Here is a 70,995-nt window from a genome sequence, read left to right on the forward strand (position 1 = left end):
TAGACTTCAGGGAAGAACTGAGTGACGGCCTTCCCTGGGCACCCAATGTGTACCGTTAACTTTGACACGAGTAAAATCAACGCTCCCATGTGGAGGAAGAAGTCTGTGGGGGGGGGGGGGGTCACCAGGGTCAGATTCCTCCATGGTGTGCGAATCCTCTCCATCTACACGTCTAACACCATTCCTTGAGGAGTAGGGCATCAATACTCTCTTTTATGTCGGGAGACAGCGATCAATGGATCTCTCTTTCCCTGAACGGAAGCACTCCATATTCAGCGGTTGATTTCTCGGCTGGCTATCCGACACACCACTTAATGGATGGTGTGTGTATGTGTGTGTGTGGTTCAGTGTACAGTTGTAGCTTTGTAATTTAAGGTGATTAATCAATATACAGTAGGTTTATTGAATCCAACAAGGGTAGCGGGGTTATTTCACACACAAATAAGTGTTCTTATAAGATACTACTATTCATTACGCTGATTACTCAGTGAATGTATTCTGAATACATATAACTGAACACATTTCAATGATGACAGACTTCATTTTGAGTAAACGAATATTTCAATTGATATATGCACAGGATAAGAAATGTAAATAGTCTTTGGCAATTAGACCCCATTGTAACATTATATTTTAAGGGGGTGATGAAGACACAAGTAGAATAGGAAACCTGGACGTGATGAGGAGTTCTGATGAGCTGAGTGATGACTGGAGGTGAATAGGGTACAGGAGGGCACAACGATTTCGCCTAAAATGATAGCTGACAGAAACAGAGAGAAGAACAGATTCAAAGCGCCATGATTGGCTGATTGAGATTGTGGTAAGATCTGGTTGATTTAACTAAAATAGTGAACGAATCAGCTGATTAGGAAGAAGCAGGAGGAGTGAGAGAGAGAATTGTGGATGAATGAAGCATATCTTCCTCCTTGAAGTTACGCTGAGCTTCATCAATAAATAATATTGTAAATTAAATGAAACCGAGTGTAAAATGAAATATAAAGCATTATACTTTGACTTTAATGCCTTCAATCACTTAAAAAAAAAAACACCATTAACCAATTAGTTGATAAAATAAAGTAAAACATAGCAAAACACTCTCAGCACTAACGTTCCTCATTAAACTGCATACTGCTGTAGCATCACTGTAATTCTTGTTTCAGTAGCTAAAGCTTTGTAGCTGGAGAGCTAACACTAACAAAGCTAGCTATAGCTAACGCTACTCAGAAGTTCACAGGCACCATACCTCTATCTTCACCTCATCTTCCTAGCACCTGCATAATACAGGTTAAATGTTCCCCAGGTCACCTGCCCCTATGGCATATACGTTTCCTTCTATAAAAAATATTATTTACATTTTTTAAGTTAAAACATGGATTACGGTTAAATGATATATTCCATATTTCTATTGTCTGGTACCATTGAGTATTTTACATAGATTTCCGAAGTGGCAGGCAAAGAAAAACTGTATTTCAGACCCTGATTATCTTCAAATAGTCTTTATCAATGACCCCAATTTAAATGCTCTGGACATGCTTATGGATTATGAACAAGGAAAATTGGAGGAAAAAAAAAAGTTACTCCAACAGACATTTGAAACACAATAAAAGTGAATGCATAAGTTGTGTGAAATGTGTTCCTCTTCTTAGCTACATGGCTAAATAATGCATTTAAATTCCATTGTCATGTTGAGAGATCAGCTAGTGTCTGGTTGGCAGTGGCGGGCAGTGCATTTTATACCTGGGCCTTCAGTGCTGTCCTACTACAGTTGAACCACCTTCTAATAACCTCAATATGATGCCACAGCTACAGTTATTACTTGTTTCTCGGGGTTGTAATGTAATGGTACTACTTTATCGACATGCAGAGCGGAGTGATCAGGTGTGTGTGATGTCAGATGTGGGCGTGTGCAGTCCGCGGTCCGCACTGGGAGTTGTATGAATCCAGTCAGTCAACAGTCTTGGTGTTATGCTAATGTTGAGCTAATAAAGTTAGTCCAAAGATACTACGGTCTCCTAACTTACTTTACACATAACACTACAGGGGTGTAACAATACACGTATTCGTATTAAACTGTTCGGTACGAAGCTGACGAACCGAACAATATGTTTGAATAATACTAATGCATTTGGAAAATGCAGAAGCTTAAATAGTGGGAAATATAATGTTTTCGGTGGACTTCGTAATTAACACAATGACAAGAACAAACTCACAAGAACCAGTCACATATATTTATAGGACAACAAAGCATGACAAATCAATCCAGCAACACTGCGGCGCTAAAACACTTATTCCACCGCACACTGAAGAGCACGGGCCATTCAAATATTATTCATATCAGAGGGAACAATGTTAACCATGTCATAAAAACGACACCATAGACAAATGAACACAGTAGTAATGCTATTGCAGATGTAAAACAAAAGCACTTCACTTACCAAAGCTGCTGTTCACTTCAAGACAAAGTCCATCCTCCTTTCTTTGATTACAAAGAGTTTAATACCGCGGTTGTACAAAACATCGGTGCGGTTCAGTTCCAGCCAGAGGTCCTCCTGCGAACGTGTTCGTTGAGTTGTAGATTCTGTCAAAAAAGAGGGTTGAGATCCCAGGAAAGCTGCCTTAAATGAAGGAATACAGTTCGATATGAAAGTAGGCTAAAGGGACACAAAGCATATAACGAGTAAGGATGAAATCTAGTAATCATTTTAAAGCAAGTATGTATAACATAAGAATAATGAAGTGATTTAACAAATGTAAACTGATAATAATAATGTATGTGTAACTGAGTAAAAGTGAAGTCTGTGTGTGGGTAGAAAGAGCTGATGTAAGCAGGGTGGGGACCTTAAAGGATGAGATCATAACAGATGTTGGGGTGATGTCCGAACATATCCACAGGTGTAACCTGAAACCCGCTCGAACATTAAGGAAGTGAGAACATCCACACACAGAAAGTTAGGGTGTTGTTCGCAGCACACACACATAATCAATGATGTCATGTAAATCACATGCCGAGGGAGGGAGTGTTGGGGAGGAGGGGGGAGAGAGAGCTCAAAGGGTATAAAAAGAGAGACTTGCAAATAGCAAGACGGGATTCAACGCGGGAGCCACCCAAGTGCTCCACGGAGGAAACACTGGACCTCGCTCAACAACCGCATCGGAGGACTTCGTCTCTGTTCACGGAAAGAAGACAGCCGTTCCAGGACAAAGATTGAAAGACGGAGATTTTCCTCTCCCCCCTGTTTGACTTTAACAACCGGACAACAGATGGACGCAGCCGCCCTAAAGACTTTGTACTGAGCCTGAGGGATCGCTGAACGGACTTCGTTGGCCACGCAGGAGGAGCCGAAGGTTCGGCCGGACCTTCGCTCCTGAAAACCCCAAAAGGACTTTTTATTACATCGTGAATCCAGCTCCACCGAGCCGCCTCGGCATCGAAAAATTAATGAGTATAACCTAAGAAGAAATTGTAACCTGATCGAATCGAGTATAGTATTATTTTATGTGAGCTGTAGCTGTGCCCCTGCTAATATATCCTGCAATAAATATCTAATCTGCATTTAAAGTAAATTTCTCAAGAGAATTCATTTGCTGAAGTAGTAGAAGTTCCTCATGGTAGTAAAAGGTTAACTCTATTGTATGTTAACAACAAGAGTTCTTAATGGTTATCCTAGTGACCGGTCCACTTAACAGTCCCTTACGGTTTTAGTTGTAATCCTAGCCGTTAAAACCTAACCTGGCAATTTACCAAGAGCCCGGATCCAAAAGAGGAAAGCTGCCATAACTGACGCGACTGGGTAGAAGCGCCCGGCCAGGGTGGCCCCTCGGCCGAGTGCACGTTACCAGTGGAAGCAGGGTAGACGTCAGGAGTAACAGTAGTGAGCAGAAGCCAGGCGAGTTTCCTCGACAGCACACCAGCTCGACAATCTTTTAATAGAGAGCTGAGTCAGTAGGTAGCCCCGTATCAGGCCAGAGAACCCCCAGATCTAACAATTCACTCGGGTCTCAGCAAACGTTTTCAAAAGCACCGTAGCTTGTGAGTGTCCTGTCATGCTATAGTGTCGTGTTGCTGCCTTGGTTAGCCACCTCATGTTAGCGTAGCATAGCTCCAAACAGCTCCAAACACCAAGACGCTCAGTTGCAAATAAAACGCATTCTTAGCCATAAAATGTGCAACTCTTCTCCGACGCTGTCAGCAAGGAATACCGTTCATACAAATCCTTTTCCTGGCTGGGTCAGGACTGCTAGCTGTGGGGTTGGCCGACCCTTTCTTACGATGTCCAGCTTTTCTGGAAATGTCCTTGAGAAATCCGTTTCTCCTCCTTCAGCCATTGAGTGTTAATTAAACAAAGCTCGGTAAAAAAAAAAAGAATCTACACCAAGCAAAATGCTAAAAATGTCATGTCAATGTCATACTTCTTACATATCTTTCAACTTGAACTGTTACTACTACTACTACTAAGTTCTACTAGCTAGCTTCAGCATCAAAACAGTCACGCTAGCCCACTGACCAATGTTATGTTCAAAATGTCTCAACAAAAGGAAAAAGCCTTCCTCTCTGCTCCTTCGTCCATCAGCAAAACAGGGCCGAATCAGCTGGTTCAAGTTAAAATCAAAAGGCATTTAATATCTAACAAAAGCAAATGCAGTTACAAACTGAATCACACTATGAATTACAAGATTATATTTCATGAAATAGAGGTCCAATCTGTACCACCCGACAGGCTGCTGCAACCTGCCCAATGGCCCGCAGAGGATCTGACAATCTCCGGAGATTCAAAGTCTTTTGTCCACATCGATCAACTTCAGGGATTGGCCTGAAACCTGATCTACTCTTCCTTCCCTGTTGTCTGTAGTCAGACACTGATGTAGCCTTTTCTCCCCCAGCTCGAAGCCTGTCTCGTTCCAGTCTCCACCTTGCTCCAGCAACATTTATTACCTTTTATGGTGGTGTCATGAGACGTCTGGTTTCTTTCACAGTGTACAATATATTCAGTAACTCTCCTTTTAGTTTAAACCTTCCACAAGTAAACATATTGTATCACATAATATCCATCGCTAGGAGCGCTATTAAACATAGATTTAACACACCAATCATGCCGCACGTTAATGCTGACGTACTTGTAGACTACCTCAGTAGCTGGCACGTCAAAGAATACGCCCAACATGTCAAACTAAAGATCTGATTGGTTGAAGACTATGACAATCAACAATATCGTCCCAATTTACTTAAACTGCAAAGTCTACCTAGAGGGCATCGGGCCTCTCTCCTTACATAGAGACATAGGGTCTGAATCTGATTGGATGAAAGCTCTACTTAAAACAAGGTGTGCTGGAAGCAGAGCAACTGAGGAAGACAGGAGCTGTGCAATGAGAAAATAAGATAATGGAAAAAATAATTAGAATACATGTAGTGTATTTGTGAAAAAGTATTAAATTATAAAATAGCTATAACTTTATGATTCTGTTTAGGCCAGCAGAGAACGCTTTGCTGGCCCTGACGGCCCACCACTGCTGGTTGGAATCCATGTTAGTCTCTCATCTAGGAAACCATACGCTTCCTTCTCTCAAGCCATTTAGCTCGTAAATGTTAAGGCTATTCTTCCTGAATTTAAGTGCAAGACATTCTTGCCAGCTGAGGACCTGGTGAAATATTTGAAAATCTTCCAGCAAAACTTCTTCTAAGTAAAACATGAAAAGATTACATCATTGTTGTGTTTGATGTGCGCACCTTCCCAAGATAATTGAGTCTGGTGATGCTGTAGACTGCATGTTAGAAAATGTTTCTCTCATTTACAAATATAATATCTTACAGAGTAAAGTTGATTTTCTGTCGGAAATTGAGCAAGAATATTTGATAGAGCTAATCCGCTTCTTTGATTATTGTACAGAGAAACGTCTGCCAGAGTTACAGTGCAAGGTTAGTTAAGGTTAGTTCATCAGCATCCCAACATACAGTACTACAGGTAGTCATCTCAGATTTGTAAAGTAAATATGGCTGTTAAGATTGGTTTAAGAGCAATGCACAAAGGAGCTGGAAACCAGTCGCTCAGGTGACGAGGGAGAGTCAGAGTTTTGTGGAAAGAAAACATGTACATCTGTGCTGAAAGCCATCTCCACACTATATGGTTAGTATGTCATGCACACACACACACACACACACACACAGCATCTGAGCAGGGCTATAGCCTGTGCATGTAAATCACACTGTTAACGGCGTGTGGAACCGGCTGAGGGGAGGAGAGTCAGTCTCAACTCTATGAATAGCAAAGCAGATCCAGCTGGGACTGCCAGTCACCAACATAAATAACAGATTAACATCTTTTCTTTTACATATTAAAATATTATCTTCCCGCGCACACTAAATGAATCACTGAAATTCAGACACTGCTCATTTAGGACGAGTCCTGGGTGGAGCACAGAGGCTGTAACAGCCTTGTTATGTTTGCTGTTGAAAGCTCATAAAGGTTGCTAAATTAATAAACATTCCTGGATTAGCTTTCCTCCATATGCCTTGCAGTTATAAATCAGATTGCTGTTGCTTTGTGAAACAAATGGAATCACAAATAAGAGTCATGTAGAGATTCTAGCCCATAAAGTTACCTATAATGAAGTTATATCAGAAGTTGTTTACCTTACTGTAAACTGAGGCTGCTGGATTTGCTGTCTACAGATAACCAAGAGGCTCTGTGAAGGCAATTTAAGCTACATTATTCATCCATTGCAGCTCTGCTGTCTGGTTCGTGTTTAGAAAAACAAATCCTGTGGTGATGTTTATGTGAAAGAGTTTCACAGATGGGAATCATTTGGTCAGCTAGCTTCATAATGTGCTACCTTTGGTCAATCAAATGGTAGAACATAAATTGTTTCTCGACCTTCGAAGTAAAACTGGTTTCTACAAGGAAGTGTGGAAGTGAAGCCAACAGTGGCTGATGGCACACAGATCAGTATTACTAGAGCAGACCTCCATAGCTGAGGGAGCGATTCGGCCCCAGTGCTGTCTGTCAGCGCTGTGATAAACGCTCGGAGAGAGAGGTTGCTGGAATGGGAGGGGAGGTAGGATTTGATGGGTACATGCTGCTCAAACAACGCGTGGCCGCTGGGCTTGAGTGTGCGAAAGACTGTTCACAGAGAGCAAGAGTGAAAAGCGTCACACCTTTGAGGGACTGACTTTCATTTGTGGCACGATGTCACATTTCCAAGCATCACACCAGCAGATCTTTGTGTGCGCCGGAGGTTTTCTGACCCACGTCTCTCTAAAATGCAAATTGATCTTTCTGCTATTTTGTCCAAATAAGAGAGAAATCAAGATAGGGAAGAGGCATTGTTTATTTGTCATCACACAATGACATTTCTGCTCATCTCTGGGCCTGCAATTTAAATGTTAACATGGAACGGGTAGCACTGGTGGGATACAAATGTAGACAACAGAAAGACCCATTCTTCCTCATGGGCTTTGCATAAGACTCCTACTGTTTATCAAGCAGAAGTTACTGATGGCATTGACTAAATGGGATTTGAAGGCTGTCTGGGGATTTTTTTTTTAAATAATCATAAGAAAAATCTCAGGATAGTGATTTTAAAAAAGAAGTTAAAACATCTTTTGACTTCTGTGTTCGCTCTAAGAATGATGAATTCAACTGGTGCGTCTGGTGATGACTAATATAGATTAAACATATATAGTTCACAAAAATTGTTCATAACAATAGTAGAAAAATATGCCCACATATGGAAAAAATAAGTAAGTAACAGCAAAACACGTCACAAACATCGTTAACAATTCATTTTTTTCCTGTTAAAGGTTTTTTTGAGGGAGTTTTTCCTGTTCCGATGTGAGGGTCCTGGGACAGAGGATGTCATATGTGTACAAATTGTAAAATTTGTGGCTATACAAATTAATTGAACTGCTATGTTACTAAAAAGTAACATAGCATTTAGCGATGACTTACCTCAAACTTCAGATCACAAACTAGGTGTTTTGCCATTTCATTTGAAGAACTTTTTGGCAAGGGTACATGCAGCAATCCATTCAACATTATAATTCTATGAGATTTCTTAATCTTTGCAAGGCACAGAGCACTTTTGCAACCAATTAAAGTCTCACTTTGAACTGATATTTTTTTTCTGGTTTGCACCTTCTACACATCTTAATATCTGCTTCTAAATACAGTATATGCAGTGCCTCTCTATTTGTATTGCAAAGTGATTTAAAATTGTCTCAGATATGTTCATCTGTATTAAATCATTGATCATCCATTTTCACCTTCTTACCTGGCAAGAAAAAAAGGATGAAAAAAGACGCTTCAAATGATCTCCTACACCCAGAGATGTTGATAGGCATAGGACGTGGCACTGCTGTCACCATACTAATGTCTGCACTGCCATGCAGTCCAGATGGCAAATCAGAGACACCATAATAAAACATTAACTTTAACAACATCACTGCAAGCAGCTAAGAGCTGCTGCACTACAACAGTTGGTACATTAACAGCTGTGAATCAAGAGAAGCAGTCTCAGTCTCTGAGTGGTCTTCAAACAGAGCGTCGCTTTAATGGGGTCCTAGGGGCCCTATATCAAGGCTGGGGGTCGTACAGGGAAACGCCTGTTTTTCAAGGAAATAATGAGGTCATTCGGTGTATAATGAGGCAGCTGATGCAGGGGGGGGAGCGAGACACAAGGGACTTCAGGCTCTACTCAACATCAATTTGTTGAAACAGGTTTTGGATTGCAATTTCTTTCCCTGTTTTCTCCCTCCTGCTCCCTTCCTCCTCCCCCTCCTTCTATACTGTCTTTAACATGCTGTAATTTTGTCGTGTCATCAGTACCAGCAGGGTGTGACAACCCGCTGCTTTTAATCATTCTCAATCAGGAGGGACTGTGTGTCTCTCTCTCTTTCCATCTCTCTCCCCCCTTTCTCTCTGCAGCAGACAGACAAAATGTAGAAGAATGAAACATGTGCGTAACCTTTTCAAGGACAGCCATGAGGATGGGCTGTCCAGCAAGAAAGCACTTTAGGAAAAGAAAACCACTGGTGCGGTTAATACAGAAAAGAAGAAGAGGGGGAGAATAGATGAGGGGGCCTGAAAGACGACTATGATGACTTCTATATATAGCCTGGACGTGGTGAAGGCCTGCACCGCTAAGACGGCATGCTCTTCCAGCTAAAGGGATTTCACAGTGTGTGTGCATGCATGCATCTGCATTTGTGTGTGTTTTTATTAGAACCAGAGATTACACTGAACACTGCTGCCAAAGAGGAGAGGAAAAGAGGAGGAGAGAGCTGAGTAGCTGCAGGAGCTGTGGTGTCCTTAATTACAGAGCAAACAACCACAGGCCTTATCTCTTGGTAAATGCTTATGTATTCCTCTGAAGGGCTATTATTACAAAACTTTTCTACGCAGCAATTTCTAATAATTAAATGTTACAAGGATCCATTTTTCTTGCCAGGATTATACGGATTTTTTAAGGTTGTGTATTATTCAGCAAAGAAGGCATCTTTTATTCTTCCAGGACTGGTTTGTTAAAGGAAACTAGGTTACAAATTATTCCTATAACACATGTACAACACATTACAATTAGTGATTGATTAAGTACTAGATTTGATGTAACTATTCCAAATTCACTGACCACCTGTCAATCACGTTATTAGTAAAAGCGTACCTGGGGATTAAAGCAACGCATATACGTATAGGACATCACGGAAATGTAGGCAATCAGACTAATTTGAAACAATTCTCCATAGTGACTTTAAGTAAAGTAACATTACATCTAGGCCAACAGATAAAACAAGGCAAGATGCCAGTTATAGCCTGTAAAATAAATGACATTTACAATTACAGCCTCCGAGCGAAGACCATTTGGGGTTCCAGCGAGAAAGTTTAGCGAAGAGAGTGTTGTAGAATGCACTTTTCAGAAACGAATATAATGATGTTACACACATGTTATATACCCAGTTAAAGAAGAAATTCTGGGTAAAAATATCATGCAAGCCATTTTACACACTCCACACACAATTCTACACAACTAATATAAGCATCTAAAACAATTACCACAATATCACTCTTTTTTTGCCATTGCTGAGCTGACCACGCACTCCGGTAGGTGCTAAGAAGAAGAAGCTAAAGGCTAACACGGAAAACCGAAATAGCAGAAAGCACGCCAATAACACACAGATTCCAAAGATATCTTCAGAATTTCTCACCGTGAAACCATTACAGAGCTGTGAGCAAACAAGCACTAGAACAACAAACTGCTTCACCGCTAAAAATCATAACTGCACCTTACCGTGAGCTGATTTCGTGAAGAGAACGGATAAATCCTGGCTTATTTCGAATCAAATGTGTTCGACGTATATCCTGTTGTGTCTCTGAACTGTTTCCTGAAGAAAGGGGGGGTCTACCTAATTTAGGGGAGGTGGGGGTAGGGATTTGACTTTCGGCGAATTGAATGTTACGCTCCGCGAGGGACAGCGCAGTTTTGATTCTGACTGGCTAAGGAGTCTGTCAATCAATACCACGTTACCCCCACTCAATTGTATGGACTCTAACGCGTCGAAGGAGGGTTCATTGACTGAAATTGAGCAATCCTCGGCTGAGATAGGCCCACATACACACAGGGAAACTGAAATTCAGACGAGAAAATCCCACGGATGACAGACAGAAACAGGCTCAGAGAGGATTCAGGCTCTCAAAATGATGCCAAACTGCTGTATTTGGATACATTGAACACTATTAGTGATAAAACAAGTGAAATTTATAGTTATATAGTATATACAATTCCAATGGAACAGCTGGTTCCAAAATTTCAATTTGGTTGACCTCGCCTGACCTCTATACTAAAACCTCTCTAATTTTATTCTGCTTCACTTTATCAAAGTCATATTTTTCACAGAGACTGTTCACATGTTGTGCTATGATTTGGGAGAGTTTTAAACTTTCATTAGCATCATTCAAAAGAGATAATCATGCTTTCAGTGCTTTTTTTTCAGGCGAACCTGAAACTTTTCAATTTGAGCTGTGTGCCATCTTCATTTACTCTTAACCAGTAACATATACACAATATTTACACATCTGAACAAATCTCACAAGCGTTACCTTTATTATAGCATCAACATTATTCAAATAGACCTTGTAGTTCGGGTATGCAATTTTCGAGCAGAGGCCTAAAAATATGGCTAGGGGTAGAAAGGTTAAAACTGGCAACCTCCACATTAGTGTGAATATGCTAACATATTTTATTAGATAAAAGGGGAGAAATAGCAAATACCATTCGAAGAAAAAGACTCTTCACAGTACTGTGAAATAGTAAGAAAGTGCAGGAGAGAAAGGAGCATAAATTCGAATGAATCAATTGTCCAACACCCCCGCTTCCAAATAAATACAACAGCCCATAAACCACTTTGGAAACTTCCTGGTCTACACACAATAATACTTTTGTTGAGGGGCGAGCCATAACCACAATAACTGCAGTATTGTGAAGTATTTGACAAACGAGCCCTGAAGAAGAGCCCTGAACTTCCACTGAATCCGCTGATGCAGCTCAGAGACGCCAAACATGGCACAAAGCTTTTTGAGCTTTCAGCTAACTTTTTAGGGAGTGCTCTCGGTTTTTGCACATATTTAACTTCAATTAATTTTCTCAATGGTGAGACAGGACTGCTGTTATTTACAATGCAACCAATGCAGGATGTGCTATATGCTTGTGTGGTCAGTGGGCAAAAACTTTGTGGAGCTCAGGTTGCTCATCCTCCCCTTGTTGTCTCATTTTAATAAGAAAAACATCTCCATTAGCTCCCATGGAGACTGTGAGTGGTGATGGAGGTAAATAAAAGACTCCTGATTGTGAAATAATAAGTACGCCAGTTGCTGCTTGGCAGCTGGCTACTGCTGTCAGCAGGTTTTGAATCACTGTGAAAATAAGTGGAACAGGGGAATTATGGGAGCAATTAAAATTGCTATAAAGATTACCAACATACCCACCTACCAAACACTTCACTTGATCAAAGGAGATTGGCAGATAGGAGATACATTCTCCACCACATTAGTTCATTGTTGTTTAGTGATAATATCATTAGAGCATTAAGACGGCTATATTCTCTGGGCTCACACCCACAGAGGTGAATGACAAGGCAATTGGCCGAAATGAAATATAATGTTAATAATTATGTTTTATAATTGTTGTGTTTCGTTTACTTAAAATAAGCCATTTATAACTACATACAGAGCTTGTCCTCTTCACGGAGAAAACAAACACTGGTTCTAGATAGGACAGTTCTCCTATATGCTTGGCACACGGCAGATCTTTGCACTCTGCAGCCTCACCGCTAGATGCTGCCACATACTACAGGCTGCACCTTTAAAGTGAAGCAATGGACTTGCCCTAGAAAAGGATTCGTGTGATTTCCTTTTCAATTAGGAACTGTAAAAGACAAGTTTTGTTGTGGTATCACAGCCTCAGTGTAAAAACATGCATGGACACACACTGAAAATCAATAGCGTATTCAAGTTGCCCTGGGTTTACTTGTCAATGTAAACTCATTTACAGTTCAAGCAGCTTTTTCACCACAACCTACTGTATAATTCATGACTGAAGTCAGAAGTATGCAAAGCTTCAACAGGGCACATGATAGCATCGCTAGAACCACCAGAATGCCTTAGTTTGAACATTTCTGTGTACTCCAATGTGACATGAGTCAATGTAAATGCAGGATTAAAAAATGATATGTATTCACCCTACAAGAAATCCTGCACCGTCTAAAGAACTTGCTTATCTGCTTACTGGCACAAGGTCTCAAACCCAGTGGTGGGCCGTCAGGGGCTGCAAGGCCTTCTCTGCTGGCCTAAACAGAATCACAAAGCTATATCTATTTTATAATTCAATCATTTTTCTTAAATACACTACATGTATTGTAATTTATAAAAATATTTTTCCCATTAGCTTATTTTCTCATTGCACAGCTACTGTCTTCCTCAGTTGCTCTGCTTCCAGTGCAGCTTGTTTTAAGTAGAGCTTTTATCCAATCAGATCTCACCTCTGTGTCTCTAGGTAAGAAGAGAGGCCCGAGGCCTGCAGAGTCTCACCTGCAGCCAGTGCAGATTAAAGTAAATGGGGACGATATTGTTGATTGTCATAGTGTTCAACCAATCAAATCTTTAATTTGACATGTTGGGCGTATTCTTTGACTATCAGAGCCTGCACGCCGGCCTACAATGACGTCAGCATTACATGCCGCTCAGTGTCCATGTGTAGCTTTGCCGCGAGGTGCAGAGTGTGCTGTGATTGGTCAGTGGGCGAGAGCACGTGACTATCGTGAAATGAAACTTAACAGCCAGCAGAGGCTGATGGGTAGTGAATCACATCACGTGATGCAGCTCAGCCAATCAAATATGGACATTCTGACTGAGTGAGTTGCACCAGACACCATGACACAGGAGACTGAGACGAGGAAAGACATTGCAGAGCAGTACGTTCAACTTTCAAGTTATGAAAGTAAAGTCCTATGATAATCTCTTTGGGTCGCGGCTTGTTATTAAGGAATGATGGTGGATCCCACAGCCAGACCAGCTGAGAACATTATATTTTCCTGAATTTAGGCTTTTGCATTTTCTAAATTCTCTAGCATTATTCAAATGAATCGTACCGAACGGTTTAATACGAAGACGTACATAGTTACAGCCTTAAAAATGAATAATAGCTGTGGCGCCACAATGTGGTTATAAGGTGGTATTTCAGCTGCAGGACAGCAGTGAAGGCCCAGGTATAAAATGCACGGCCCGCCACTGCTCAAACCCTGGATCTCCGGTCAAAGGCTGGTTTCCTGGCTCATTATGCCCACTGTGCCCCTCATTAGGCCTACTGTGCAAATCTGTATATTTATTGTCTATTCATCTTTTGGACTTTTTCACGAAAGTTACAAAGTACCAGCCTTTAGTTTATGCTGGCTCACAGCTTAGGTGTGAATGCCAACGTCTTGTGTTTGTATTTTTGCAGACTTGGTAATGTCCATATATTGGTGAAGGGTTTGAGGGTGAAAGTTATGCCCAATGTGTGTGTGTGTGTGTGTGTACACGTGTGTGAATCCAAAATTAGTGGCTTGGAGAAGGGGTGGCTGTTAGTACCCTTGATTGAAAGGTGTTTCCGAAAATTGAAAGAATATTGAAATACATAAAAATCTATTCTTCAATAAGCTTCTTACTATCAGCAATGGGGTCTGACAGTAACATATTTTTCCTACACTTGGTTATTTCACTCTCAGTGACTAACATCTTGTTACAGCAGATAATCAAATCTGAATATGAAGCAGTGATTAGGCAAAGTATATTTACATTTTTCATTTTAATGCACAGCGGCACACACAGAGACACACATTCATGCTCGGCCTTCTGTATTGCACCATCATCATGATAGCAGTTTACATCTATCTTGTCTACTATTTGCTCTAGACAGCCATATTTAAATCTAATGAGCTTCCCTGAGACTGAGCTCCTGGCTCCAGTGAGGTTGTGCAGGACGTGTGGAACCTAATCCTCTCTAACACAGATCACTGACTTCCAGCGATCAGCTAATAACTCTGTCAACTCTCTCATTAATGGCTCTCAGTAACGCTGGTTTGGTGCCTGTGAGCTGCACACACAGCACAGACCTGACACACAAGTTCATGGAATAGATGCAAGCAGTGAGTTGTACTTTCAAATCTAAGCACACATGCATTCAAAAAACATCTTTATTACTTCAACCGTAAGGACTTTTATCAATTATAATTATATATATATATATATATATATATATACACATACATACACACACACAGTTGTATGAAAAAGTGTTTGCCCCCTTCCTGATTTCTTACCTTATTTCTTTGTCACACTTAAATGTTTCAGATCATCAAACAAATTTAAATATTAGACAAAGATAACACAAGTAAACACAAAATGCAGTTTTTAAATGAAGGTTTTTATTATTAAGGGGGAAAAAAAAATCCAAACCTACATGGCCCTGTGTAAAAAAGTGATTGCCCCCCACTGTTAAAACATAAATTAACTGTGGTTTATCACATCTTTGGAAAGCTGAGTTGAATTTCTCTAGCCACACCCAGGCCTGATTACTGCCACACCTATTCTCAATCAAGAAATCACTTAAATAGGACCTGCCTGACAAAGTGAGGTAGACCAAAAGATCCTCAAAAGCTAGACATCATGCTGCGATCCAAAGAAATTCAGGAACAAATGAGAAACAAAGTAATTGAGATCTATCAGTCTGGAAAAGGTTACAAAGCCATTTCTAAAGCTTTGGGACTCCAGCAAACCACAGTGAGAGCCATTATCCACAAATGGCGAAAACATGGAACAGTGGTGAACCTTCCCAGGAGTGGCCGGCCGACCAAAATTACCCCAAGAGCGCAGCGACGACTCATCCAAGAGGTCACAAAAGACCCCAGAACAACATCCAAAGAACTGCAGGCCTCACTTGCCTCAATTAAGGTCAGTGTTCATGACTCCACCATGAGAAAGAGACTGGGCAAAAATGGCCTGCATGGCAGAGTTCCAAGATGAAAACCACTGCTGAGCAAAAAGAACATAAAGGCTCGTCTCAGTTTTGCCAGAAAACATCTTGATGATCCCCAAGACTTTTGGGAAAATACTCTGTGGACTGACGAGACAAAAGTTGAACTTTTTGGAAGGTGTATGTCCCATTACATCTGGCGTAAAAGTAACACGGCATTTCAGAAAAGGAACATCATACCAACAGTAAAATATGGTGGTGGTAGTGTGATGGTCTGGGGCTGTTTTGCTGCTTCAGGACCTGGAAGACTTGCTGTGGTAAATGGAACCATGAATTCTGCTGTCTACCAAAAAATCCTGAAGGAGAATGTCTGGCCATCTGTTCGTGACCTCAAGCTGAAGCGCACTTGGGTTCTGCAGCAGGACAATGATCCAAAACACACCAGCAAGTCCACCTCTGAATGGCTTAAGAAAAACAAAATGAAGACTTTGGAGTGGCCTAGTCAAAGTCCCGACCTGAATCCGATTGAGATGCTGTGGCATGACCTTAAAAAGGCGGTTCATGCTCGAAAACCCTCCAATGTGGCTGAATTACAACAATTCTGCAAAGATGAGTGGGCCAAAATTCCTCTACAGCGCTGTAAAAGACTCATTGCCAGTTATCGCAAACGCTTGATTGCAGTTGTTGCTGCTAAGGGTGGCCCAACCAGTTATTAGGTTTAGGGGGCAATCACTTTTTCACACAGGGCCATGTAGGTTTGGATATTTTTTTCCCCTTAATAATAAAAACCTTCATTTAAAAACTGCATTTTGTGTTTACTTGTGTTATCTTTGTCTAATATTTAAATTTGTTTGATGATCTGAAACATTTAAGTGTGACAAACATGCAAAAAAATAAGAAATCAGGAAGGGGGAAAACACTTTTTCATACAACTGTGTGTGTGTGTATGTATATACTGTATGTATATATAAAAAATGCCCTTCAAAATAAAATCACAACATTTTTATTTTTTTTGTCAGGCAAAGGCCCGCGACCCACTGAAAACCGGTCCACGACCCACCAGTTGAGAATCACTGGTCTAAGACAGTCCAAAATATATTAGTCAACATGAACAACCCTCCCCCAAAATCCAAAACCTAGAGTGTTAAAACTACAATTTGTCATTAAGTATAAAGTCTGGTACTGCTCCACAGACAATTAATTGGGAAAAATGTTATAAATGACAGAGCACCCATGGGAATGTTCTGAGTATATGGGTACAATTTGTGTTACATAACATTGAAATTCCAATTTTAGGTGGTTTTCCCCTTTAATATTGAAATGAAACACAGCTAAATGTATCATTAAAATATACAAAAGCGTATTTATGCCAGTTGTCTAAGCTTCAGATGTGCATCTGCAATACAATATGCTGTATACTTACCAAGTATGGCATGTCTACAAAACGAGGGTACTGCTGAAAAACCTCAGCCACTGTTGGTGACTTGCTTGTGATCCAGAACCTTCGGTTGGTGAAGGTTTTCTCCATGCCCATTTTGATAGATGCAAGGTTCTCAGGAGATGGTCTCATCCTTTTGGTGCTGGGTATCCACTCCTTGATGGACTCTTCTTCCCCATCTGCAATCACTTCCAGTGTTATACTAACTCCAGATGGATTACTAGACCTCCCTCGCTTGCGATAGCGTCGCTGATCATCATGGAGGGTTCTCTGTAGGTTTCTCAGTTTCAGTTCAATGAATCCACAGTGGGACACTGGGTCATAGAAGTGCTCCTGGACACAGTTAAATAAAGGAAATAGTTTAATAAAAGGATAACTCCACAATTCTTTATGCTATTCTTGCCTTAATACAACCTCAAAGAAGTTATTCATACACAGTAACATTATTACCCTAAATCTAATCAAATTCTGTTGCATATTCGAACGTGAGTAAAAGATAAACAATTGCATTTATCACCAAATATCAAGGTAAGAATGACATGGAGAAAATACATCAAAAACATTTGAGTCATCCTCTAAAACCAAGCTCTGCAATATGACCTTATCTCAAACACAGTGGCTTTATAACTAGTAGGCCAATAAGTTTAAGCAAATATTCATATGCAAATGTTATTTTACTGTAAGACATCCGTTTACACTTACAAATCCTTCATTCTCTTCTTGCATCTTGATCTTCAGTGATGGGAAGACTGTTATTATGCTTTTAGCCAAAATCAGTTTGTCAGCATTTGAAGGGTAACTGAAAGCAAAATGAAGAATCTTGAGGGCAGAAAAAATAGAAAACTATACAAGGCTTGTATAGAGAACAGAGAATACATACATTACAATGCATTCATGAGTAGTGAATTTCACCACGGTTAATTACATACATTTGAAAAAACTACCTTGTGATTACTTTAAATGCTCACATTAGTTCCTCTGAATATGTCCTGCATAATTTCAGAAGAATGAACTACTGTATTTAATTGTCACCAATGATTTGAATAGTTTGATAGAAAAGCAAGATCTTTATATTCATAACCTCTAATAAAGGGAAACATTTAAAATTAACTCACAATCCCCTTCGCTCCACCAGATCACAGACACCTATCTTCACAATAAGTTTTCTGGATGACACGGAGAGTGTTCCTGATTTTTCATATTCGGCTCGTACACTTGGGCCTTGCTCTCAATGAGCGCTGTCAGACTGGCTGCATCAAATCTGTGCGCACCATCAATTTGTCCTTGACCATTCTGGAAAGGCAAATTACAAAGAACACATTCCATTTTACATGCAATGGTCCTAAACTTCTGACACAAACACCAACCCCCCACTATGCCAAATTGAACATTAGGTCACTAGACGTTTTACCATGGTATCGGCCCAATATCTGACACTAGTATATCCAATAGACACATACCTCCAGTTGACTACTTGGACGAGCTGCACCGGCACTCAACTGTTCAGCCTTTAAAAGAAAATGATGTCACCACTTGAACAAGAGCAATAATAATTGAGAAGATAGTGTTCACAGCCTTACAATATGGAGCAGAAGAGATCCAACATGCTTCCATGAGCAAAATAAATCATTCAACAGTTAAATCTTGGTATAGGATGAAATTATTAATATAATTATAATTATTATATAAATATCAGCCCAATATCTGATACTAGTATCTATGCATCTCTCAGACACATACCACTGACCACTTGGACCAGCTGCATCTGTACTCGGTGGTTCAGCCTTAAAAAGAAAATAATGTCACTGATTGATCAGGAACAATGTAAATGTACAGCTGCACATCAGTATCACACCTATACATCACATCTCTGTACAACAACAATATTCCAACTTGATCACTGTGTACATAACTATTTGTATCTATGTAAATATACAGTACATACCAGCTGCTTCCATGGGTCATTTGGCTTGATTGACTTGAACAAAATTTGATATTCATCAAAGTTTTGGACATTGCTGTTGATGTCTGTGTCAATGAATTCACTAAAATCTATGTTAAATTTTAGAAGTCTATCACATTCTGCATTACAAGTCAATGAACTTTTGCAGGCATCAAGAATTTCTGCAATAGTGTTCAGTTGATGTATCTTCTTACACATCTCCCTGCCATCTAGGAACACTGTTACAAGTGTCTTGGGAGTCTCACTCCCTTCCATTTGAAAGCTGTAAAAAAGCAAAAAGATAGTGTTATTTTGCAAATGTGACATCCACTATCCTAACTTAACCCAGTTAAATTGTTTGTACCATATCAACGTATCACACATTATTACTGACAGAACTTCCTCCAACTGATTTGAAAAATAATTTTGAGATTGAAACAGGCCTGAACAATGAACAAAATGGCACCGTCCAGAAAATCTAGCTAGCTTGCGAATCTTCCTTTTCCCGCCTTTAGCACTTGACTGCCAATTTAGTTCACAACCTAATTATGTTAACCTGCATTACAGTATATATAGTGGAAAGCATTACAACCTAACCCCCAACTGTTGTTTTTGTTACGTCAACCTTGTGAAGAACTTTGGCGAACATTTCGTCGACATTACTGAGCTAACATTAGCTAGACATCCAAGTTACGTTAGCTATTAACTAGCATTAACATTCGCCGACTGTACGAAGAAACATGACGCCAACCCACCCCCTTAATGCTTATTACTACAGCTTACCTTGTCAAAAACACTTGCTAAATGTAGCCGCTCTGTTTTACATCATGGTGAATATCTATAAGGCTAACCTTGTGTTACCGTTAACTTTCAAGAAAGGAATGGTAACATTGAACGTTAACATTACCGTGAGCTGTCTGCTAAAGTAATGCTAATGCAACCATGACTTTGACTGGTGACAGCATCCATCACGTTAACGTTAGCTTGTAGCATCAGATAAGATGCAGACCCATACAATTATATAACGTTTAGCTCATTCCATATTTCACAGCCAACATAAACACACGACACTAGTAGTGTAACGCCAATACGGAGAAAGCAGTTACGTGATATTCACTTTTAATGCCGTCGCGATACAACGTTAAAGTTAATTACCACTTGTTGAGTTACTGTTTTCCAATGAATAACGTTACATTTTCGAAAACTCTGCCTACATTTCACAAGCTCGGAAACGTACTTTCAACAGCATTAGCGCTACTATTGATGAATAACTTACCTATTTGCGTTTACTTTCCTCGCCCCAGCAACCCGCTGTCACAGTCATAAGTAAGTCGTTCTTCTTCTTCTTCTTTGGATGTTAACGGCGGTTGACAAACCAACATTACCGCCATCTACTGGACTAGAGTGTGGAGTAGTAAAAATGGATTGACTTTTGGGAGGGTTTTTATTTGGATGATGACGTTGGCACCGCAGTGTGCAACTCGATTGGACAATAATTTAACACATGTTGTGTTGGTCACTCCTGTGAAATATTTTTATTATTTTAACACAAACATTGGATATTTCAACACAACATGTGTTGAAATAGTACTAACACAAGAAGTGTGTAAGATATTAACACATCCTTTCTGAGTGTGTACGTCCCCTTTATCGCATTGCCATGAGATATGTCCCAGCTCCCCGCATCTGTAGCATCTCCGAGTCTCCCCCTCTGGACTTCGTTTTCTTTGCTCTCGCTCAGTCTGATAATGTCTCTGTATATTAATCTGCCGGGTTGTGTTACTTTGAGTGGGTCTGTGGGGCTGGAGACATGGATTTCCTGAGCGTCCTTGAGACATGGGTTGCTCCTTTTTTCCCCATGCGGAGCATTTCATTAGTGGCCTGGTACTGTTCCACCAAGGCAACGGCTGTAACTGGAGCACTGTGGCTAATAACCCTCTTTGCATCATAGGGCAGTGCCTTTAAGTATCGATCTACAACAATGGCTTCCACTATAGCTGCTGCAGGGGTTTTATCCGGATCAAGCCATTTCTTTGTGATACGTATTAGCTCATGCATCTGTGCCCGGGGGGGTTGGTCATTCCTAAAGCCCTAATTGTGGAACCGCTGGGCCATTCCAAACTTAGTAAGTCCTATTCTACTTTACATTTCCTCTTTCAGGACATCATGGTCATTGGCAATTGTGCTATCTCGGTCTTGAAAAGCTTTCTGTGACTCACCGGACAGGAATGGGGCAAGGATACCAACCCACTGGTCTTTCGGCCATTTTTCTCTGATTGCCGTATTTTCCAACGCATGAAGATAGGCTTCTGGATCATCGGTGGGTCCCATTTTAGGGATAAAATCACTGGCCACAGGGTTGGGGCTCGGTAGGGTTGGAGCAAAAGCCTGAGTTCCTCTTCCTTCAACATGTTGGCTTTTCTTTGCTCCTCCACCAGAGCCCGGTTAGCCTCCATCTGGAGCTGGGTGCTTTGCGCCAGCAGCTTAAGCATTTCCTCCATTGCGTTCTCACTCGTTCTCAAATAGTCAAACCACTGAAGGACATTCGCTCTCACCCACCCCTCCATATTTGGCATTCTCCACCGGGATTGACTTGTGAGGCGTGGGTGCACAAATCAAGACCACAAGCGGTGGTTTCTAACTCAAAATACTGTATTCAGATTATTTTTGTCACGATCAGGCTTTGCCTTGTGTTTTCTGTGTGTCTTTGTGTAGCTTCACCTGCCTCTAATCAAGCACTCCCTCCTCATCAGCACAACTCCCCTCACCTGTTCAAACCACTTTATAAACCCCTGTCTCTCACTCACTCACTGCCAGGTCATTGTTTGTGTTCATGTCTACCCGCCCGTTTTTGCTCGTCCTGTTCCCGGTTTCCCCGTCCTGTTCCCGGTTCCTGCCTGCCCTGCCTCGTTTTCCTCTGGATTTTCCCCCTCATCTCTTGTCTTGTGCTTGGACTCCCTGTTGTGTGGTAAATATTCCTATTTGTGTTTAATAAAACGCCTGCTTCACGCTACTCTGCCTGGTCTGCGTTTGAGTCCTCCATCGTGCCCCGTGACACTTTTAGCAAAAGGTAAACTTCATTCCAGCAGACAGCCGCTACAAAAAACAATCATAAGTATCTTCAGTTTACTGCTGGTTCATTGTCTTGAACATAACCTAAAACTCTTTCTCTTTTCATCCGCTCCTGTCCTCTTTCTCTTTCCAAATGTTTTCTCCTTTGTCCCCACACCAGCTTCCCCAGGGTAATCAGCCAGCTCTCTTTTAGCTGGGCAACAGCCTTGGCCCCGGCTGCCCTGCTGACTATGGGAATTGTAGTCAGTTAACCAGATGCCATGATGGGTTGTAGTCTCTGCTGCAACCACTGAGAGGGGATGAGGAAAAGGCCCACCAAGGAGACAGAAGAAGAACCTACAACTTCCAAGAAAAAGAAAGCTTAATTTAACAGACAATATCAGGAGTCCTACGCGCCAAGCCCGCTCTGCAGAATATGTGGCCACAGAGGAAGATCAACTGCTGGAGATTGCAAATGACGGCTGAGTATCCTGAAATCGCCACAAAAGCACCGAAAACCCTGCTTCCATTTCCAACATCCTCTTTGTGAAGCATGATTTTCTGCAGTGACGGCAATCAAAACAAAATTACAGAGTAGACTGGACATCAGGAACACACTTCGGGCGTCATTGTCTCCCATTACCCCCAGATGGGACCGTCTCGTTGCAGAGAAACAAGCTCAGGGCTCCCACTGATTCAGCGTTATTGTGAGTTGTATTTGTTATGCGTTTTATATTTGTTTTCATGCCGATCGTATCATTTTCTTTCGTTGTGTTTATCTGCCACACCTTGAAGGCCGGTCCGTGAAAATATTGTCTTACATGAAACCGGTCCGTGGTGCAAAAAAGGTTGGGGACTGCTGCAGACGCTTTTATCAAGTGTATTCAACATAGGTATTCAAGAGAACCATTAGTCACCAGAAGTCATAAGTGCATCTCCTTGTTTACACAAGCATCTAAGAGCATAAAGCAGAGCAAAAGTACAGTGCAGAAACAAACTAATACGAATACAATAAGTGCTAAGTGGAAGGCGCAGGGTGGTACTTCTTGAAGAGGTGAGTTTTCAGCCTGCGCCAAAAGATGGGCAGCGACTCTACTGTCCTGACGTCAGTGGGGAGTTCATTCCACCATTGTGGGGCCAGGACAGAAAACAGCCGTGACCGGGTCGATCGGCCGCAGGGACCTCTGAGCGACGGGGCAACCAATCGCCTCGAGGCAACAGAGCAAAGTGGTTGGGCAGGGGTGTAGGGCTTGACCATGGTCTGGAATTGCCCAATGATTATTTTAAGACAACAGGACTTAAAATATCCACAAGACAATCAAGCTCCTATTTTGAACAGATTTCGCCACTGGTGCTTAAGTGTCTTAAAAAAAAATACCCGAAGAATACCCATTATTTGGTTTGCCACAAGCAAAAGAACAGCTTCATTGAACACCCTTTCACTGGCTAGCAATAGAGGCTTGGTTAACTCATGCATTATGACATATGAGTGCAGAAATTGTAATTTAGGCCTCCTATATACTGTGTATATATAAACCAAACCAATGACCCATGTAAGAATGCAATGCCAGCCACCACACACTGTTTTTTATTCCCTCTCTGCCCCGTACCGCCCCTCCTCCCTTCAAGTGAGCCAATCAAGACAGAGCAAGATAATGAATTACATAACAACAACTTCTGTGTAATCATCTCCTCGTCTGCCTCCATGGCCCTGGCTCGGGGACAATTACAAAAGAGAGAAAAAGACAGGACAAGATCGGAGAGAGAACACATGAGCAAAGGATGGAGAGGGTTTGAAAGAGAAACCAGAATAAACAGCAGCCCTGCTAATAATAGGGTCCACGGAGCATAGAGTATGACACACCAGACAATTAAACAACACAGTATAACTGTTTCTTTGTTCATACATAAAGCTCCTGGAACCTGTAAATGTCATAAAGGTCAAAAGGTCATTAACATCCTTTCTTTGCTCAGCCTTATGTGGTGGAGAGATAACCAGTCTTGCGTGAGCAAGGAGGAAATTGTTCCCTCGGGACTAAGGAAAAAACACTGAAACACAGTGATTGAACAAAACCCACAGCCCGCATTGTAAAGCTTTGTTTATACTTGTGCTTGGCACCGTAGCGCGAGCCTCCGCAGATGGCGCGCAACCTCCGAGCATGCAAAGAGGTGTTCGTACTCAAAACACTGTTGCAATATTCTCCGAAATGCCAGAGGGCGTAAAACACAATGTAGTGGGAAGAAGCAAAAAGACAAGTGTAACCGGCAAAACAGCATAAACCAAACTCCACTATGCCAAGGAGGTATTGTAATTAACTGTGAACTCATATTCATGCGGTATTGCCTTTATACAAGCCAGTAAAGAAATAAGTCAAGTATTGCATGCATTATAAATAAACAATATCCTGGATATAATAATTTGGCTGCTGTGAACGTGAGCAAGTAGCTTGCTAGTTAGCAAACATGGTGTAAATGAGCAACTTCCGGTGTTCTCCAACAGTTTGGGACTCTGTGAACACAGCCTTAGCCTGTCAGTCTCATCTTGAACTTGGACTGTTGACCAAATACATTGCTCTCCGCTCACCTGCATGGTTGGCCATACTGCTCCTGAATCGTAGAGGACTCTGGATGGTACTCTACAGCTTGATAAGATAGAAATAGTCGAGGTAAGCCTTTAATTTAATTTTCTGAGTAACTGTTTGATATCCTGTGTTTTGTCTGAATAGACTATTATTCATATGATGAAAGACATTTGCACAACGGACTGTACTGCCTGACTAAAGCTGTGGTCCATGGGGTATTAAAAAACATGATTAAATTGTATCAAAAACTGAAAAAAGAGAGACTTTAAGATGAGGGAAAGGGAAGGAAATCAAAGCAGGATGGAGTGAAAGAAAGCGGAAGATGAACTATGAACCTGAAGAGTGAAAGCATCATCAGGAAAATGAGAAGCAAGATAAAGGAGGACGGAAATTAAAAGACTGTAGTGAAAGTAAGCAGGAGATGGAGTTTGAATGTAAAAGAGGAGAACATCATTGAGAGGTACAGGCTTGGAAAAAGTGAGGGATGTGTAAAGACAGATTGAAGTAGGGGAAGGGCAATGGAGACACAAGGAGGGTTGCATTAGCAGCTTTAGTCCACAGTCAGTTGTGTGTGGACGTGCTTCAATAAAAGCTGGGGACTGTTATCCCCATTATTCACGCCTTGTTAAGATTTGGTAAATGTTCTGGGTATAAACTAAATTTTTGTAAAAGTGAATGCTACCCTGTTAATAACTTGCCGCTTCAAATTGAGGATAACGTATTACATATAGAACTTCTGCAGAGGCCTAAATTACAGGGAGGGCTTGCTCTTCCTAATCTTTTCTACTACTATTGGGCAACAAATGTTCAAAAAATGATGGTTTCATGCTCCAGATACAGACTGGTGTCACTATGAAGCTAGATCTTGCAGCTCAACATCTCTTACAGCCCTGGTCACTTCCAGTCTTCCAGTTTCTATCTCACATTTCACAAACAATCCAATTCTTAACATAAGCCCTATATGCAATAACCAGCTAGACCCCCAGCTAGATTAGATGCTACATTCTCTCTATGGCAAAGAAAAGGCATCGTTAAATTTAAGGATATGTACATAAACTGTGTATTTGCCAGCTTTGAGGATTTATCACACAAATTTAGCCTTCCTCGGTCCAGCTTATTTCGATATTTCATGACACTAACTTTCCAAACATCTTGGATATGCTAGAATGGGAATTCTAGCATATCATGCCTGACACTCTTCAGTGTCAGGCTGAGATGATATGCTAGAATTCCCATTCGACTCAAAAAGGCTAATTTCAAGAATACATGACTGTATAGCCTTTCTTAAAAACGTAACCCTGGCAAAGATAAGGGCAGACTGGGAACAGTGCTTTACAACATGTGGAATGGTGCTTTACAAAGAGTGAATGACAGTTCCTCTTGTGCAAAACTTAGCATAATACAATTCAAAGTTCTGCATCGAGCTCATTTCTCAAAAGCAAGATTAGCTAAAATGTACCCTAATTCAGATGCTAGTTGTAACAGATGCCGTAATACCCGTGCTAACTTAACTCACATGTATTGGTCATGCCCTGCTCTGGCATGATCTTTAAAACACTCTCTGAGGCTCTTAATATTGATCTACAACACTTCTTGCTCGTAGAAGAATACTGTTGCATTGGAAATCAACAAATCCACCTAAGGCGTGGTGAGCTGATGCAATTCATACAATTGGAGAAAATAAAATACTCACTTAGGGGGTCAAGGAACAAATTATTCTCCACCTGGGACCCAGTTCTGACATACTAAGAGAAACTCAAAACTAGGCCTGATACCCCCTAGCAGTATTTCTTGGTCTAGACCCTAAATCATGAGGCGCACAATAGACATAACTGGTTTTTTTTTTTATAAATGTATTCATTTTACTCTCTTTCTGTTGGACAAGTAATCATTTGGGCATTCTGATTTCTACCTACTGGCCAATCCTGTTGTCATTAGATTTTTGGGCATAGTGTATTTGTATGATGTGATGATTGTGTACTTACTTTGTAGAGTGATGCAGGCGCGTCTACATACAGATGTACAGTTTATGTACACATAAATATAATGACGTCTGGCACAGCGAAATGAGGTGACCTTTTTAGTTATTTACTTCTCTCTCCTTCTGGGTGGGTGTACCAGTGGGTGGGACAGGTTTGTTGTTTGTTTGTATATGTTAACAAAAAGCTGAAAAACAATGGAAATATTAGTCAAAGTACATGTTTACTGTAGTCCGTGTCTGCCAACATTTTCAAATAAAAAAAATTTTAAAAAAAAATTCAAAAAAGCTGGGGACTATGTGCCAGCAGAGGCTTGGGCTGGGCAGAAAAGGGTGACATTGACTGGGCGACATCAGACTTTAAGCTTGTGTAAAGGTGTTGGTGATATTGCCTGGGCTTGACTGCCTGACTGCAAATGCAAGAAAATATATCCAGAATAGCAATCAGCTGCTTGATGTTTTATGTGGTATGAAATATCATCAATATAATTTCCCTCAGCATTCACCATAATTTACTCAAAGGCCGTCACACAGTGCAAACCAGCTGCCACTCCCTTTATTGGGATTAAATATATTTTTAAATTTTTTTAAATAAAGAAAAATGTGTGGTTTTCTTCTGTGTATAGTCACTGTGCTAGTTAGTCAGGCATGTATGACACGGAGCAAAAATGTCAATTACTTTTTTCAACAGGAAAAGGGGCACCTCACTATCAAACATCTCTCTGAGCCTGTCAAAACAAATTGCTCTGACATACTGGTTTGACACAAGCAAGGGCATCCTCAACTCCTCAGAGAGGTTTGGTAGCAGAAACAGAGACAAAGAGACAGACAGTGCTCATAAAGCCTCCGTTCACTGACAAACTCGATATCCCATAGGAGGAGATGTTGACAAATTGACATATAACTTTACTGGATGTGTCTGTATTTCTCATTTTCTGATGCAATAACCCTCATGCAGAAGTACATACTGCCAGACAGCAGAGATAACACTCCGTTGGCCTCTTGTGATGAGCATAAGTCAGTTAGATAAATTACGCACACTAGTACACACACACACACACACACACACTCAGGTACACATCCTCATACACCTCATTTTCCTTATGTCATCAAATGTTTTGTTAAATTTGCACTCGGAGCAAGAATACGCTATACCTGTCACCATGGCAGCTGCGTGGGGGTGATTGCAATCACACAATCAGCAGAGGCTCATGGGAAATAAGCTTACAAGAGTGAGTTCTCCTGAGAAACAGAAAGGACAGAGGAAGAGAGAGAGAGACGGATGAAGACAGACAGAGTTCGAGAGAATGGAGCTGAACAGAGACAATGAAGGAGGGAGAATCTGAGTAACCCATTGTTTGCAGAGACGTGAGTAATATGTTTGACTTTGTGTGTTTGCTGCTCGTCACAATATGAATGCCACACCAGCTGGTGGGGAGAAAATACATGTATGATTAGCATGAATTATAGCAGACTAAATAATACTACAATAGTGAGCACTGCAGAAGAAAGAAAGGTTCTCTAAGAAATTGTAGCAACTGGCGTGGAATTACACTTCTGTCAATACCAAGTACAGGACAGACAGGAGTGGAAGACTTTTGTTGCTGCCCTACATGCCAGGAGGCATAAAGGGCAATGATGATGACGAATGAGCACTGCAACTAAAAATACAGCTATCATAGCCTCTCTCAGCAGTATGTTTTGTGGCTTGGCAAGGGCAGTCATTTTTTTCAAATACAATCTTATATAGTTTTTATTCAACATGTCAGTTTTTAGCAAACACCATTTCTTACAAGCCCTAAACCATCATAGGCTGTGACAAGTTCAGACATGTCTGTAATGTCAGCAGGACAGTGAGAAATCGTGTGGAAGTTTTTAGACAGCAGAGATTACAGCTAAAGATTTGGAAAAATTACTTCAGAAGAGAACGTTGGTGAGTTTTACGGATATGGACAAACCAAGTTACAATGAGTAAACGCAGGCACACGCTTCATCTCATCATCGATTTAAAAGAAGTTTAATGAGAGATGCATTAAGTTACAGAAGCTAGTGGAACAGAGGTTTTAACACACAGATTCCGCCCTTTATTGGACTCTATGGGTAAAACTCTTCTTCAACCTGCCGAAATTTGTGGGAACCCAACAGCATAAAAGCCACACAGCCACCTGCCAAGCTATCCCCTTTCTCTTCAGCAAGCAGAGATTTGTTCACTTTCTCTATGGATGGAGTTCAGTGTCTGTCATGTGGCCAGTGTTGGGACTTCACCATGTGGTTGAAACAAAGACATCCAACATGGCATTTCAACAGCCTGATTTGGGTTAAAGTACGCCATCCCCCATCAGGCATCAAAATCTCACCTATGTGTGAGATTTGGTTTAAACCCCATCATTGTCGCCTCATTGGATGAGGGCCATAGGAATCACAGGGGATCCCTGGGATTCGGCCATGATGTCACAGAGACTATGAACATCAGCGCATACCTTAAATCCGCAACATCCCAAGCGGTTTGATTCGTATGAAAGGAGTCACAGAAAAACGTTGCTGCTTTTAAGAAAACCCTAAGAATAGTTCTACATCGCTGGTCGAACAATAGACAGTTTGGGATCCCTACGGAGGAGTGGGTAACTTGTTCCCCAACTTCAACCTGCAGAAGGAAGATCACAGAACTCCCAGATTCATCCCCTCGACGCCCACTGTTCCCGCCGCTGCCAGACTAGAATCAGCCCGCTGTTCAACTCGCCGACACAGAGCGGACCCGTCTACCGGTCGTAGGAGGTCGAAACTCTGCCTAACTTCGCAGCTCACCAAACCAGTGAACCTCCTGCTCCCCGAATAGAGAAAGAAATTCGAAGAAACACGCTAACCGCTACGAAGCGATCTCAAGTAAGAGGCTTTTGTCTCGGCAGAGAGATGTCATAATGTGTTTGTAACCTTGTTTTGTTTTCTTTTAAGTTTAACTGTACTGTTAACGTGTTGTTGTGTATGTTTTACTGACCACTGAGTTCCGTTAGTGCTGTGTAAAGTTACGAAGAATGTGTCGCCACGGCAACGGCCTTTCACAAAACAACAAACTTTGAGTAACTTTGAATCACTAAGGTCTTTAATAATAAACATTTCAATTTCAATTTCAATTTCAATAGGTCCCACGGGCCCTAATAATTCCTACAGTTTCAATAGGGACCTCGTGGCCCGACGTTGTCGGTGCTCGGTCCCTAATTATAAACATTAGAAGAACAATATGTCCTCCGCTCCAACTACGTCGGTGCTTGGGCCCTAATTAGAAGAACAATAGGTTCTCCGCTCCAACTACGTCGGTGCTCAGGCCCTAATGAATATTAATGTTGCTCATAACTGCAGGATGTATACTAAGCAACCGTGCGCTCTCTTGTCAGCCATATCAACTTTTGTTTGCCCCCAAGTGGCCAAAAATATCAGTTATTGCAGGTTTATGTAGGACTTTTACCTGTAATAGAGTATTTTTAGATATTGGTACTTCTACTTGAGTCAAGGCTCTGCTTACTTCTTCCAGCACTGTGAGCAAGTAAACCCCAACAGGAATGAAAATCAAAAGCCAAGAAGAGACAGGCTACTTACTAATGAAGATAAAAATACAAACAAAAAAAAACTCTTGAGGCTGGTTTATTAAAAGCACCCTGACTCCACTGTGCCCCTGGGTTACTGTGTAGTTTGTTCCACTAGCAGTAAGAACTGCAGCAAAGGTCCCTGTGGTGCAGAGCTTCATCCTGGGGGCTTGGAGGTGCAGGCTATTGCTTGACCTGCCATTGGAGGATTGTCGGGTAATAAAGTCTCTGAGTTATCAGGTGGGATGTTTTTCTGTAAAGCCAGCGGAGAGGTTTTAAATTTAGTCCTGGAGGAGACAGACTCCCACCTGACCCAATCTTTTACAATTCTATGATGTAACACTCCTACTTATGCCCTAAGCTCGTATTTCTCTTCTTCTTTCTTCCCCCTTTTATCTCTCTCTCTCTCTCTCCCACCCACTCTGTCTGCCTCTCTCGTACATCAGCACTCTGTGGGAATAAACTGAATGAGTGAATCTGACTGTTTGAGTGAGTCTACTGTTCAGCTCATTCCCCCTCTGTATCGCTCCACATTATCCTCATTGCATTTCCTCTCCCTTCCTTCCCCTCTGGGTGTCAAATTAGCCTTTACCACAAGAAACATGACAACAAGATTCACCCTTTCCCCCGCCTGAGCCCAACTCCCTGTCATACTCCTCATTCCCATAAGCCCTCTGTGTCACAGCGTTACCTTCCATAGCCCTGCCTTCCACTTCTCCCATCGCTGTCTCTCTCTCTGTCTCCAGCAGCTACCTCCAGCTGCACAACAGAGCCATATTTAGCATAAGCTGTGGAAAATGAAAATGCTCTGTTGGAAGATGCCATCCTTGTGTGTTAGTGGGTGAAGTTTCACACTGGGGCCCAGGGTGTGTGTTCTCGCAACTTCACGGCTCAAACCGACCAGATGCTCCACGGGGGGATGAAAACAGCAAGCATAGCACTTTCACAGCGCAGCTATTACTTCACGCTTCACGAGAAGAGGAGGAAGGGGGAGGAGGAAGGAGAACTAGTAACACATAGTGCCTTTAGAGACATGGAAACCACAACAATGATGTACAGTATATCAGCAGGGCTCCTCTGCAGAGAAACGGACAGTTACGTACACCACAAAATGAAAGGAGTGGGTCTGGTCTGATAGAAGTAGATCCTCTTCCTCACCCTGAGAGCAGTATAGGATCATGTCTCTCAGTGTCTGACAGGTTCAGTCAGCACAGTCAATAGAAGAGCAAGGAGAGGGGAAATATTATTGCCACAAGCATGCTTTTCCTAGCCCTGCAGTACACCCAGGTCATCATTGCCCAACAAAAAAACAAAAACAAAGATAATCTCTAGCACTTTGAATACTGGGGAGGAACACCAAGGCCAAAAGAAACCAGCCAATTCCAGAGAGTTAATTAGGGTTCAGATGACTGGCTGCAGAGGGTGTGGATGAGCAATGTGCTGCTCACCGATAAAAGCTGGGAGTTGTCCCCTCTGCCAAATACAATCACAAATCGCAAATAAGCTGTTTGACATTGGCAGAGATTTGGCAAATTTTTCATGGGCCCAACCCACATACTCAGCTGTGCTGCTCATCCCACAAATGCATGTTCCAAATGGGGCACCGTTTAAAAGGGAAATAAACAGGCTTTCCACCGGTATAAAATGTATTGTCAAGAAGCATCGTTACAACAAAGAAATGATCTACCAAACACTAATTTCCAAACTTTTTGTTCGATGTTTATTTTTTCCTGTATGTTTCTGGTGAAAGCCGAAATGTGGATTTGGAAGCACAGGAACTGCAGATCAACACCACAGCTCTGACCTGTTGAGGTGCACTTTGTTCTCAGTGTCTCTGCCATTTAGCATTTGGGTGATATGTGAGTCTTATATTTCATTATCTCAACCAGGAGGATCACGAGATGGGTCGCGTGTGTGCATGCCTGTGTTTTGGTTTGTAAGTGACTGAGCGCGTGTGCATCTCTGTGTCTGTCCATGGCAAATTTCAAATTCTGCCGCATCTAGTGCATAATATTTTGGGTGCCCAGTTACGGCTGCATGCTTGAATGACCTCTTATGGATGTGTTGACTCACACTTTCTCAAAACACCTTTTATTATGGTTTTATACTGCCATTGACTGCCTGCTGACTCCTCACTCAATACTCTTAACCAGCCTCCCGTTGGTAGGGGGGGTTAACGCTAGTGATAACACGGCTGATAGTGTTTTGCACGGTGAGTTTGGCTAACTGCCAACAGAACTACAAATACACTGACTGCTGAGTACCTCTAGGCCACAGCTCTGTGGCCAGAGACACAGTGGGGCTAAAGTTACAGTTTGCACACTTTTGAGTTTGGCTAACAGCTAACATAACTACCAGTACACACACTCCTGAGTACATAGCCGCCATTCAGCCACTGCTACACGGGTCGATGGCTTGGTGAATTAAATTTTGTTTTTGGCAAGATTGTATGAAATGTGTTATATGACGACTTTGAGCCGATTACCGGAATACACCGCAGCTTGTTTTTGAGTTTGAATGAAGTCTGTTTTATAATAATAATACATCTATTATAAATGACGCCTTACTGTCTAAATGGGGGGTTAGCCAATTGTGGATTGTATTCATTCAATCACACAATACAGCAGTGGTCGTTGCAGACACACCTGGCTCAGACTACTGAGTGCACCTTTCTAGTTATTAATAGTATTGTGCAGGGACACATTTTTAAGCAGCTGTTTGTTCCAATTCTTTTCGAGGAAACAGAGATCAATTTACATATTCAACAAAGCATATGCACAGTATGACAAATGAATAAACAGATCACTAATGAAGAAATCATACGATAGCTGTTGAAAATATAAAGCAATGAACACAAGATAATATTGTTTATCTACCTTTCTAAAGTCTCATTTGTTTGACAGAACAATAATTCCCATGTGTTGATATTCATGATTAGGACTCCATGTCTGATTAGATAAATACTCCTGTTCTTGTTTCTTGTCATGCTCCGTCAGACAAGCAGTGTGACGGTTCCCTATCTGGGTTACTTATGTATGTTCCTTTAAGACAGCAGGTACCAGAGGTGGTGATCGCCTAAGTGGAGGCACCTGGGCCAGGTGCGCTTCCCCTATAAGGCTCCGCCTTCCTGGCAACCTGGTGGCGGCGGCTCTCCTATCACTCCGTGGAGGAAGGAGAACGGCTTGTTCCAGCCACCATTTTAGGTGGACCTATTGTTTATGGTAAATAAACTCTGTGCTTTTTGGCAAACTGTCTGCGTCTCCATGATTGGGTCATGGCTGTCGGAGCCAGGTCGTGACAGTTGGGGGCTCGTCCGGGATCTGGACCGTTTTGCGGTCGTGGGTAGGTAGCTTGGTTTGTTTGAGTATTACTACTACCCTTTCGTAATTGTTTGTAAGTGTATGTCATAATGGACGTCACTAATTTGTAGTAGGGGTGTCTCTGGATTCCCTATAGCGCTGTTTGACGTGCGTAATTCGTTGCGGGAAACGGGCACTTTTGTTTGGGAGTTGCAGTAGTTTGTATCCATTTCGGGCATAGAGATTCGGTTTTGAGATTAGGAATTGTTCTCTCCTCTAGGTGTACAATTGCAAATCAAGGTAAGGGACGTGTTGTCTGGCTGGTGCACTTAACGTAACTCTGATGCAAACGTGGTTCCCCTGTCAGGTTCAGAGGCGTTACCCCTTTGGGTTTCGTCTTGTTTGTTGTTTTATTAATGTTGCGGTGACCGTGGTTAGAGCAATCTTGCTCAGGAGCACATCCATGGTTCTAGGGGAGTCGCCAGTTTCTGGTTGCTTTCCCTCGCCACTGGGCTTCAGTGCATAAGTACCCGCCACCATTAACTGCATGAAGACTAGGGTTGAGTTTGTAGGTAGAAAGATTATTCTTGGGCAGTCAGCTAGAGGGGCACACTCGTATGCTGATTAGGCCAGACTCCGTGGCTTGTGCACCAGTAGCCTTCATCGTTCTTTTCGCTGGTTTCAGTTACACTTAAGTATGGAGAGTGTTGAGAGCTTCATGTTTGAACAGCAAAAATAGTTGCTGATGTTACAGCTTGACCACGACAAGTTTAGGCAAGCTGAACTGGCGAAAGTATTGGCTGTGGAGAGGCTGCGCCAGCAGACCGAACATGCCAAGTTGGAGGTTGAGCAGCTTAGACTGCCGTTAGTAAAGGAAGGCAAGCTGTCAACTGGTGAGTTTAGTCGGAAGTCGTCTTTTACTTGCAAGTCAAAACTGGCAGATGCGCGTAATTGGCCAGACTCGGCGCGCACACTGATGCTGCAGTGCATGCCGACTGGGAGAGCACAGGAGGTGTACTCCTCGTTAACCAATGCTGGTAGTGAAAACTACTCATCTGTGAAGGCAGCGGCGGCACTCGCTGACGGTTACGTGCTTACGCACAGAGGCGGATTTACTGAGCTCAGGTCTGGTGCTGCCGGTGTGTATCAGTCAGAGAAGGGAAATGTGGCACCGAGGTTCTCGCTGCCTCTGTCTAACTTTTCTCTGTCAACAGCTCTCGGTGATCTGCTTGCAGAGCAGCAGGCTGACCCCTCCCTGAAGAAGTGGTTTCAACGGGTTCGCCCTGGGGTTGGCGTACTGGACGGCGCTGGTGATTATTTGCTGTTAGTGAGAAAGGGGGTGCACTGGTTGCGACAGTGGGACCCTGGGGGCAAAAGATCCTGGACCATTTGATAAAGTATTTTTTTTGGGGAATTTTTCAGCCAATCTTTGGTATTTTTGAGTTTGTTTTGCTGGAAGTGTCATACATTTGTTTTGATACTGGGATTCATTGCAGGACCCAGTTCTTATGGAGGGGGGTGTGACGGTTCCCTATCTGGGTTACTTATGCAAGTACCAGAGGTGGTGATCGCTTAAGTGGAGGCACCTGGGCCCGGTGCGCTTCCCCTATAAGGATCCGCCTTCCTGGCAACCTGGCGGCAGCTCTCCTATCACTCCGTGGAGGAAGGAGAACGGCTTGTTCCAGCCACCATTTTAGGTGGACCTATTGTTTATGGTTAATAAACTCTCTGCTTTTTGGCAAACTGTCTGCCGCTCCATGATTGGGTCATGGCTGTCGGAGCCAGGTCGTGACAAGCAGTCTTGCTGTGCATCTGCTTCCGCTCTCTCTCCACTCCCTTGTTATGTCTCTCTTTTACCTGGAGGCCTGTTATTCCTACAGCCACTCCACCTCGTCTCCATTTCCAAGGCTGACCAGGGCAAACACAGCTAGAACGATGCTGTTTCCACCATTTCTTGGATGCATGTATCCGATCTGGCATCTAGACTTGTGCTAGGCTTCTGCGACAATGCTGTGTCACCTGTAACCGCCATATGAGAGCAGTGCAGAGCAGCAGCTGTGAGCTAACCAGTGGAGCAGATGCATGAACTTGCACTTAAAGTGTGCACGGTCGACCGACCGACACTTTATTAATTAATGCCGCAAGGGGAGATTTGTTCGCTACAGCAGCTTTATGCTACAGGTAAGCAATCAAAGTAACAGTAAAAATAAAAAATATTGAGTATAAAAATGCACTATATATAATAAAAGTAACAGAGTAAAAAATATGAAATGTAAAAAATGCACAACATATACAATGAAATGGACAATAGTTGTTTACTGCTATATTCATTTCTGAAAGTCGTATATTGCTTGTCACAAATGGCTTTAAGCTGTTTAAAATGGGTCGCTGGTGACGAACCAACAGATGATTTTACCGCTCACGACTAGGCTTTGCCTCTTGTGTCTCTGTCTTCCCAATCTCCCCCCTCACGGACTCGAGGACTTTGAGGCGTGCTCCCGCAAAGTCCGTGAGGGTTCAGGGCTGTCCCACTGTCAAATCATCGAGTGTTTGAGTCTCTGTGTTCAGGAGTGTTTGAGTGGCCCAATCCCAATGTCCCCCTAAACCCTTGAACCCTCAAGGACCTGGTAAGTGGGTGAGTGTGAGAGACTGTGAGGGCTTGAGGTGGTGTAAATAGGAAAGGGACAGCACTTTGCTGCAACATATCACGTTACCATGAAAATGACAAAAGATATGATGTATAATTGTGTGTATTTATTTTATACTTTGTACTCCCTGATTTGAACGTCTTCCTGGCTCTTTCCTCACAAGATGAGAGGTAACTTCATGTAATCTATTTACTCGTTTTTGTCAAAACAGCTTCAATGACAAAATCAAATATTTGATGAATAAATAAATATCATCTGATTCCATGTTTATTTTTTGTTCCATGTTTAACCCTTAATGTTTCTGAGTAAATTTATTATGACTGAACACACGTGAGCCGTCCTCTTTGTTTACCTTTTTCTTTACGTCTCCATGCGTCCACTGGTTACCCAGTTTAACGTCACATTGCAATGATTTGTGGGTAATTCCCTTACTTGCAGAAAGGGTTCTTAAAGGGCTCAAAATGTCTGCGAGAGAGCCTCAAACACTTGACGATTTGACAGTGGGACAGCCCTGAACCTCACGGACTTCGCGGGAGCGCGCCTCAAAGTCCATGAGTCCGTAAGGGGGGACATTGAGATTTGGCCAGTAAATCCTTGAGGGTTCAGGGTTTGAGGCTTTAGGGGGGACATTGGGATTGGGCCTCTGTGTGTGTAGCTTCGCCCTGGTCTCCTCCTCGCTCCCTCCTGATTGCACTCATTCAACTCACCTGCCCATTCCACCCAGCTGCCTTCAATCTACTCTTCACCCAGCAGTATATCTACCCCGGTTCCTCATCCACTCGCTGCCAGATCATTGTCGTTTCACCTGCTCGGTATCCTCTTTGTTCTCAGCCGCTCAGTGTGTTGCATTCTGAGTTCTGGTTCCATTATTCTCACCTTGTCGTCCTCTGCCTGTAGTTTGGTCCATCCTCCCGGTTCCCCAGTCTGCCTGCCCTACGTCGCCCTGCCTGGTTTCCACCCTTGTCTCTCATCATCCTCCTGGTTCCCCAGTCTGCCTGCCCTGCCTGGTTTTCACCCTCACGCCCTTGGATTCCCTGTTAAGTTTCCCTTTGTGTTCAAGTTTCATTAAAACCTGTTTTCACTCTGCATGTTGGTCATGTCTGGTCACTAGTGATGGCGAGATGAAGCTTCATGAAGCATTGAAGCTTTCCATCCAATTGGTTCACAGATGGGTCGAAGCTTCATGGTGCTTCATTTGTTCTACTGTGTCATCAAGTCGACAATAAATGTAAAACAGGCAGAGTGATTGACACCATGGCTTTGGTGTGTGAAGCATTGAAATGAATGAATGATGTTTGTGATGCCAATACATAACTTATGAACTTATTAATATGGTGTCTGTCTTCATGATACAATGGTGGGGTCAAAAGGGAAAGTGGAAACAAATTGGGGAGAGGGTTGTGATGTGAAAAGTAAAAAAAAAAAAAGTTAAAAGGAATTTATTGTCTGATACATGTACGAAATTTGACTTCAACATTTAACATGTTGCAGTCAAGGATTGAACCGCCAACCTAGCGGTTGCCGGACAACCCTCTACCCATTGAGCCATTCATTTTTATTTAAAAATAACTTTTCCACAGTGGTGGGCTTCAGGCGGTTTCTTTTATATTATTTCGCCTGCTTTAGAAAACACCCTTTCACAGGGCACAGATGAAGCTGGGGTACAGAGAATAGTTTGCAAACAAACACGCAATAAGGTCCGAAGTACACAAAATGTGACGGATCCATTGCGTTTCGCTGCCCCTTATATTTCGAATCGTACGCCAAACCCGTGAACCATTTCATGAATCAGTCACGTGGTACGGCCGGCTCGCGAGGCTTCGATCGTCACCACATACGTCAACACAAGCCTCGATACGCGCTTCACAAAAATCGTCCGGGATTACTCGACACAGGCTTCGAAGCCTCGACACGAAAGGTCACATCACTACTGGTCACCACCCCGTGACATTACCTAACTCTGCTGTACCAATGTAACATCTTCCCTCTCACCCCTCTTATCAACCTGTTTTTTAAGCTTAAAAAGATATATTGAACCAGTTTGAGCTACCTGCTAAGCATGAGACAATAGACCAAAACAAATAGCAACTAGCTAGTGAACATAAAGGAGCATTTAGCAGCTGAAGAGTCAGGTATTTTTGCCGGAGTTGGTGGAGACCAAAACAGAGTGTCTGTATTGGTCTCAATCGACTAAGACTTCTTAGTCTTCGATTTTTTTTTTTTTTCTATGCTTTTCTTCAAGCTGAATGACTTATTTCCAAGAAACTTATAAGCCTTTATCTGGTAAACGCAACCTATAAAGTGATGCTTTTGTGTGATAATTTGTGTGTTAATCTGTCAATTAAATCAACTAATCAATTCAACAAAATCGTATGAGTGTTAGTTGAAAAGAGCATCTTTGGTCGAAGACAGCCCTATGGTAATATTTGACTTTTTATTCAGGTTATCAAATAAATGCTATTGTTGCTCTTTGTCTGCTAGATGTATAGACTAAACATATTCGCTGTATCAACTTAGTAAAGTGACAATATGTTAAGGTCGTGTAGCTTGTTCAGCTGCCCCCTTAGTTCCGAAAAATAAAATACAGGTTGTTCCAGATATTGCAGTTAGGTTCTTATGTGCTAACTATGACGCAAAACTGCATTCTACTGGGTCTGAATTAAGTTTTTTTTATATATTTTATTGCTTCTGTGCTTTTACACACTGAGTTGGACAGCGGGGACTACTGTTGTTGGACTACTAGCCCACTTGTACTCTGGATGCCTCTCCTTCCCCAACTGTATGCATGTTCTTTCATCTATTGTTATATGCCTTGCTGTAAAACCAAATGCCCTCAGGGACAAAAATAGAGTTGGAAGTTGAGCTGAAACCACCCTAAATTATAGGAATCCTCTCTTTAGTGACTTTAACCTTCCCCCAAAAAGACAGCCTCAGTTCCTTGTATTACCACCATTATCTCACAGTCAAGACATTTAGTCCAACCCTAAATTACATCTTCCTTCTCAAGCTTGCTGCTTCCGACTTTCCATTCTTCTCCATTTCTCCCTCTCTTTCTCTCACACTGCCTTGCCTCTGTGGTGACATTAATTACAATGAGGAGCAAGTGATGGCACTTATTGCTTCAGCATTACAGCGGGCATATTCAGCAAATGCACAGCCTGATGAAGTGTCCACATCCCACTGCACCATGATTTATCACTTATTTCTGCCACAATGCTTCGGCCGATAACGCTTATTCTACTCCATTTACCGCCACGACATACGTCTCACACGCAGAGAGAGGACAGTGTATTTTCTATGGATGCAGGCCCTGTGTGTGTGTGTGTGTGTGTGGAATGTCATCGAATAATGTTCTGAGATCTGCGCTCAAAGAAAGCTCATATAACTGTTTGAATGCTTTGTTATTTCAAAAATATGATAGTGTGATTATAAGAAATGCAGCATTATGCACATGACCGGGCTTTTTTCAAATCTAAAGGCACATACAGTATCTATCATGTGTTTGTGTGTGCCTAAGGGCATAAGCATGCGTATACAGTCCAGTTGAGTTGGTCTTTATTTCTGAGGCAAAGGTTCATGGCAAATGCTTTCCTCATACTGTGAGCAAACTTGCACTGACTTGAGGGTTTTTATTTAGAGCTTAATGCCAGTGAATCCCTTCATACAGAGCCAATGACGATGTTGCATCTGTATGTGACACGATGTCACATGGATGGGATATCACAGACGAGAGTAGCCATGTGAATGCACCCCTATATAAGTGAGCATAAAATATACTACGGAATTCTTAGTTTTTCTGGAGGCGTTGAAGACGAAGATAGTGGAGGAAAAAATATAGATTTCACCTTTCTTGATTTTCCTAACAGGAGTTCTGACAGAAACAGTGACGGACTAACAGAAAGAGAGTGAGTGAGACACAGGTGAGAGTGAAATGAAGCCAAAGTAACGTAGACGCACAAAACAGATTGAGAGTTAACCACAGAAAGATAAAAAGAGGAAGAAAGACTTAGTTCAGTTTAAATTCGTCTGAACTCAGAGATGGCAGGAGAGTCTCTAATCCGTTCTCCCTTAGGCCTTGGATCACCTGCCATCCACAAAGTCACCGTCCATCCCACAGGAAAACACTCATTATAGGCTGCCATTACGTTTGACTGCATCTCTCTCCATAACCTTGAAACACTGTTCACTCAGCCAAAAACACTTCAATCCAGTGGGAGAGCTGGGTCAAGTGAGTCAATGTCGAGTGACTCCTTTCTCCCAAAGGCACCGCAATTGACATATTTTGTGTTCGTTTTTTGTGGGGTTAGAGAATGTTACAATGACAAGTGTAGGTGTATCACATGTGAACATAAAGCAGTTGTAAATGTTAATTGATTACAGGGAAGCCATCCAAAGGAATAAAACCTCACATGAAGATGGTGCCTGGCAGTAGATGTCCTTGAAGATTTTTTTTTCAAGATATTCTTTACATGTATATTATGTGGTAAGTCAGAATCTCTCACCTATTGTCCAAAAGACACAGAAGTAGAAATCAAGAAGACTTTCCATCTCACTCCTTCTTTCTTTCAGAATTCACTCTGAAATTGTCTCGCTTCAGTTGGGGCATAAAACCTAGTTTATCAAGGCATCGATGCACCATTTTTCTTCCCCCATAAACAATTTCATACTTAAAACAGCCTGATCTTTAAAAAAAATTAAAAGATCCCCTCTTAGCTGCTGCAAGTTAAGAATACTGTGTACTCATGTGAAATGCATCACACGTTACAACATTTTTTTATTCTATATGATGGCAAATTATGTAAGCACTCTGCAGTGCTGACCCCTAATAGTAAGTCTAATTTGCATTTGTATGCTGGTTTACTTGTAATGGAAAGTATAGCAAAGATTACAGGGAGCCACAGATGTCTAGGGAGAAAGATCACAGAGGAGTGGCGCTGTAGCCAATTTCATGCCTTGTATTTTCCGTCATGCATGGCTAATTCACGGTTCAGGACGGCACGATGAAATACATGCCCCATGATCTTTCACAGTCCCCCCTCGCTTGGGCCTCGTGTGGTGGAGCCTGAGCTATCTTTATGTGTTGAGCCCTTGCAAATCCATATAACTGTTTGCTTTCATACAGTGCTAATTCAGAGACAGCCTGATAAAACCAAGGGGGAGACAGTGGCAGTATCATTTGGGTTCGCTACCCTTGACTGGCTCTCGATGTAAATGACTATCCACCCCCACCGTCCAATGTGCCTGGTCTTGCTCCATTTGTAATTTAATACCTTTGATAAAATGCACTAGTTGGATGAAAAAATATATAAAGAAAAATCCTATTCATTGTGCTGTAAAAGTAAAAAAAACATTTCAAAGGATAAGCTCATCATTTTTGGAAACTCACCCAACTCTTTCTTACCAAGATGAGACGAGCAATGCCACTCTCATGTCTGTACGATAAATATGTGGCTGGAGCCAGCCGCCAGTTAGCCTAGCTTAGCATGTTAATGTCTGAGTCTTAGAGGTGCTGAGCTTTGTTACCTGAAAACAAAGCAGGGCTTGCTTTTTCCAACTGATTCCAGTTTTTATGCTAAGCTATGTCAACTGACTGCTGGCTCCAGCCAAAATCGGGAACCACACTTTTGGTTTGAAGGGCACCAGGGATGCATGGAGGAAACCATGCGAGGATCGAGGAGCGAGGAAATGACAATTAAGAGACTTGGGATGTACCCTTGGTAACATGTCTGTGAATGTCTGTGGACAATATAATGTTAACCTACTTTAAAAGTACATAACGGTTGAGCTGGCTTTATTTGTTTGGATATTATTTGTCTTAGATTATATTGGCCATGGTTTCATTCAGTTAACTATACGTTTTTTATGTGTTTTATTGCCAGTAAAAATGTCTCCAGTATAGCTAGCTAACACTGACGTGATGCCGTCTTTCTCGACAGAGCATGCGCTGTTGTCCACAAGTGATGACCATTCTATGTTGTCGTTTGTCATAAATGCAGGTATGTTACAGTATGTTGTTCTATAGAGTGTGGTAATATTTTAAACATGCAGATGGAGTATTTTCTATTGTCTACATGTTTACTCAGTTACACAATTGTTATTCTAAAATGAAAAATACTTTAATAAAAGGAAACAGGCCAGTGTGAGAAATCTGTATAAATATATTTTTAGTTATATATTTTTTTGTATTTCTCCTCATACATTTAACAGAGACAGTTTCTGTTCTATTTCAGCTATTTTATTTACATGAATTTAAACCCACTAGATGATCACATTATATCACTGTATCATTATACCACTGTATCCGTGTATTTAAAAAGGGTATAGACTTTCAAAATGGGTAATCCTCAAAGCAACTGAGGATTTGCTACTAGACAGAGAATGTGATGTTGTCCACAAGAGATGACTATTCTAGTATGTTGTCCTTTGTCATAAATGCAGATGTGGAATAAACCTGTTGTTACCACAAGCCTGACCAGCTCCATGAGATTCATTTAGCCAGGAGACATCTCACAGAGGTTACACTAAGCCTATGAGCCACACGGTTTCTGGTGTAAAACGGCAAATTGTTGGATTGCATTTTTAAATTTCAGATTAAACAAACAAGATGTAACGTGTTAATAAGCAGTATTGAGCAAGCTCCTTTGCTCATTCAAAAGGCAATTACATTAGCCTACTTTAATAATTTACCCAGCAGCAAAAGGAATGAGTAACATTACTTGTCGTTATATTACTTTGGTTATCAGAGCAGCTCCATCAAAGATTACTTCAAACAACTCCAAAGCCTCCACTCTTACACATCACATCTTCTGTAATTTAACATGTGATTTAACATGTGTAGACATTTTGGTTGAAGGAGAAGCGTGAAGTTTACTGGGATTTGCTGAAAATCCTCAGTGAGGATGGTCATGGTGAGCCTAAATGATTGGACGCAGCACTCAATTTCTGTCCTCACATGAAGCTGCAGGGTTCACACACCCTCCAACTCTAAACAAAACCTGTTCAGCAAGACGGTGACAATAAAAAGATAAATAGATACCTTTTGGGTTAACAGGGGTTGCAGTTCCCCTCTTTTTGTAGAGGCATATGCCGCCACATCTCCAGCTGTGTATTTTTTACTTTGGTCAGAGCCAGGATGGCTATATGATAAGTTAATGAGCTAATAGACTGCTAGCACAGACGTGCGAATGGTATCAATCTTCTTATCTAACTCTCGGCAAAAAACAAAGAGGCATATTTCCAAAAATGTTAGAGTACTACTTTAAAAGAACCCAACGTGTGGCATATGCATTTCTCTAAATAATTGGTCAACATATGATGACTGATGATATTACCAAGGGGTGCCAACATTATATCATTAAATACCGACTCTACAAGGTGGAACAAACCCTGAATATCGCAGCTGTGTCCCTTCTTCCTCAGGAGACGACGCCAGCTGATCTGCTACCAGGTATGTGTGAGGCACAGCTGCACATCCTACCTCCTGTCTCCTTTACCTGTCGAAAGCAGTTAGGTCGGAGGGGCCCTATTGCACCACCCGCAACCGAAACATGTCGTCTGGTTGCTGTGGAGGATGCAGCTGTCCCTCGGTGAACTTTGCCGGCACTCATTCTGATAATGAGGTCCATTTCAGAACACTGGGTACCAGTGGTGGGGTAGATCGCCTTGCGTAACACCTCCATGCATAAAGATGAAAGCACAGGGGCCAATGTTGCTCCAACAAATCAATCAGACAGTGGTTTGAGGGCGCAGCCGGTCTGGCAGTTCCCAAACTGTGAGGGGAATATGTCCCACATACAGATGTGTGTGTGTGTGTGTGTGTGTGTTTGTATGTTGTGATGTCCACTGACATACATAGAAGAATCATGCATCGCAACTCAAACCCACACACACTCACTCTATAAGGAGGTGGTCTCTCGATAGAACAAGTGACATGTTAAGAGACTTTCAGTTCTCTGATTGCTGATAATTGTTACACCACCACCAACAAATGCATTGTGCTGCTCTTTTTTCTATTTTAGCCCCAAATGCAGTACCACTGCACTTTCAGTCCCTTTTTCTCAAAATGAATTGTGTAACCTTCACTGAACATAGAGTAGGATGCTTAAACTTGCCTTTCAAATCCTTTGCTTCACTTCGAGGGCTCTGTCTCAGATCTGGAGCGATACATATCTGCTGGAGACGCTGCTGCTGCTCACTATCAGCACCCTTCATCGAGCGACATGCTCTGGAGATGCTGCTCCCACTAGCACTGCCTGTATCTCCCCTTCTCAAGGTCAGATCAGCATCGAGGCGCTGAGCGCCATGTGCACCAAGGCATGAACGCAGCATGTAATGGGGTTTATCAGAGAGCAGCTCCGCTTACTTGTTTATTTGAACACACAGCAGGCTGAGTAATTGCGTAAAAGGCCTGTCGATGTGTGCTGAGAGCATTTTAATTAGCTCTCCTTTGCCCTCTCAACAACAAGCTCTCCTCGAATGACACAGCAATTCTACTTCGATTAGAAAATGAATGACTTCCTCTCCAAATTGTGAGGCCAATGATGGAACTGCTGGTGCTGATGGGAGTGCACCTCCCCCCTGACACCATGAACAAGATGTGCACTGCACAAGTTGGTAAAAGTCCAAAGACAGAAGCAGGAAGAGTGTCTCAGAGAGCCCGTTTTCTGATGTAAAGAGGCCCTGACTGGCCGCTGCTGGCTCCCTCTCTCTCCCCCTCTGCTAATGCTGTCGCTGACATTCACATATTATGGCATTCAAGCACACTTGCATAGATAAAACAGTCTCCTATAAAGCTACAAAGTCATCTCACCATTTGAATGTCTGTCTCTTTCTCATTCAAAAGAGATCTAGTGAAGTGGAGCTCGTTGTGGAAACACCTGCAAGCATCTTTGTTGTCACTTGAGAAAGCGTGTGTGCTTGGATTCATGTGTGACAAGCCAGCTTTGAGTGGTGCTGCCATCTAGTGGTGAATATATGAACTGAAGCCCACACTGCATCCGATGTGCATGACATGGTTCATTCTTCATATAATAAGCAAATGGGTGAATAAACACATTGCTATATCAAGTACTCGTGTACTATAATTTTTGAAAAAGGGCAACATGCAACTAAACATTAAGATAGCATCCCTATGTTAGAGCCCAACCTTCACATTATTTTCAATTTGGCTAATATATTGCTCAGTTTAGCTCTAACATTTAGATGAAAGAAAGTGTTTAACACATGATTCACAACATCAAGCAGAAATCAAAGAGTATGTGATGTAAATATGTGTGTGCTCTGTGCTGTCTGCATCACTGCATAAACTACGTGGTCATAGACACTGAATCATCCGTTCTGCTGCAGAACTAATCATCCATTCCAATGACCTAATTATGTCCATAAGACAAATTAATGCTTTTTTAAATAAATAAAATAGCCCAATGAAACCAAATCAGACTGACAAAATACTGGTACACAAAGATGAAGAGTGACATTTTTACCCAACAGTGCGTCATGCAACATCAACCCCCCCTTCCCCTTCCTCCTCCTCCTCAGGACTCCCATACGTAGCTGCTCCCCTTCCTTTAGATTAAAGGCTGTGCCTGCAGTTTATTTAGCCCTCATAAGCTGTGCAAGCCCTCGGCTGACCTTGTTTGGCCCTGTCTCTGTCTGAACTCCATCCCGGTGCTGGCAAAGAGGAGCACTGAGCAGGAAGGACTCCAGTCTGGGAGGGCCAGATAGCATCCCCCTGGCTTCAACAACACTGGGTTAAGGTCAGTGTTAAAGGTTAAGGAGAATTTAGCAACAAATAAAACCAATTTCTCTCAGTGTCTTTTGCTTTTAGCCTTTATGTTTTTAGTGTCCATCTCCTTTTCTCCCTCTTTTTCAGAATATGAGGATTTTTCAACCACATGTAAGAGATTCTGTGATTGACACACCAATGACCAGTCAGAGATGACCTGTCTCCTGAAATGATGTTCTGCCCAATATACAGGAACACACATCCATGTAATTCAAACTGATCCCTTGGTCAGAACAGCTGCAGAGGGGAACAGCAACAACATTCACAGTGTACCCGTATTGATAAGTAAGGAGTGAATGGCAATAGACTTAAACTGATCTAAGACCATCTCGCTGCCGTCTATAACCTTAGGTGACACATAGTAAAGAAGCCACGTGAGATCGTTATATCAGGTGCAGTGCAACAATGAATAAGCAAAGTGCCACTATAGCATTGCTTCACTTTGTCATACATGCTGTGCCTCATGCAGTAAACGTCCTCTCGAGAATCTCAAATTTGTGTGCGTTTGTGTGTGCATGCATACTATGCATGCATGTGAATGTGCCTGTGTGTGTGCATTCACCAGACTGGGAAGTGGCAGGCTGCTGACCCACTTTGAGTTGTTTTCATTTTTTATTCACTCCCCATGAGCAGCCACAAGGCTCTTGCTTTCTCTCCACTTATCTCTCATTTTTTCCCTCTTCCCGTTCTCCTCCCAGTATTTACCTGCTAATAATTGTGACATGAATCATTTCCGACAGGGAGGAGCTCAGCTTTGAGAACAAACTCCCGCTACAAGAACCAGTGAGAGGAAGAGACACTTCATTTTGATTCGCAAAGCTCAAGCAACTGATGGGTTACAAGCGCTCACTGTGTCTCCTGTTTACCTTTTGAGTGATTTTCATGGAAAACATTAGCTTCTGAAGTGGGAAGGGAACATGAGATAATGTATGCAGGGAAAAGACAGTAACTTTGTTTTGTTTTTTCAAATGAAGACTGTGATACAAAGATAGAGGTACAGTGCAGTCAAATGAGTTCTCTTTCATGCAGGCATTGGGCTGCAGATTCCAGATAAAGCCCTGAACATGTGTGTGTACAAATGGAAAACGTGTCATGCAATAATGTAGGGCTTAGTGATTTGGAAATGTACATATCACAATATTTTTAGGTAAAGAACCTTAAATGTAACGGGTCAGGTTGTATTGTTTCAGTTTATCGGTGGTAATTCTGAAAGAAATGTAACTATAGTAATTGCTTCAAACTTTTTTATTTTTAAAATCAAGGCAATACAAACATACATACAACATAAGTCTTACATGGAGATTATTTGTTCCTTAATATTTACATCCAACTGTCAAGTGTAACTGTTGCATAACTCATAGACTGTCAGAAGTGGATGCAGTCACCATGATGTCACCCATTGGTTTGTGGACTAAAGTTAAGCATTTTGGCCATCACCATCTTGTTTTTTTTGCAACAGAAGTGACACAAGAAGTAAAACAGATGACTGAAAAAAGACATTTGTAGGCGACCAAAATGTTACAATTAACTTTAATAAAGTGAAAACATAGTGTGAAAAGGTTAAAGTTGCAAGACAGAAACACGGACAACTCCCACACCAGACAACTCCATGGTAGCAACCTGTCAATCACTGTGTAGCCCCGCCCCAAAGCATACCCTGCTTTATGGTCTATTTGACTCTAAATGGACCATAATTTACTAAATGAACATCATGCTGTATTGAAGAAGACTTGAAACTAGAGATTGAGACCATAAACTCATGTTTACAATGTTTACTGAGGTAATAAATCAAGAGAGAATTAGAGTCATTTTCTCAGAGACTTCTATACAACCAGAGGAGTCGCCCCCTGATGGTCAGTAGAGAGAATGCAGCTTTAATTAAGGCACATCCGCATTGGCTTCCCTTTTCGGAACTGGAGGTTGCTGTTTGGGCTAATTGAACCAACTGACAAGCTGACATTAGCTTGTTAGCATGAGACCATGTCCACATTACTCCTTTTTTGTTTGGAAACGCATATGTTTTGCTACGTTTACACTGAGCGTCCACACTACGCCGGAGTTTTAGAGCACCGAGGAGTTTGAAAACTCCGAGGTTGCGTCTTCGGGTGGACGGCCGAAACCGGATACATTCAGAAACGATGACGCCCACACCCGCGTTCGCTACTTGATTGGTTCTTAGCAGTCATGACGTCTCCTTCCCTGATTCGTCACACACCTATCACGTGACCCTTACCCGGAAGCTCACAAACAACAACATCGATTACCGATCGACTACCAGGTTAATTCAACATGGACAACTGATTACAGGCGATGCTGACATTGTTGTCTTTATCAGCAGCTGTTGTTCATTTAAAGTCTGCATTTCTGTGAAGGGAACATCTGTTAATGGAACGATTAGCGAGCGGTGTGACCAGCGGTGTTATCAGCCCTACGGAGCGGACGTCTGAAGCCACGGTTAGCAGTAAATGCTCTCCAGTAGGACAGATAGTTAAGCCACCAGCAGAGCTACGAGTGAGAACAGACAACAACGAGGAAACGAGTGAGAGACGTGTGTTGACCACATTTATGGACCCATAATCTAGTAAACGATTACGTGTAAGTGTTGATTTTAAAGTGAATTTGATGTGAGAGAGAGAGATAGAGCAGACCTGCAGCGCTGTAACTAAGTCTGAAAAATAAAACTTCTAAAACTTTCCACGAACTGTGTCTGAGTTTATAGAGGAAGATTTTAGAGAAGATCTTAAGTATCAAACACGACCTTTCATTATTAAAGACTACTTTATTACTCCGTCGTATTTTTTTAAACTAAGCAACCAATCTACTTCCTGTTTACATCGACACATACGCGCATGCCCAGTGTATGTGAAGACTCATGTGATATTCGTTGTCAGGCATTTTAGTCTGGACGAGATCAATTCGAAAACGAAGCTGAAACGCTTTGTGGACGGAGATCGTTTTTGTTTGAAAACTGTATGGATGTAGCCTTTGTCTGACCTCATGAGGATGATAATGAAAAGGTTTCCTTGTTGTCATGGTCTGACCTTTAGCTGATGAGTATATATGATATTACACTAAACTGCTTGAATTAGCCTTTGTCTTTGATTTGTAAATCCCACTCCAGAGACTTTTCTCACATATATTTCATCCAGAGGATCCCATTGGGAATTTATATTTATTATTCAATAAAGCTGCTGTTTGAGGAATACGACTGTTTAATGTTTTCCAAATAACTGAATTCAAACATCTCCCATCATCCTCAAGCTAACACTCAAAAATCATGAGCGCTGTTTACAAACCCCCTGGAGGGTGATTTCATTTGAGTGGTGAAACGACGCCCGCTCCATCAGTCATCCTGCAGCGAGTCCAGGGAGGGGCAGGCAGAACGGTATGGAGCTCCTCATTGCCAAACGCCGGGCCCGGTCGAAAAAGAGAAGCACCCAGATGATTGGGTTTATTAAAAGCTTTCTTGTTCCGTGCCACCGCCCAGTGATTGATCTCCTTTGACGTGTCCTTTTACCCTGTGTCACATTAATAAACGACGTCTCTGCTGAGAGACTGACAGACTGCCTCCTCCTCCGAGAAAGATGAGGGAGAGAAAGAAAGAAAGATGGGAAGAGAACAGAGACAGTGGAGATAGTGAGATGGAAAAGATGCAGACACTCAATTTTTATTATTAAAAGTTAGATTATGGAACAAGTTGATGTTTTGTTGCCCTGAATTCAATACGACAATACCACAGGCAAAGCGTTAACCATATTTAAGCAGCATCTGCTATCGAACAACGAACTCACACGTATAGGCTCCGTGCATGAAGTATAATTAATTTGCCATTGTTAATGTTGTGTAATGAACAATGTCAGTTTAGGGTTATTACCTAATCTCATTGGTCTACTTGTGTTAATGTAAATGTATTCTGCTCCGTGTGAGTCTGTTCGATAGCCGATGCTGCCTAAACGTAGTTAACACTTTGCCTGTCGCATTGAATGAACACGTGCTTTAATAGTGAACGGATGGTCACAGCTTTATTGGCCTAAATCATAATGTCTACTCTGCTCTATAAAAAAATTTCCCTTGAATTTTGTGGATAGGCAGTTTGTGAAAGAGATTTGATTGTAAATTCAAGATGACTGAAGATGAAACAACCTCAAATATAGTTTTGAATACATTATGGAATAACATTTATTGTTATTTATTTGGATCGACCTACATATGTGAACAAACATTCTCCGTGATGGAGTTTAACAAATCCAGATCCTCTCTCACTGACATCACCTGTCAGATGTCCTTCACATCTCACCTCACACATTCAACCTGACTTCAGAGCACTCGTTCACTGAACTAAAAAACTGAAAATGAGATAATTGGACTACAAACAATAGTAATAAAAGTACTAATTAACAGAAAGATGATCCCTGTCAGTGTTGTACTATTATATATGGATATTACATATGTATATTTGTTTGGATCATTATTCCTGCTACAGCTCATTTAACTCCTTTATACACTCTTGTTCAGTTTGGGTAGTTAGGAAGGGTTCGACAAATTATAATGTGCAAAGTAACTAGTAGTAACTAAAGCTGCCAGACAAATGTAGTGGAGTGACAAGTACAATATTTCCCTCTGAGATGTAGTGGAGTGGAAGTAAAAAGTTAAATAAAATGGAAATACTCAGGTAAAGTACCTTGAGCTTGTACTTAAGTACAGTACTTAAGCAAATATACTTAGTTACATTCCACCACTGATCATGATATTTACTCTTACCACTCACAGCTTATCAAATCTATACAATATAATGATTTTAATAAATAGGTGGAATAATATAGAGCAGGATTGAGTTCAGTCTATTGGTCCGGCCCTCCACAACAGTCTCCTGTTTCTCATGTGGCCCTCTGGGAGAAATAATTGCCCACCCCTGGTCTACATAATCAACCATAGACATGCGCATCGGTGCTACTGCGCATGCCCAGCTCATTGCTAAGGAAGAACGGGGGAAATGGCTCTGACAACGTGAGTACCGCGACCAGGCCTTCAGTGTTTTTATTTCATGTAATTGCATCAGATGTTGTTTTCACTTAACTGTGTGCGATGTTTCGGTTACCTTAAATAGTCTACATTGATGTTTTTGGTCTGCCCGTTATTGTTTCCTTGTTTTTATCGAAGCTAATGGCTTCAGCTAATGCTAGCTAGCTAGCTATAATGGTATGTCGTAAGCTACCATTCGCTAACTAGCTAGCTTAACAGCACGCAGCCATGATCAACAACACGGTATTATCAACTGTTTACTAGTGATGTGCTAGCTATGTCCTTCAGTGTGGTTCATAGAATTCGTAACAGTGTGTTGCCTGACTGTTAGCTAGCTGCATTTCCGTTTTAACAGCTAAAGTAAGTTAACGCTAAGTGTAACGTTACCCGGTGCCACTGTTGGCTAACGCAAGCTGGGGTTTAACTTTACATCAGCTTAGCTAACGTTACTGTACACATGATCAAACAAACATTTCTTATTGTGTGTTCAGCTTTTTACCGGCGCCGACCCAGCTGTCTCAGGACCAGCTGGAGGCAGAGGAGAAGCTCCGGGCCCAGAAGTCCTACTCCACCGCCCTGGTGTCGTCCCGCAGGGAGCCCGCTCCCTATGAACACAGAAAAGGCTGGGTGCCTCGCTCACTTGACGTAAATCAGTTTTCAGTATTTACTCATTAAATTGTTGCGATTTTTGGTTTGGTTGGGGTTATTGTGGGGGGGGCCCACATCTGGATAGTCAATTAAATGTGAGGAGCATCTGCCATAGAGCTATGCAAGACCTATCAAAGCTAAGTCTATTGTCCAAGTTCCACTGTAAATGTTTTGTTTCTGTAGGACTTCGGAGATGGAGGAGCTTTCCCGGAGATCCACGTTGCCCAGTTTCCTCTGGAGATGGGTAGGAAGAAGAAGACATCCAATGCCCTGGCTGTACAGGTGGATGCAGAAGGAAAGATCAAATATGACGCCCTCGCCAGACAAGGACAGGGCAAGGATAAGGTATACAGGCAAATGAAAAATGTATCACGGATTCAAGGATCACTTATTGTCTTATTTCCTCCATCTTATTTTCCTGTGAACTAACATCAGACGGCCAGGAGTAGGCTGGGTAATGTAGTAACCTAGGTCCTAGCCGGGTTAGCTTAGCTTCCATCTCGGCTCTCCTCCCTCTCTCCCCTGGGGACATTTGGTGGCGTTTTGTCCGGCCGGTTGGTTGGCTGTGGGCGATGATCGTCTTAAAGTCTGCTGCAGTTATTCCAATCCCCACCCATCCTTTTCCGAGGTGGATGAATGTATTCTGTCATATGCTATTAGTGTTCCAGTAATAACAACAAAGATACAAGATGAAAAAAATGTGCAAAATGTATTGGAGCTACCGGCTGCAGCATGTACATGCGCAGGATGATGTATTTTTGTCAGCTAACTACTGAGGTCAGCATCGCACTGGTTCTCTCGACACAAAGCCAATGTGATCTTTCTATTGGATTTAGGATTATTGTGGAAAGTAAGCTCTGTGGCAAACACAAGTTTATGATACTTGCATGTTTTGTTCAGCAGGATAATCTTCCCTAATGAACACCTTTTAGGATTTTGGAAGTGTAAATGCATTGTAAGAAGGAAAAAGCTACTTTTGGCTATAAACGAACTACACCACTGTCGCTTTAGCGCGAGTACACACAACGAGGCTATAAAGACAGACTTGTCGGCGTGAGGATGTTTTGTAGTCTCATTTAGCCACTTGCTAGCAACTGCCTGTTTTAAAAAAAAAAAAAAAAAAAAACTGGGGATATTTATTGACGTATTTTTATGTCATATTAAAAAACTTTAAAATCTCTTAAGCTTGTTTTAACCACAGACCTTAGTTCAGGCATTTAACCAAAAACCAATCTAAAAAAACTCTTTGACTATACAAGCGAACCAGAAGTGCAAAAATGCAGACTCAATCCTGCAGCACTCAATGCCAGAGTTGCATTCATATTGTTACCTACACTGACACTAGCTTAATACCGATTGTTTTTTTTAAATGTCATTCACAGAATAAACACACTCTGTACCATGATACATTGTTAAAACAATCCATTGCCATGGTGCATGTCATTTTCAGATGCGAGTCTTAGTTTGCTTCATGAGTTAGTTATTTCCAGTCATTTCTTATCTTTCATTGTTGCAGGTGATCTTCAGTAAGTACACTGACCTTCTACCAAAGGAAGTTCTTAATGATGACACTCCAGAACTCCAGAAGCCTGATGAGGAGGCTATAAAAGAGGTAAGCCATGCTGCAATGTGTATTTATGGAAACAACTGAGTTACAAGCAGGTTGCCATGAGATCAAGTTCTTCATGGGACTATATATTTGACTACTCAAAGATCATATAATAATCTTTACATTATTTACCCAGGGAGAGAAATCGGTATTCATTTTGTCCATTGGTCACTGCAAAGATAAAGCTGATGTTACTGTGCGATTTTAAAAATGGTAACATTTAATCAGAAATGGACAGATTTTGACAACCTTTGATTCAGTTACTTTACCGAGTTAAAATGAGGTAAATCTGATAATCAGTCCACACTTAAATGTGGTCGTCATTGTGTGTTCTTTGTAGCTGACTGAGAAGACCCGCAGTGCCCTGGACAAGCAGGTGTCTCAAAAGATTGCTGCTGCCATGCCTGTAAGAGCTGCAGACAAACAAGCTCCTGCCCAGTACATCAGGTATGTATTGAATCAGGGCTGGAGATAAGGTAGCTTAAATCTTTTACTTGCCAGGTAGCCAAACGTACTTGACCGATATTTAAAATGTAAGCCTATTGAAAATAGATCAAATTAACAGGGAGTTTGGTAATTGGACAAAAGAAGGCAACAAGTATGAATTATATCTTACTGAATTGCAGTATAACAGGCTACATGTCTGATTAAATTTCTTCCTTTTTCTCTCCCCAAGATACACCCCGTCCCAGCAAGGAGTGGCTTTTAACTCTGGGGCCAAACAGAGGGTGATCCGCATGGTGGAAATGCAGAAAGATCCGATGGAACCTCCACGTTTCAAGTGAGTAGACATGTGTCCAACACAGTAACTTGAAGCCATATACAAAGACTGCTTTGATAGATTTTCATTGTAAAGGGTAGTTGATGGGGACCGAACTCTCATGTTTCGGTGCAAGCAGAATACATGGTATGTAGACTGGTGCATGTAATGTGGAACCAAAGTTCACAAGCTTTAGCTGTGCTTTAGCTGTACGCCATTAGCAACATATACTGAGGTTAGCACAAAACGTTGATTTGCGTGCGAGTCAGTCTCGCTATGGTGAGCACAAATGAAACGGCTGAGCACGAAGACCAACCTGCGGGTTCCCGATGCTCCACCCTTGTTGGGGTTGTGAATGGAAACGCATTCAACAACATCACCCAGATGTGCTGATCACCGGGCTGATAAATGTTGCAATGCAGCCAAGCCTGAACTAATTAAACACTCCATGTAAATTGTATGTAAGTGTAATTATTTTTTCTGTTTTGGTATTTTCAATCATAGCATTAGAGATCCCTTTCAGTTGTATAGTTTATCTTGACCTGTTGGGAAAGTGTTTGTTCAGTGTTTAAATCGTTTTTATTGAAAATAGTTTACCAAAGTTGCCCATGGGCAAAATGCTACCTCAGTCCCCAGCAAGAGGATTTTGTCTTTGACACTTACAAAAAAATGTAAAGGAAATGTATCTTTATGTTTACCTGCACCGAACCCGTCTTCCTAAACTAGGGTGTAAACCAAACTGACTTCTGTGTACCGTTGCAACCGCAGTATTTCATGGAATTAGTAGAATTATTCAAATGCACACTTATCAGCCATTTTAATTCATAATGTCAATATTACTTTTCTTTATGTTTTTTGTGAAGAGTGCCCATTGGAAGTTTTTAATGTTGTGAATTCATCTATCGGAATTTAGCATCAATTAATCTCCCAAGGAAATCTAAGTGAGGATTAAGTACTAACAAGTCTGATCGGATTCAAAAGTTATATATATATATATTTATTAGTGCTGGGCAACGATTACAATTTTAAATCGCGATTAATCACATGATTTTTTTTGCGATTCATCTCATTGTTATGCGCAAAATTCAATAATGAATTCAAAAGTAGTGTATTGCGCACTTTTATTTTAAAAGTTCTGCTATATGAACAAAAGTGCAATAACATTTGGTTTGTAAACACTTTAAACAAATCAGGTTATTTTTAACAGCAGTATTCTCTTTACACAGTAGCAGTTAAAATACAGTTATAATGATTCTGATAATAGATATTCAGCCGGTGTTCATAACTTTATCTTCATGTGTGTAATGGATGCAATTTGAAATATACACCTTAAACTGCAAACCTATCTAAGTTATGTTTGATAAATTCTCAGTAGCGATAACTAAATGATGCTTATTATACATATTCCAAACAAAACACTTTAAATAATTTAAATGAATCATTGCTTTTTTTAGTCAGACACATATGCAACGCTGATTACCGTAATATGTGTGGTATTTGTTATAAATGTAAGTCGGTACATAGAGGGTGAGAAGAAGCTGTACATGGAGGGACTTAGGACCCAGGGGAATGTAGGTGAAGGAAACAGGAAGAGACGGAAAAGACACCACACAAACAGCTCTTCACCGGTCTGCCGGCCGGTTCTTGTGTTAAAAATGTCCGCTTAATAATAATAAAAACTGCGTTAATGTGCGATAAAATAATTGTCGGCATTAATTAATTAATGCCTTAACGATCTTTTTGACTGTCGGTCTCACAAAAATGCTGAAGAAATATTACAATTGTATGTTTCAGGATCAACAAGAAGATTCCTCGTGGACCCCCTTCTCCCCCCGCCCCTGTCATGCATTCCCCAAGCAGAAAGGTACAGTTGGATGAATCATTGTGCTTTTCAGTACCTTCATGCAATATATTGAAACATCTAAATGAATTAGCTTGAATTGTCCTAAAGCTGTTTTGTTTGACGGCTCCTCTCCCTTTGTTGTAGATGACCGTCAAGGAGCAGCAGGAATGGAAGATTCCTCCATGCATCTCCAACTGGAAAAACGCCAAGGTAATGTGACACCACAATGAGTTTGGACTTCATTTTTAGTATCTCCAAATGTCAAACACATTGTGAGTAGGTCATGCAGGCATGTGATTTGTTTTCCAGGCTTATTGTTTAATGTTACATTGCATAACTGTCTTTAGGGCTCGTGGTTTTGACATAGTTTCATTGCCCTGCTACCTCTTTTCCTCTCTGTTCATTTCTTTGTGTGCTTAATATCTTTCAGGGCTACACCATTCCTCTCGACAAACGTCTGGCTGCTGATGGTAGGGGGCTGCAAACCGTTCACATCAATGAAAACTTTGCCAAGCTGGCCGAGGCGCTCTACATCGCCGATAGAAAGGTACTCACCATTGTCCCTGATCAATATGTGCTTCAGAATTATTGCAGTGCCTTTTTACCCATATTGGAATTGCATATTAAAATGCTGATTGTTTCCATAGGCCAGAGAGGCAGTAGAGATGAGAGCACAGGTAGAGAAGAAGATGGCCCAGAAGGAGAAAGAAAAGAAGGAGGAGAAACTGAGGGAACTGGCCCAAATGGCCAGAGACCGCAGGGCGGGGATCAAAAGTCATGGGGACAAAGGTGGTGAGTCAAGATAATGAACAAAAATGTCCTTTTGTCTCTTTCTTGTTTTTTGAAGAATGTGTGTGGTTTTCTGAGCGAGTGGAGCAGACTCTGTTGCCAAGTTCCAAATCTGTAACACGAGTGTCGTAAGTGATGACATTTTCCGCCCCGCCAGTGTTGAGAGGACCAGTAAGCTGTGAAATGTTTCTGCTTCCCTGCTGATAATTCACATGGATTTTGAGAAGAGAAATCAGTGTTGCATGTCCTGTTTTAGCGCATGCTTTTTGAATGACCATGTGGATAAATCATATCCCATTGAATCAAAATGCAAAGTCTGTGTGTCCAATTTTGTTATGAATGCCAATGTCTGTCAGCTGTGTTTAGTTTTGCAAGTTTACTGACAAGTTTCTCTTCACCTCATGTTCCCTCTCCTGCTGTGTATCAACCCCCTGCCTCGCATTCCTTCCATTTCTTCCACTGTCCCTAACATCCCCTCCAACCTGTCTTCTCATTTCTCTCACTCTTTCTTTTCACCTCTGCTTTTCTATGTACCATTTCACATCATCTGTTTCCCAATCCTCTCATGTGGTTTAATTTCATAAAAAAATCCTTATTGTTTCTTTGCACCCCCTTCTCCCTCTTTCCATCCGTCTGTCTCACGTAGCAGGTGGCGAGGACAGCGAGGTCAGGGAGCGTGACGAGATCCGCCATGACAGAAGGAAAGAGAGACAGCACGACAGGAACATTTCCAGGGCTGCTCCTGATAAGAGGTGCTGGACACGCACTTTAAACATACCGCATGTGAACTCACTCCTCTCCGTACACACACACGGCTACACAGATCCACTGCTGAATCATTCATGGGGCCAGCAGTAACACTGAACAGACGCAGCAGGATCCAGCAGAGGCGTGTGCTGTGCGTGTGCGCGCACTGTCAGGTTCCAAATGATAGAATTGTGTGTCCCTGGAGGAGTGGAGGAAGTGAAATTCAGAGGAGAGCTCATTACAATCACAATTCCAGCCGTCAGAAAGCAGAAACTTTGTTATTTCAAAATTAACTTTAACTTGACTTTGAGATGTCGTTTGCTGAAGGAGAGTCGAGATGTTAGAGTCACCAAGAGCATACAGATACATTTGTAAATATCTTATTATACTACATGTTAATTGCTGTAGAAAATAAATATTATTAATAGAACTACGTTCTAGGTTTCCATTACTTTCCTGTTTTTATGTCATTCTTGTCTGTGTGTCAGTAGTCTAAGTTTCCGGCCTTGTTCTCTGTCCCAGGTCGAAGCTGCAGAGAGACCAGGACAGGGACATTAGCGAGCTCATCGCTCTGGGCGTTCCCAACCCTCGTTCTGCCAGTGAGGCCCAGTACGACCAGCGGCTCTTCAATCAGAGCAAGGTTAGAATACAACATCCATCACTATAGACCTGAATGATTTGTGTTCACTGGACAAAAATGTGAACATGTACAAGAGTGAATACCAAGCTCTGCAACACAAAGAAGCATTACCTAAATAGAGAGTTAAGGCCCTGTCTGTTCCAGTCTAACAAAAAAGGGTTTCACTGAGTTTCACCTCCAGCAGTGGCAGTAGTTTGTGTTTTGCTGGATAGGGATTGATGTCCTCAGTCGCAGGACAAACTTGATAGACTGTGCTTTCACAATATTTAAGTGAGCAATTTGATAACCAAGTACAAGGAAGACGCGCATCATAATGTTCTTGGGTTCTCTCCTTAATAGGTTTAACTAATACCTTGTTGTGCACTGGCATCTCTTTCTAAAAGTCTCTCTTGCTCTCTCCCAGGGAATGGATAGTGGTTTTGCCGGTGGTGAGGATGAGACCTACAACGTGTACGACCAGCCGTTCCGCGGCAGCAGAGACATGGCCTCTAACATCTACCGGCCCAGCAAGAATATAGACAAGGACGCCTACACAGATGACTTTGACACACTCATGCACAACAACAGGTACTTTCCATTAAATCTTCAATCACATATTATACATTTATTCTGACTGATTTAGATTTTTAGTATTTACATTATCAGAATCAAAGATACTTCATTGATCCTCAGGGAAAATTGGTTCCTTTACAGTCGTTCAATTTTAGAATAATTCTAAGAAAAATGTGAATATTTATACATAACAATAAAATAAATATGGAAATATGAGAAGACATGTACAACAATAGTGTAAATGATATTAATGCTGAAAAACAGGATCTATGATGATAATGCAGAAATAGTATGAATATGAGTATCCGTTAGTGCTGGGCGGTATACCGGTTCAAGCGGTATACCGGCTTTAATTTCCCGTATGATATGAATTTTTCACACATCGTCACAGCCGAAACAACTGCTGTAACTTTTCAACAGGCAGCTAAATATAATGCTCGCCGCTAAGAAGGCTGCGGTCGGAGCTAGTTGTCTTAACTGTATTGAGAGGGACCTCTAATCATGGTTATAACCGCCAGAATCTTAAAAAATACCGTGATACACATTTTTGGTCATACCGCCCAGCACTAGTATTAGTACAGTATAAAACAATAGTAATTCCAGATTAGTTGGTTATATAGATATGAGAACCAATCTACCACTACTGATCAGAGAGACTACTTATGTGAATCACTGGTGTATGAATAAGCACTAAAGAGTATATCATTCAGAAATGTGCAATAAAGAGTTTGTGCTCCTATTGTATTTCATTTTTAGAGACCTTGTGCATTCTTGCATATTAATGGAGTGAATGTGATGTGAACCTTTTCAGATTTTTTCAGATATAGTGTTAATAAGTGTAATGTGTATTTAAGCACATCCGAAGGTTAATAACTTAACAGTTTAAAATTAAGTTCCCATAGCACATAATGGATAATCTGAATAGTTCGAGTACCTTGACGCATGATGCATGCAGTAAGGAAAATGTTTATCTTAGACTAGGACGGTTATACTTATCAGGCTCTGAACAAAACAGCTGAAGTTTGAACCTTCTCAAGTATAATTGCACGAAATAACAATAAAAGCCTGAATCAATTTAAGGTCATTCTGGCTTCCTTTTTGAAGCACGAGGCAAGCAGACGCATGACGTCCCAGCAGGAGCCCTGGTCCTTAGGGCAGCAGTGCCACACTCTACTAGCCGAGCAGAGCCTGGCCCATATGTTTGGTCCCCAGCTTGTCGGTATCCTCTAGGAATGTTTGGCTGGCTGCAAAACATGGAACATCTTTGACTTAAGCAAATTCCCTGAAACATATGTTCCATGGAGGAGTGCGATATTTCTTTATCCTTTTATCTTTATTTCTTCTCTCAGACAATTTGATTGAACAAGAAGGAACTTGCTAGCAATTAGCTTGTAGTTTCAAAACGGTGCCCTCTTTCCTGCTTTGAGGACAACTAAAGGACAAAAAACAAGCAACGGCAACCAATAAGATTGTCAGCAAGCACAGTGTAATGGCAACTCCGGGAGAGAAACTCTAAATTTGTTGCACACTGTAATTGTTTCCTTTTTACTGTCAGGTTTGTTCCAGACAAAGAGTTCTCAGGTGCTGACCACGGGCAGAGGCGGGATGGGCCAGTCCAGTTTGAGGAGGATCCCTTCGGTCTGGACAAGTTCTTGGAGGAGGCCAAGCAGCATGGCGGCTCCAAGAGACCGTCCACCAGCAGCCGCTCAAAGGACGACTACCACGACAAGAAACGCAGGAAGGAGTGAGAGTCCATGGATGGCAGCTGCTAGCATATTGGTCTGCTCCCTCTCAAGGGCTGTGAGTCTCTATCAGGAATGATTTCAGTGTGTGAGAAGGAAAGGATTTATGCTTAATATGACCTGATTAAATGCATTACATATAGCTGAAGTGATAGCTGTTGTGTGTGTGCGTGTAAGATCATCCTCTGCTTCTGAAAACATCTGTGTCCAGCAAAGTCATTTCAGATGTGCCCTGGAAATGTGTAGATTTGAGTTAAAACAATTTTTTAAAACGATAATGCAGAGTAAACCCAACAGAAACTCAATAGGACCTCTTCATATTCACGTTTTTTTTCCTCATTTATCCCCACATTCCCCATTGAGTTTCTGTCTCCTGTTTTATTTAAACCTCCGGTGTATTGGTGAGCCCAGTTAAAGCTCCTATTGGAGGCTAGATATGTACAGCAGTATAAAGTTCTCTGTAAGATCTGATGCAAACCGGCTTAATCATTCTTGTACATTACTACCAATGGAATAAATTTGGAATAAAATGTTTATTATTGAGTAAACAATTTTGTATGGTATTTACAAATTTTGAAATGACTCTTGATGTTTTCTCCCTGTCATTTTTCTCAGTCCAGTTCAGAGCTGCTTAATCTCAACCTTTACAGCAGAGTGGGAGTTAGTTATTTATTAGTTGTGTAATTACTCTAGTTTTCTCGTAGTAGATTTTTCCTTATTTTAATCACTTCCTGACTAATGCATTCCATTTACATAGATGATTAAATGCCTAAAATGTATTTAGTGACGCCATCTATTACAAAGTGTGAGTCGGGACATTTTTACCAGAAATGGGCTCTGCGATTTATGCAATGATTAGAACAAAACTGGTTCCATTAATTACAATTAATTATGATTCATGCAGTCTGACAGTTTTATTTTCCCGGGCTCCGTAAAATAATCAGCGGGGCATTACACAGCTCAGCAAACTCCCCAATCTCTGCATAGTGCCAATTTTCACTCGTGCCTGAATAGGGCTCAGACAGTTGTTATATGCACATGATTTATGTTTTCTTCAATAGGCAGTGTTATGGATTCCATTATTGCAGTGTTCTGGACTTGCATGTTATGTTTTATTGCTGGTCTTGTTCCAGCATCACAGATTATAGCCTTAGAACTGAGAAAATAATACAAATGACCAGGAAGAATCCAAGCTAAATGAAAGGGAATTCTGTGGATATCCAAAAAACCCACTCGTTGTAAAATGCTCTGGATGTACTGAAGTTGGTTATGTTCATTACAATGTGCTAACTTAAAGCCACCTTGTTTGAAGAATCATAAGATTCCAATGAAGAGTTTAGTGGCAATCAACTACATTTCTATCCTGCTAAACATTTTGTCTGAGTAGAGGCCGTGAAATAATCATGAATCATTTTTTTATTTGGCTATTGTCTCAGTCACATCGTTTGCTTAATTTTAAAGCTAAAATAATCTAATTTTCAGTTCTTGTTGATTTGACCACACTAGTGGTTACTGGTGGTTAAACACGGTCTTAATGGTACAAGTCCCTTCATTTGAAAGGATGTTTCTATCAAACTGTCGGCAGAAGTCAAGCATTCTTGTACTGTTTAAAATGATGCAAAGATGGCCTCAATCGCCATTTGAACACCATTCAAATCCATTGTGGGAAGAACTAATATATAGAGAGATGACTAATAATTTACCATTGACCTATGCTCATGTGAAGAGGAGCTGACGCGCTCAAAAGTCCTTCAATTCCATAGCAGCAGTGGTTTGGCCTGGTCTCCCCTCTGCACCTGAGGAAACCGCGTGAACACTGCAGCATGACTCCGTGTAGGAGCGGGGCTCTGATGTCCTGTAGCAGGTCGACTAGTTGATCTGTTTTTCATACCTACTCAGAGGTCCTCTGACTCTGCTTGGACATACCTTTTTCTTTTACGCATTCATCTATTATCTGTAGAGTCCTGACTCTTATCATTTACATTTAAATGCTTGCTATGTTATCAGCTTTGTAACAATGATGTGAAAGGGAAAGTGATCCAGCGTGTATGTCCTACCCTTATGCACGAACACATGTGGAATGGACTGATGGAAAGTTGCCACCAGTGGGATGTGGTTTAAGGACAGCAGGGGTTTATTGTGAGTGCTAGTGTGAAGAAATTCATCCGACATGTGAAAGCTTAGCGTAACCGACTCATGAGGGCAATAAAATGACTGTTGTATGTGGTTTGGTAGGCACATGGATAAAGTCCTTGTAATAGACAAAATTAAAAAAAATACAAAAGTCAACAATGAATTCAATTGTTTAAATCCAGATCACTTCCTATCTCGACACAACAGAAGAGATGTGCTCCCCTCAGCCTGTAGTGCTGAGGACAGCTTCATAATGGGTCTCCTCTCAGCTCTTGTCTGCCTTTATGAATGTGCACAGAGGAAGATGAATGAGATTGTTATTCGTGAAGGTAAGAGGAAATTGGTTCCTTGGCATTGCTTTTGTGTGCTGGTGGATGTAAACGGTGAGCATATTGTGTTGGGCTACAATGGAATCCTCAGGTCGCAGACAGTGGCCATGATGGATAGCTTCTTATCTTTGCTCCACAAGGTAACAAACCCCGAAATAATAAACAATATTGAGTTGTTGCTGACTTGAGTATAGCTTGGTTGGTTTTGTGATGCCATTTGTGATATTTCGGCCTCCTTCCTCCCTTCAATGGCAGCAAAGCAATACGTTTGGTGATAAATGTCCCCAATGCTGCAGTTGACCTGTTGAAGGCGGGAGCCAGAGAGAAAGCTTATCTCGCTCTTTTCTTCCAGTATTAAAGGCTGCTGCTGAACCAGAGGCTGCATTTGTGTTTTGTTGAAGAAGCACATCCATGGAAAACAATGGTTCTCCTCTCTGCCAATGACTATTTTTCCTCCACATGGCCAGATGAGTCATTTTAGGAGTAAAGAGACTGAATCAGAAGGGTAAGCTTTACTCCATATGCTGAAACATTTAGGCACAGCTAACCCCACCCCAAATAATGATGTGACGGCAGGCGTGTTCCATAAGCTCTCACAGGCAACGTTTCTGTTATGACATCACTAATTGGGGTGTGGCCTTTTTCCTTATAAAAGTAGTGTAAGCTTGACTTAAAGCTGAACTAATCAAATGTGTTGTGGGAAAGGATCAAATGACTACACGTAGTGCGGAAGGGATCACTCTTGGTGACGAACCCACAGAATGACCCCCCACTGTGCAGCTTCCCTCAGCTCTACTAGCATTTCAGCATCTTTTAGCCTAGTGTTTTGCTTTTACGGCACACAACTGTATTGTTCTGGTTCAGACTTACTGCGCTAATGGCCCTTTTTCCAGTCGCAGCAAAGCAAAAGTCTCACCCACTATATCTAAACATAGCACAAAAAGTAAGGAAATTAGTGTTTGGTCGATTATTTCTTTGTTGTAACAATGCTTGTTGGCAAAAAATCTTATACCGTTGGAAAGCCTGTTTATTTCCCTTTTAAATGGGGCCACATTTGTAAGGAACATGTATTTGTGGGATAAGCCCATGAAAAATGTCCCAAATCTTCTCTGCCAATGCCAACAGAACGGTTTATCAGAGACGACCTCCAGAATGTGGGAGTGGAGAGGATGGAATGGCCTGCCAGCAGTACAGACCTCAACCCAATTAAACACTTGTGGGATTAGCTTGGGCGTGCTGTTCGTGCCAGAGTGACCAACACAACCACGTTGGCTGACTTGCGACAAACCCTGCTTGAGGAGTGGAATGCCATCCCACAGCAGTGTGTGAGCAGGCTGGTGACCAGCATGAGGAGGAGCCAGGCTGTTGTGGCTGTGTATGGTTCTTCCACACGCTACTGAGGCTCCTGTTTGTTAAATGAATAAATTGTTAAATTGCCAATATGTCTTGTTTCTTCAGACTTCAATCATCCAATCCACCAAACAACACCAAACAAGAGTCAACAGCAGAATAAGCTGTTTGCATTGGCAGAGAAGATTTGGCAAATTTTGAATGCGCGCAACCCACATACTCTGCTGTGCTGCTCATCCCACAAATGCATGTTCCTTACACATCTGGCACTAAAAGGAGAGTGAATATCGACATTCTTCAGGAGACCAGAAATGGCAATAAATAAATGCTGATGTTGCTCCATGTGATCTAGATACAGGCAGCTGTTTGCTGACATGTAACTCTATGAGGTGATAATATGTCAGTGTTATGTTTAGCTTGTTTTATTGCCCTCAAGAATAGAGAATGAATGCTGCTTTTACATGCATTATGTAAAACATTCATAAGGTCTAGAATGATGTATATGTAAATGCATATATATATGAACATGGCTGACAGCTGTGTCGGATTCTACTGAAAACAATTCTTGTTATTATTATTATTCTTGTCATATGACAATCTGCAGATTCCCTTCAGGCCTGGGTATAACTATGCAGTTATTATCTAATTCATATTGTGAATGTATAGTGTGAATACAGTGTACAAAGCCACCGAGTCTGTAAATGGAATCTGTCAAACTGACATTCACCATTAGCAGAACACATCTGAGCAACCTGTCTCTCCTCTGTCACTCACTTTCTTATCATTAGTTCCTCTTCTGCACATATTTATGTCTGAATTCACTCATCATTATACCTGCTGTCTAGAGTGGGACAGAGTCCACTGCTCACTGGAAAGTGGTCTGCCTGTCACTGTCCGTCCTGTCTGCCTTCTGTGATTCCTAGAGAGCAGATTCTGTCCTCTCGTCAGAGGCGCCCTCTGTGGATCATTTATTATATTGGAGAGATTTAGACAGGCGTAACCATCTCCAATGGTCGTGTCAGTCAGAAGGCAGCCTACCTGCTGCACAGTTGCGGCAGGGCCCTCCCAACCGTGGTGGGAGGGCCCTGCCGCCCAAGAGTGCACTTGAACCGCTCTGGGATTTGCTATGACAGAAATTGATTGACACCTCAGCCAATGTCTTCATCTGAGGAAAGAGCTGGGCTACACGGACTGTGGTTGGAGTCGAACCCTGGTGGTAGACTTGTATATGTTGCTCATATGTTGATGATGCAAAAAAGTAGCATCTAGTCTTTCTCCACACTGCACTAGTTGCATTTATCCCCCTATTTAAGTTGCCATTTGCAATGTCAAAAGCAGTGCTCTGGTTGACACTTAGTCTTTGGTTGTTAGAAACGTTGATTGCAGGAAATATCAGTCAGCACTAGAATGGCTCATTGATTGGGATGTGACTTGCACTCACTCTGTTTGTGCATGAGTATAATTCCTAGCAATAAGTCGGCTCGTTTATACTCCTTTATATAGTTATTATTGTGATTTCATCATTTGTTATCTACCACATTTAGACTTCCTCTTTGGCAGTGTTAGGTCTTAATAGGCTGCCGGGTAAGAGGAGTAGAGATTGATCCTCCTGATGATTTCATTAAAGCAGGGAAATTGCAACAGAGAGCAGAAATACATCTTCAGTGAATAGCAAATAATCTGTCATTTGAATGATACTGTAAGAACATCAGCAGTGACGTGTAACCTTGTCAGTGGAGACACAGTAATTACAATGTTTTTCTCAATAGGGATGTTATGTTAGTGCTTCACATTCGGCTAGATAGCCACATTCATAGGTTGCTAATATTTCGGCAGGAAAACACTTCATTACAGATCATCAGACCTGTTGAGGAATCAAGTTGCATTCACAGTATCAGTGTAAATGCAAGCCTTCAGTCATCTCGGTCATGTGTGGATTAAGATGCAAGGAGGCCCCTGGGAAATTATTCTCTATAAAGCCTGGACAAATGAACATTGAAGTGGACCTGAGATTTTTGTGTCAGGAAATATTAACTATAATACAGCTATTGTAAATCATTTTTAATTTGTTTAGAGGATAAAAGTTTGTTGACATATTTGTGGAAACAGTGTTTAAGATTCAGGCCTCGAGCTGCTGCACTTGTTCGGGCTAAAACATATTGAATCTAAATGAATGCTGATGTCGTTTTGTGTCTGCTTCATGTATGCTAACTCTGTTGGCCATACCAACGTTATGCAGTGATAATACGCTTCTTTACTTGGAAAGTGGGAGTTAAAGTGGGCAGTACAATTTTTAGCAAATGCATACACAGGCCAAATACACCAAGTATATACTGATTTCTTTGCAAATATTAATTTTAATTTCACTTCCACTATCATTGGCTCAAGGACCCCCAGAAATGATGCAATTTATGTTGTGCCTAAATTGTGCGTCTTCCAAATGTATTTCCTTATCAAACTAACTGGGGCTCTTTGAGTTGGGTGTTTGGGACAGTGGCCTCTTTGCACAGTTGTTAATCCAGCCTTGGTCATGTAATGTAGCAGTTGTAAAACAAGGGTAATTATGTCATCAAGATTATCTGAGAGATTACATCAATTCCTCATCACTGCATCAGAGCTCACAAAGCCTGTAGGATTAATGGTGAAATGTCTTGAGACTGTTGGGTCCAGCTGCTCTTGTTTCTTACATGCTAGATGCTGGGATATTACTGCATATGGCTCAGTTGAGAACAAAACACAATAATTACCAGCAGGTTGTAGTGATCACATCAAACATATACATTTCTTAATTTTAAGTCAGTCTGACTTTCACAGTGAATTCCAATCATTTTTCAAGCTCCTTGCAGTGTGTGTATCACCTCTTTGCTTTTAACCCTGCCTCTGATCCTATTACAGCTGGATCCTTATCACCTTTATCAGGTTTGGAATGGATTGTACCTTAACTGCCTTTGTGCACATTGGCAAAGCTGGACGGACTAATGTTTCAGTATGCCACATTCAGGGTTACAACCTTGAGAGGAAACAAAGGGGAACGGCTTGACAGTTGATTAGAGAATCAAATCTTCAGACGCCATCATCAGTGTCTTAATCATGGATGTCACATCCTATGAAACACTTACATGCACACCAACGCCACTTACCACTGAACTACAACCCCCGGAAGCAGCATAACCCCTGATTGTGGGTCTGTCAGGGCTCCACCTTTGTGTGGCCCAACAGTGCCATCTAGGAGGCTGAAAGTAGGAGGATGGAACAGTAGAGATGATGTGCACTAGAGGCACAATGGGGTTAAATAAACACACGGTAAACTATCTCTGCATGACAAATAAATCACCCAACACACAAATGCATGTAAATAGTGGGGGAAGGAAAGGGCACTGTAATGCTGCCTTACATGTGGAGTATACAAACAATCACACCTTATCTGAAACACATGCAAACAGGGACCGTGGGGACACACACGTTTCACCAGACCATATTCACCAAACAGGAAAAGAAAAGGATGTACAAAATGTCTGTCCACCACAAAACCCTGGCCATGACTCCAGGAAACTCCCATTGCTGCTCTCTCTCACCAGAGCTCTTCTCTCCCGCCCCATGAACCTGAGATATCTATACTGGCAGCCCGTTGTGTCGTAGTACACCATGAAGTAAAAAGGAGCACAGACCATAATGCAAACAGTTCATTATATGTGTGTAACAGTGGTGGGCCGTCAGGGCCTGCAAGGCCTTCTCTGCTGGCCTAAACAGAATCAGAAAGTTATAGCTATTTTATAATTTAATAATTTTCTTAAATACACTACATGTATTATAATTTATAAAAATATCTTTCCCATTATCTTATTTTCTCATTGCACAGCTACTGTCTTCCTCAGTTGCTCTGCTTCCAGTGCAGCTTGTTTTAAGTAGAGCTTTTATCCAATCAGATTTCACCTCTGTGTCTCTAGGTAAGAACAGAGGCCTGAGGCCTGCAGACTCACAAGTGAATCCCTTTGCAGTTTAAGTGAATGTGGACGATATTGTTGATTGTCATAGTGTTCAACCAATCAGATCTTTAGTTTGACATGTTGGGCGTATTCTTTGACATGTCAGAGCCTTCTAGCTGGTTTAGCCATACGTGATTGGTCAGTGGGCTAGCCTGACATGTTGGGTGGTGACAATCCCAATATCTGCTGCCTCTGTGGAGCGGACATTTTTAGCCCTCAAACGCATTAAAACCTATTCAAGAAATACAACTGGGGAGGCTCGACTGTCTTCACTGGCGTCCATGAATCGAGAAGGACTTCTTACTGGAACTAAAACGCACGGATGTACTGAACAACCGTGGGATTAAACTCTTTGTTAACAAAGAAAGGAGGATGCACTTTGTCTTTAAATAGTGAACAGCAGCTCTGGTAAGTTAAATACGTTTGTTTTTACATCTGCAGTAGCTTTAATATGCTTGTTTATATATTATTATTTGTACAACTTGTTTTTATGAAGATTTTTGTTTGGTTTAATATGTGATAGGAACCATTGTTACTCCAATGTTGCTCTGGGGACATATTTAGCCGGTGCCAGTGCTGCCAACTTGGCGACTCTCTCGCTAAATCTGGTGACTTTCCAAACCCTCATGGCGACTTTTTTTGTCAAAAGCTACTAGCGACAAATCTAGAGACTTATTCTGGTGTTGTTGGAGAATTTGGTGAACGAGCAGCGGGAGCTGCTGCCGTGAGCCCCTCCGCCGCCCCAAAGCACACACAGGCGCAGCAGTCCCAGCTGCAGTCAGAGCAGAGAGGAGACACACTCTATCTATAGGTGTTGGCTTCATTTTGACACAAAACTAATAATAACCGTAGCTGTGTTTCAGCTGCAGGACAGCAGTGAAGGCCCAGGTATAAAATGCACGGCCCGCCACTGGTGTGTAATGAATTCTTGAGTGGGTTTAAAAGAGGATTAAGACATTTTAATGAGCTGTGAGATGGAGGTTTGTGTTGTTTACGCTGACAGGGTTCAGATACACAGGTTACAATTTAACACCAGGTCCACAGGCTCATCAGTCCCATGTTGTGTTTGTTACATGTTAATTACCAGCTAAAACAGTCATATAATCCACAGTGTGGTTTTGTCGGTCTTCCGCTCCTTTTTGTTCCTGTGGGAATCACCTCGGAGACAGCCTTGACCCTTTGCATCTTTCGCATCTGTCTCCTCCACACACCACACCTCCCGAACACCTCGGCTGCCTCCCCCCCTCCCCCCTCTGTCCCCCCTGGTGAGCTGCATTCCACCCCCACCCCCACCCCCCACCTTCTGTGGCGACTGGCCAGGTTAGGAGACAGCTGGAGAGACTCCACCAAGGAAAGGCTGCGGGACCTGATGGCATCAGCCTCAGGGTCCTGAAGACCTGCGCCATCCAGCTGTCTGATGTCCTGCAACATCTCTACAACCTGAGCCTGAAGCAGGAGGAAGTCCCGATGCTGTGGAAGACGTCGTGCCTGGTTCCTGTACTAAAAAAGATGACTCCATCTGGCCTCAATGACTACCGAACAGTTGCCCTCACATCACATGTGATGAAGGTGCTGGAGAGGCTGGTCTTGGCCCACCTCCGACCGCAGGTGAAATCATCACTGGACCCTCTGCAATTTGCATACCAGCCTCATGTGGGAGTGGACGACGCCATCATCTACCTGCTGCAACGAGCTCAGTCGCACCTGGATGGAACCGGTGGCTCTGTGAGAATGACTTTCTTTGATTTCTCCAGTGTATTCAACACCATCCAACCAGTGCTACTGAGTGAGAAGCTGTGGGAGGTGAGGGTTAACGCGTCCATCGTCTCCTGGATCACTGACTACCTCACAGGCAGACCACAGTTTGTCCGACTGGGCAGTGTGCTGTCTGATACGGTGGTCAGTGATACTGGAGCTCCACAGGGAACTGTTCTGTCTCCCTTCCTGTTCACCTTGTACACCACTGACTTCCAGTACAACTCTGTGTCATGCCATCTGCAGAAGTTCTCTGATGACTCTGCAGTGGTCGGGTGTATAAGGGACGGACGGGAGGAGGAGTACAGGGCAGTAGTGGATGACTTTGTGGAGTGGGCCGGTAGAAATCACCTGCTTCTGAACATAGCCAAGACCAGAGAGATGGTAGTCGACTTCAGGAGGAAGACGACGGCTCCACAACCGCTGAGAGTTCTGGGAGAGGATGTGGACATGGTGGAGGAGTACAAGTACCTGGGTGTCTCCATCGACAGCAGACTGAACTGGAAGACCAACATCAATGCTGTGTACAAGAAGGGGATGAGTCGACTCTTTATCTTGAGGAAACTTCGATCCTTCAACGTGTGCAGCAAGATGCTGGAGATGTTCTACCAGTCTGTTATGGCCAGTGCCTTCACTTCTCCGTAGTCTGCTGGGGGAGCAGCATTGGAGCCGGAGACACCAACAGACTTAACAAACTGGTTAAAAAGGCCGGCTCCATCATTGGCTGCAAACAAGACTCTCTGGAAGAGGTGGTGGAGAGGAGGACACTGAAGAAACTATTATCCATATTGGATAACCCGGACCACCCTCTCCACCACCTACAGGGACAGCGGAGCACTTTCTCCAACAGACTGATCCAGCTCCGCTGTCACAAGGAAAGATACAGGAGAACATTCCTGCCCTCTGCTATAAGACTCTACAATAAATCACCTCTGGCCGGATCATCCTTCAAATGACTACAACACCGCTACACGGTTGTTTGCTGCTGTAGGCAATCGTTTGCACTACTGTTTAGTTTAGTTTTCCTACTTAGTTAATTTAATTTAATACCATTCTATTTTATTGTATATACTGTGCATTTTTCTGCATTTTGTATTACTTTATTTTCTTTAAATGTAATAAGTTCTGCTCTGTTATTTTATTGGATTGTATATATTGTGCATTTCCCATACTTAATATTTTATTTTACTGTGTAACTTCGTTTGCTGCTGCTACAGACAAATTTCCCTCTGGGGATGAATACAGTATCTATCTATCTATCTATCTATCTATCTATCTATCTATCTATCTAT

At 41.9% G+C, this 70,995-nt stretch overlaps 1 protein-coding gene across 4 annotated transcripts; it reads left to right on the forward strand.

The window, feature by feature from the left end:
- The first annotated feature begins 50,734 nt into the window (after positions 1-50,734).
- snw1 (SNW domain containing 1) lies at positions 50,735-60,698 on the forward strand. 4 transcript variants are annotated; one of them, XM_031872856.1, is made up of 14 exons: positions 50,735-50,805; positions 51,312-51,465; positions 51,652-51,813; positions 52,985-53,080; positions 53,418-53,524; positions 53,754-53,858; positions 55,632-55,701; positions 55,825-55,890; positions 56,111-56,227; positions 56,328-56,472; positions 57,116-57,221; positions 57,739-57,856; positions 58,260-58,423; positions 59,964-60,698. In XM_031872856.1, exons 1-14 carry the CDS (start codon positions 50,792-50,794, stop codon positions 60,154-60,156), a joined length of 1,617 nt encoding a protein of 538 aa, XP_031728716.1. In that variant the 5' UTR covers positions 50,735-50,791; the 3' UTR covers positions 60,157-60,698. The 4 variants fall into 4 exon arrangements, with proteins under 4 accessions (XP_031728716.1, XP_031728717.1, XP_031728718.1 ...); XM_031872857.1 differs by having other exon boundaries at positions 57,119-57,221; XM_031872858.1 differs by having other exon boundaries at positions 56,328-56,469.
- The last annotated feature ends 10,297 nt before the right edge of the window (positions 60,699-70,995 follow it).

This window comes from Anarrhichthys ocellatus, unplaced genomic scaffold (genome assembly GCF_004355925.1).
Source record: "Anarrhichthys ocellatus isolate YVR2014 unplaced genomic scaffold, GSC_Weel_1.0 scaffold66, whole genome shotgun sequence".
NCBI classification, from domain to species: Eukaryota; Metazoa; Chordata; class Actinopteri; order Perciformes; family Anarhichadidae; genus Anarrhichthys; species Anarrhichthys ocellatus.

What these genes read in the sequence shown, in the direction of transcription:
- snw1 (XM_031872856.1), top strand. An exon ending in GGGTGCCTCGCTCACTTGAC is followed by an intron (nt 51,466 to 51,651) that starts GTAAATCAGTTT and finishes TTGTTTCTGTAG; the next exon opens with GACTTCGGAGATGGAGGAGC. An exon ending in ATGGAACCTCCACGTTTCAA is followed by an intron (nt 53,859 to 55,631) that starts GTGAGTAGACAT and finishes TGTATGTTTCAG; the next exon opens with GATCAACAAGAAGATTCCTC.